The 56,338-nt window shown below is 42.7% G+C and overlaps 1 long non-coding RNA gene across 1 annotated transcript; it reads left to right on the top strand.

The window, feature by feature from the left end:
- Positions 1–25,692: 25,692 nt before the first annotated feature.
- On the top strand, positions 25,693–27,499 carry LOC109309567. The gene is made up of 3 exons (XR_002100970.1): positions 25,693–25,703; positions 27,177–27,183; positions 27,330–27,499. It is a non-coding gene; the product is annotated as an uncharacterized LOC109309567 (long non-coding RNA).
- The last annotated feature ends 28,839 nt before the right edge of the window (positions 27,500–56,338 follow it).

Below are 56,338 nucleotides of genomic sequence, written 5' to 3'. Positions count from 1 at the left end.
ATAATCACCTAGTCAAGGTCGTTTGACCCCAGCATCCTTTCCTGCCATGGCAGGGGGTCGGACTTGATGATCTGCTTAGGACCCTTCCGACCCTACCAACTATGAAACTATGGAACTATGAATCAATGGTGATGGGCAGGAGTGGCAGCCATCTTGCTCACCACCCTTCAACCAGGTAGCCCTCCCTTCCCCGCTTCCCTGCTTGGCCAGGCTTCCACGGTTCACTGAGGACTACTGGATTTTGGTAAGTTCTTTTTTTCCCTAGCAGATTTTGTGAGCATTGCCTGGGTTTCACAGGCAATGCTGGATTTCACAGAATCCATCAAATCACACATTTGGTAGATTCCTATTTTGATTTGTTACTCCAGAGGCCAAAGGGATTGGCAGAGCCTTTGTCTCTCTCTTGTTCTTTACCTATAGCACATTGTGAGTTTTTTATATAATATACACACATGTACACCTAGGGTGCTTTTTGTCTGAGGTGTGTGAGAGGGTCTGGAGTGGACATTACTGTCAATGCTTTTATACAAATGGTTACCTGCAAATGCAAAAAACTGGACTTAGAGACATAGGTAAATCCCTTCAAGCCATACCTTCCCATGAAATGGGATTATTTGACTTCAATGGGCTATGGAACATGTCAGTAAATGATAAAACTTGCTGTTTTTTAAGCCCTGCAGTCTTGATCAAACCTCATAGGACTCTTGGGCTTTTGCCTTACATAGTCTCAAGTGAGTTCCATACACACTGAAGTATACAATCAGCCTTTCTCTTGCTCTCCAGCCCAATTGATATCAATTCATTATACAAAAAAAAATGAGAAGCCCATCCCACTTACACAAAATATGAGAAACCCAGCTTTGAATCACACAGAAGAAGGACTTGAACCTGAGCTTTGTTTCTCATACAGGCTGCCTGACCACCTCATTATTCCAGAGGTCTAGTCACTCTTTCTTGACCAGCAGTTCCAACCTGGCCTTGAAACATTTTTCCCTTTGAAAGTTTAATCAAATTGCTACACTCTACCAAGAAGTTTCAGTTTTGACAAATCAGCATTTTCTGGAAAAAAGAACCACTTTGTCAGAAGTTGCCATCTCAGAGTTCCTTTGAGAGTGGATATATAGGGACGTACCTAATTCAGAGTTCTGCAGATTTTGTGCAAACCACAAAATTGGTCATTGTTCGTGGCATCTGCAAAATAAAAAAAGATTACTAAAAATAAAATGCTGACCTGGCCTCAAAGCTGCAGATTGGCTCAGAGGATTGCCAGTAGAGTTGTCCCACCCCTGTCCACCAATCAGTAGTGAGGGGGTGTGCCTGCATGATGAACAGCCCTCTTGGCTAATCAGTGGCAAGGGGCAGGGCCACCAGGTCCCCTCAGCCAATCAGAGGCTGCGGGCAGGGGGGAGCACTATAATAAGCCCAAGGAAATGGTGGTCAGCCCTGAGATTGGCCTGTAAAATTGGCCACCTGCCTCCTCAATTTTGGCAGATCCCTATCGATAAATTAAGTCTTAGAGAGGTCATGACAATAGTCTTTGTGTATTTGAGCCAAAAGGTGTAGTGGTTATTTGGGATGTATACAAGGATGTAAATTAGAGTGAGGGGGAATCTCATGAATGTTTTTATAGTGGGTTTGCAGACAAAGAAAATGTTATACAACATGCATATATCTTATTGTGGCAGGGCACCTTTGAGTGCCTGCTACTTTAACGCCAGAGGCAGGTAGCTACCAGGTGCCTGATGAGGGCAGCCATTTTGAACAAGACATATAAAAGCTGCAATTTGCTGTGGCCAGGGGAGGCAGAAATATTGCATAGCTGAGCTGCAGCAGGAACAGCCTTGGAGGTAAGGTCAGGAGCTTATGGGGATGGTTTGGAGGCTCCTGGTCCTGCGCATAACCAAAAACTGCACCCTGCTGGGGAAGGGTGGCCTGGTGGGGCTCCTGGTGGCACAGGAGACCACAGGCCAGTTACATCACTGGTGAAAGGTGAGGAGGGGCACCGTAACCCCAGCCCCTACCTTCAGGTGGGTTTTGGAGGCAGCTGGGGAGGTAGTGGGGCCCAGGTATGTCCACATGTAGGTGCCTGAGCCCAGCAGGGATACGAAGTCCCAGAAACCCCAGAGGGGGTAGAGTGGAGAGCATTAGGAGGCCCTGCACAGAGTAGGGCTGAAGTGCGAGTAGGCTTGAAGGGCTGTATGTGTGAAGGGGCTGAGTAGGCCTGAAGTCGGAGTAGGCATGAAGGACAGCCCAAGGGGCGCAATGAATAGAGTCGAATGAGAGTAAACTTGAAGGATGTTGCAAGGGTCAGCCCCGTGAGAAGTTGTGCTGGTGAGAGGCTTGGGGCACATTTAGCCCAGTGTTTAGCATAAGGCCGACTACGTAGAGCAGGGAACTCATGGGAGCCAAAGGTTCTGTGTGGCAAGGCCGGCATGCGAGCAGCAAATCCTGATGGCCCAAGAGGTGCTGCTCAAGAGGAGCAGGGCAGTGGAGTGTGGCTCAGTAATTGGCAGTATGTCAGAGGCCCCAGTGAGAGAGGGATGGAGTGGAAGATGCCTCCTGTGAGAGGGGGGATTGGTGTGCATGTGTGTGCGTGCATGCATGTGTGTGGAGCCCAACTTTAGACTCACTTTGCTCCTGTCACAGACTGGGAGTAATATTAATCTGGATGCCATCTGTAAGGCATGGGCTATGGTATACTGAAGGTTGGATCCGCAGATATCACCCTCTAGCATCAAGGCAGTAATGGGCAGTCTCCCGCACCCTCCATATATGGGAACAACCAAGTCATGGCAGGCAGGATTGGGCGGATTGCCCTGTAGAGACACGTGGGTAGGCCAATGTGAGACCTGGCCCCGAGAGTTGCCATTTGTCACACTTACGTAGTTAATGTACACATTCAAGATATTATTCACAATATTTTCTCTTGCTCTGGTATTTTTTATTCATTTTATTGCACCAAAAGAATTCAGCTTTTTAAGTAAAAAGTAAAATGACTGTATACTTTCTATATCCAGCAGCAACCAACACTTTGTAATGTAGAGATGTTATGAGTATGGGTCTAATTTGTATTGAAGTTAGTCTAAATCCTTCATTTCCAAGGAGGCTGCAACATGTCCACAGACTCCAGTGCTTAGAAGCATCTAAGAAATTGAGGTATCTAAGTGCAATTTTCAAATTTAACATAGTCCCAGATCCTCAAAAGTATTTAGGTCCCTCATTTCTATAAGAGATGGACATTGATGAGATTTTGAATCATAGGAGGATTTAACAAAGTGCCAAATTTCCATGGGAGTTAAGCAACACATTTTTGAAAATCCCACCAAATGCGTATCTGCATTTTTAAGAATGAAATAGTTTGGAAATCTGTCCCCAGACTATGTAAGCCTTTTTTAAATTAAATTTAAACTCCTAAAGTAGTTAGGCATTTTGAAAGTCTAACCCCTAACACCTAGTGGCTAGAACACTCAAAGCTATAAAAATTGTGCTTCATATTGTGATGCAATTACTATATACAAGCTGCATGACCTCTTTGTGCCACTGAAAATTGATTGAAAACACAGAACTTCGTTACACAGCAGATGTAATGGATAAGCTGCCTACTGCAGAATTGAAACATCTTGAAAAACACATTTAGTCTACATTTCGAAAAGAAGCAAAAGTTACTATAGTGTTTTACATTTGTCCTTTTGCAGCAACTCCTTGTTTAAAAGAGATCATGTATTATTGATACACCCATTTCAGAGAAGAAAACAGAGTCATGATATTTGCTCATTTTTTCTTTTTAATTAACGGTATTTTCTAAAAGGTTTTATTTTTTAGTAAACTACTGGAATAGTTTTAAGGCAATCTCTGTACCTCCTTTCAACAGGTTTTAAGAATCACAGGTGAAATTCTATTGTCCATTGATGCCAGACATTGGACTGTATCATCATCATTATGACCCCTTCTGGCGTTAAGCTCTATAAATCTAGGTAGGGAAAACCACCTTCATAGACTGAGTCGGAGTTGGTGTAAACTAGATACAGTAGCACTACAAGTTAACACCAAATGCAGATGTGGCATTAAGCCTGAAAGGGGCAATTATAACCACTTAGTCTGACTTCCTGCATAACAAAAAACAGAATTTTCCTCCCTTACTCTTCATTCATACAATCCCTATACTGAGTTCCATAACTTCTGATTGAACTTGTATAAAAAGAATCAGTGTCTTCACTGATCTTAAGCCAACCCAGCATGGTTCTCAATGAAGCATTTCCTTAGCTTTTTAGACTATGCCTACTTTGCAGCGGCAGCATTTCCTGACTTGGAGGCTGTAGGCACTTTCTTCACCTATGTTCCTGCTTGCTCACTCTACAACTGGAGATGCAACAGTGAAGCTACTCCAAGGCTATCTCTGGTGGCTGCTTTCAAGCGCACTGGAGACCAAGGTCTGGAAAACAGCTGCAGAAAATTGTCCACCAAAAGCAGCCCCCGGTGCATTTCTGGGTTTGAGGTGTGGGGGCAGGAAGGGGTGGGCCAGGCAAGCTTGGCACATCCATGATGGGACACATTGCTGCTATAAAGTAGGGAGACCCCCCTTAGCAGGGGAGTTTAGAAAGGGCATAATGACTTACTGAGATGTAGCCAACTGAGAGAAACAATGTCATCTTCACCCAGACCTTAGGCATGTTGAAAGTCTATGAAGTTATGGAACCACTCTGAGAAAAGCAGCTAACCATATGTGGCATCATTTCAGAGGGAACTAAAGAGGCAACACAACAATGGAAACAGGGTTTCTTATGTGGCACAAAAGCCTTTTGCATTAGCTAAGTGAGATCAATAGCCAGGGAAACTACCCAGGATTTAGTCAAACACATCAGACCCTAGGAACTGTCAAACCAGATCAGATCCAAGGTCCATCTAGTCTAGTATCCTCACTCCAGCTCTTCTGAGGAAGGCACAATATATTAATGATGACAATCTGCCTTCTACAGAGGTGTTTTCCTGATCTGTAATAGAGATTGGCATAAGCAGTGGGGCACAAGATTTAATATCCCTTCTGAAATTATTATTGTCACTAATGAGGATAGCTTTGGATAGTCTTGATAGCCATATAAATATCTAATCCCATTTTAAATATGGCCAAGATCAGTAGTAGGTGTAAGTTTCAGCAGAGAATCATTTGCTAGAGTACAATTTCGTCTTGTCTTGCCCATCATAAATATATTTTATTTAAATATTTATATAAATATATTTCAGAAACTTGGAAACAGGGTTAAGTGTATTGAACTGATATTGTTACTGTTCTAGGAGAGTTCTGTTACACATGGAAGCTGTATTTGTGGTGTCACCAAGCTCATGCATAGTAGCTGGCTGCAACATCGCTAACATCATCATTTATGTTGGTGACGATAATGATAATGGAGTGCTGTTATTGGACTATTTATTTTATGTTTAAAAGTTAATAAATCAAGTTTAACAGTTCAACATACTGTTTGATTCCTTTGAATGCCAACAATTTTTCAGCCTAGTAAGCAGGGTTAGTTCTTGGGCAAGTAGGTATTGGATACATTGCTTAAACTCCTGATTAAACATGTCCTTGCACTAGAGAATGAGGCAGGTAAAGTAGAACACTAAAGTGCCTCCAATGAGAGAACATAGCTAAACATCAAATAGATACTAGAACATTGTTTCAAAGGAAATGTGTACAAGAAAAAAAATATTCCAGGGAAAAATATGTGCAGCGTATACAATATGTAAAATATGATTGTAAAAATAAGTTACTTTAATAATTTGTTTTGAAAACACAGTATTACTTAACATTTTACAATGAAAAACCTAGTCAGTCATTTAATTTCAAAAAACTTCTGTAAATGCTATAGGGTTGCATACAGCGAGCATAGGCAACATGATGGGAAATTCCAAAAGGTTTTCCAAAGGCTGTGATGTCTGGAAGGAGAGTACTATAGACATCATCCAGAACTCTGGTCATTCTTTTAATATGAACATATTTTTAGTCTAGCTATAATGAAGTTCAATTGTAACTGATATTACTGAAACCTGGGAGTTTTTTGGGGGAAAAAACAGAATAGCCTAAAATTTGGGCTAATTCCATAGTCATCATTGAAAAGACAAATAAAGTAAGACTAAGCAATTTTAATAAGGCCATACAAAGTTAAAATAGTAAGGTTATTAAAAATGTGAAGAAATTACAGTTAATCTGTCAGATAGGAAAATATTCTCAATATTTGATTCAGGATACACAGTTTAGCAAAGCAGAGTTATGATTCAAGCTAGGAAGCTTTAATGCTATATTAGGATGTTACTACTATGAATGTGAGTGGATACCATTTGGTTTTAGCTCTGCTCCCTAAATATGTTAAATTTTGATTGCACAGCTCTTTCCAGGATTCCTGTGTTGGTAAACTGAAATGCAAAATGTTTTAATTTGGTTGAGGGTAAGGCTCATTAAATACTTTCAGTCACAACTGCTTCTGATGGGAAATAAGTTTTACAATTAAATGAAATCTTTAGCAAAAAGATGTAGCCTTCCTCAGAAGGTGTTGATTTTCTTTTTTCTATTTTTTATCAAAGGACTGAAGTCCAAAATATCAGAATAGTTTGATTTGAAAACGCCAGTATGATACCTCCAGGGAGATGCTGTTATTCTAGTCATGTCCTTACTCCTTTATCAGACTACATGTGCCATGATGTACCATATTCCCACACTAAATACTTCCTCCCTACTAGAGAAGAAGTTATAGTGAATCATGGGAGATATTGCCTGCCAAGACCTATACGGAGTATGCCTAACTCCCAGAAGTCATCACACTGATATATACAAAAAAAGAAAGAAAGAAAATGTTTCAGTTTTCAGACACTCCTTAAAATTTGGATTTACTCTAAAAATTCAAAACTTCATACAAAAAACCAACCATTTTCAATGAGTTCTACTTCAGACTTCAGAGAATGTAATGACACTATACTTAACAATACTTAGCTGCAGTATGTTGGACATAGGTGAGTAAAGACCTGATTAGTTTCTGACTCAGATGAAATAAAGAAGGTAGTTGAATGCCGGGGACACGTACTACACTGTTGTGTAGGAAGGGGTTCAGAAGGACTCATGATCATCTTGCCATCAGAGCTACCTCTGAGCAAAATGAAGACGAATATCAGCCTTGAGTTTTTTTAAATAGGAAGTAAGAGTAGGATTTTTAAATGCTGCTAGTGATCTGGGGGTGCTCCAGAGCTTTGGTGCCCACTTAAGGGCCTGGTAACCAGAAAGCAAGGGCTCAACTTAAAAATAACTGATCTTTTCTGTAGATGTCCTTGTTCTTGTCACTTGCTCCCTTTTTTCTTGTAGGTTTCTGAGAAACAAAGAACATCTTAAAATCTGCTTCCAAACTATTGCTCCATGCTAAAAGATAACAAACTCCAGTGCAGTTTGTGCCAGAGTCAGTGGCTCCCAGGGTCAGTGTATACACATGTGCCTAGCATTGCAGCAGTTTGACTCAGGGCAGAGCAGCCCCAGGGTTGGCAGCAGGCGTGGGGGTCAGCACCAGGCTACAGGTCCCAGTGTCGGGTGGCAGAGGGGCTGGCTAGGGCATGAGAGTACCAAAGAGAGGAGCCGTGTGGCTAGACAGCAGGCAGGATTATGGTCCCAGCTGCCTGAGCTGACCAGGCACAATTTATGCCTGGGTCAGCATTTACACCTGTGTTTAGGTGCAGTTATTTTAACCACAGTAGGATAGTACTGTCCCCAACAGAACTATTGTATGACAGTGAAAATTAGTTTGCTGCAGTCTAATAGCAGTGAACTTGTAGACTGTGATGCAGTACACTGCAGCAAATTAGTCTACTGCACAATTCAGAGTACATGTAGATGCACTCACAGCATATTACAGCTGCAGAATAGGTAGGACATACAAAGTGGGGGAACATGAAACTAGTGCATGCAGTAGAAGTTCTGTCAGGTGTCAGAACAAAAACATCCTCTTTGGCAGCAATGCCTCCCTGTAAGCAAGTTACATGCTCAGATTATCTGATTGCCCGAAAACATTTGGCTCAAAGTCATTTGGCCCTACTTACCTTGCAAGACACTCATGAAAACACAAGGAGAAATTATGCAGAAAGCTAGCTTGTACCTTTAGAAACAGCCCAGTGCAGAGGGTAGTGAATAGGCTGTAACGCAGAAGCAACCACAGGAAGCAAAGTAAACCCAGTGGTGTCATGCATTCAACTTGACACTTAGGACCTTGTTACTTATTACGCTTACAATGCATTGTATTGAAATCATATTTAGATCCAGCATTAATCCCATTTGTAAAGTTTTTTGAGCAGCCTCTTTCCTGGATTGCAGCACTGAGCCAGAGTCTTGGACTGACTGCTGTGACCCCAGGGCTGTGATAAAAAAAATCAGCTAAATTCTGGTCTCAGGCCTGAGATCACATGAGAACTGGTTACAAGTTGCAGGACAGTGTAAGGGCTGGGAGTGACATTGGCATGGCACAGGAGCCAGCCCCACTCCTTCCACTACACAAGAGCCAGTTCAAGGCTCTGGTGCAGAGACTGGGAGTGACACTGGCATGACATGGGAGCCAGTCGAAGTCCTTGCACCGCACCAGAACCTTGAAGCAGCTCCTGTGCAGTTCAGGCCTGCATGCCAGCCTCTCTCACAGCCCGTGCACTGCACCAGAGCCTCGAAGTGATGAGGTGCTACTGCGGTGGGAGTCCAACAAACTCAGGCTCCCACCCCACTACCACATAGGAACCTTGTTGGTTCAAGGCTCAGGTGCGGAAAAGAGGAGCCTGCCAAACAGCTTTGCCAGACTTCCCCTCCACACTGCACTAGAGTCCCTTGATTGTATTCCCTCCACGGAGCAGTCCAATGTTATCTCAACACACAGTAGGTAATAGGATCTGGAAAAGGCCTAACTTCACAATGCTACAGTGGCACTTAACCCCTGATGAATGTGGGCCACTTATAGTGCCCAGTACCATTTTTGCAGTGTTTTCAGTGAGCTCCCTCCCCACCCCCCATTGGCCAAAGGGCCCCAGCAGCCCCACCCTTCACTGCTGATTGGCCGAGAGGGCTGCCTTTCATGTGACTCCACCTCTTGCTGCTGATTGGTAGGGAGGGCTTCCTTTTATGAGACCTAGTTCCTCACTGCTGATTGGTGGAGAGGGGCAGGGCTACATGAAAGGCAGCCTTCTCCACCAATCAGCAGCAGAGGGAGTGGCTATTATCTTGGCTGCTCCCCTTCATGCTTGAGGCTTCCCTGTGCCAGTGAGCTGCAAGTTGGTGCCGCAGCAACTGCTGGCTCCGACTAGTTTTCGTGATGTTTGTGGGTTCTGCAACAGCGATGAAACCACAATTTGAGTACATCCTTACTGGTTATGTATGCAAAGTTGGGCAGGTTGCTTGTGAGACAGCCAAATGCTGTAGCAGCTGGGCTGTGATTTGAGAAGTCAGCTGCGAGAATGCCCCTCCTGGGGCATCATCATCACCTCAAAGCTCAGTCCTGGAGCTTCCCCTCATCACACATTGCTTAAGGCATGAGCAAGACCCAGCCAACCTTGCAAATTCTGAGTTGTTCTCTGGATGTCTTTGGTGTCTTTCCCTCCTCTATATTCTGTTCAACTGAGTTATTTTTGTGGTCAGTCCATTGTGTGTGTCTCTTTAGGTGTCCAAGGACATACCTTCCATGGCATGACCCCGGTTCCTGACACTTCCATTTTCTTCACAGAATAACTTCAGAAACCAGGAGGTGTTGAAATATCAGGGAAAGCTCAGTTTTTGTTATAAATTCATATAATATGTGGCATTTTTTGGAGGCATTTCCATTAAAATGCATTTAGACTCCTGCTGTTCCATTGCTGTATTTTTTCTGCATCTTTTGCTGGAGGTACAGTGGCTCTGATTTTCTTGCTATCCTTTCCTCCTTCCCCCACCCTTCCCTGTATCTGTCACTTGCACTTTCTCTGCCTTCTCTACATTGGAGTAATAAATTTCTTGGACTGGAATTTCATGAGGTCCGGTGTTACTATTGGCCATAAATCCTTCCTGGTTGGTAGTTCTGAAGCAGCCATTAGCCTTGGTCTTTTACAGCGCTTTCAGTGGTCCAGCGAAGGAAGAGGGAGAGGAATGACTAGGGCTGTCAGCCTTCTCTGGCTCACACAGATGATTTGCCAAGGGGTTTTATTTGATAGCTTGGTGTGTTCAGTGAAATGCCAAAAAAACGCAATAACAGAGGGGAAAGTTCATACCACTTGCTTGGTCCAGCTTACACCACTGCCAGCCATGGCTGGTCAAAACAATTCTGCTATAAAATATGTTAGTTCATGGGGGGAAAAAAATCTACAGAATAAAAACGATATCACTAAATCCTAAAAGTATAACACTAAATCCTAACACCCCCCCCCCAATTTTTCCTTAAACATTCCAACCTTTTTTGTTATTTGGGATGGAGAGAGTTGTTTTGTTTTCTTAGGTGATGTCACATTTCTCACCTCTTTTCTTTTTTCACTTTTGTTGCATTCTGTTTTTCCAGAATAGCTGCAACTCAGCTGTGAATGATGAAAGAGATGAAACCTGAAGAGCCTTTGAAACTGGGGCCTGTATAAATGCCTTGGCCTGTCTTGCTCTCTCACCTCTTTGGGATGACTAATATCTGTTTGAAGCTAAGCACAGTTACAGTCCACCAGCCTGTCATGGCTTGCGATGGTCAGGAGATTTGGTTAACACTCAAAATGCAACACTTCAGCGCAAACAACTGAAACTAGAAGGTGTTAGCAGTGACAGGTTGTGGAGCTAGTTTCAGCATGACTAGTGTGTGCTGTGAGGTAGCTCCTGATAAAATTAGCTGAGATTGGTGCCTGGGCATTAGAGAAAGTCATAATGATGTATGAAATAAAAAACCCCTCTGTGTCCAAACCAGGGAAAATACAAACTCTACTGTGCAAGAAAGGCTAAGCTGGAATAGTTGTCCCTAAATATAGCTCACTTGCAAACCAAAAGCTTCACTAAGGTCAGAGCGTATGTGTGTGAGAGAGAGGGAGGACCTAGCTTCAGTCTATCCATTTTCTTTCCTCTGAAGCAGTCAGCTCCCTCTAACAACTGCATTAAGATAGAGACCTCAGTGCACACAGAAAACCATTCCCCCAAGAATAAGAAATTCAGCTTGTTATAAAGAACTTTTTTCATATCTCCCTGTGGCTAAAGCTTTCCTGCAATCAGGGGTAATGACAGCATTGGTATACTTCCATTATCTGAGCTAGCTTTAAAATAGCTTGTTCAGGTTCCTGTACCAGCAGAGCACTGTAAGTCTATATGGGATCTTACTTGGTGGCTGAAACCTTGGCCCCTGCAACTTCACTGCTACTGGCATAAGAACTTACCTGAGTATTTCTGAACCTACTGTTGTCTAGGCATACCCTGAGCTTTCTCCTAGGAGACTTAAGACCAGTTCCTCAGCAAGCATGATGCAGCAGAACTCCATTAAGTTTAATGGAGCCATGTCTGATATATACCAGCAAAGGGTCTGCCCAAAGCTGTTATGGCTTTACAGCTGAAGGGGTCTGTAAAATAATATTAGTGTATTTTGTTTAAGTCTAGTGAGCCCTTATGACAGTTTCAATGGTGTGAAATCCACAGAACACATAATTAGAGTTTTATTGGCTGACATTCTGTTAGAACAATGTGTATAATCAGTTTGTAGCTCACCATTTGTGTATAAAAGGTGGCCGTTGCAAACCCATGCAGATGAATATATATAAACATAAATGTTGTTATAAGCCACCATAAAGGGGAAGGGATACCATTACATTCAGGCATTCCACTAATATAGCAGGCAAAATCAATGAAGAGAGAACAAAGCATGCTGCACTTTGGTGCCTACCTAATCTATTTATACGCATGCATATGAAATACCAGATGAAGCGGTGTGGGATATGTTTGTAACGCAAGAGCAATTTTGTCCTTACATATGACTTAAATTGATGTGATAACACTGGCTAACATCTTCACTGACTGCCCATCTTACATGCATACCAGGCCAGCCTCTGCCTTCTTTACTGTTCATTCCATCCAGGAAAAGCACACACCAAATACAGAGACTTCCTCAGCCTGACAAAAGGTTTTTAAACCTGAAAACTTGCTATAAAAATGTTTTCCAACTATTTAAGTTGATCTAATAAAAGATATCATATTCACCCAAAGAACCTCATCACCTCAATAAAGCTTTTACACAACACATGGTGTTTTCTATATATGCCATGTGGATAATTCAGACTCTGATTCTAGACAGACTTACATACTTACTTAATTTACTGACATGAGTAGTCTGGTCAGTAAGTGACATTACACACAAGAGATAAAGTTAAGCATATGCATGTTTTTGCAGCGTCAAATGTCTCCTGCATAAAGGTGCCTTTTTTTTTTTTACATATTATATGCACAAAACACTGTAGTGCTAGCTATGTGAAAAATGAAATGTATATGTTCATGCCAGGAGTGTGTATGGTTTAAATTACAAGGGTACAAAGTATGTACATGCAGCCCTATCTGTGGTGCCACATGCTGCACAAGCAGGTGTTCCCTGCACTGCTAATTTGCAGCATGGGGGAGAAGGTTTGACATCAGGAGATCCTGGTGTAAAAAAACCTTATGCCTAAAAAAAGTGGGGCGGTGCATGTGGTGGCAGTGTGCTGCCCAAAACCAGAGCCTAGCTGGCCGGAGCTATATTCTGACTGCTGGCCAGACTCCCTTCTGCTGGATTGCTGCACCTGCAGGCCCTGGAGGCCCCCAGGACCCCAGATAAGGCTGCTGGGGCCAGCCTAGGTGCTGGCCCCAGCCTCCTTTACCCCACCCAGGGTAACTTCCCATGCCCCAGAGAGCTTATGCATAGGCAGTCCCTGGGGACAAAGGGAAATGCACATGTGCACTCGTTTGGACACACCCCATCTGACAACACACAGAGCAAACGTGTTACTTTTTGATGTGGTAGGTAAAATGTTGCTGGCACAATATATGATACCATGAAAATTGTGATTCAGCACAATCAACTGGAAAATACTAAACTGAACACTGTTATCTTAAAAATGCTTTATATCTGACAATTCTGTACTTATTATAGTGACAAGTATCACACAAGATTATCTTTCCTGAATGAAGTTTGTTAAAAATTAACCACTTCTCTTTTTTTTCTGGTTTGCTTAATTTGTGCATTTGATAGAAGATGCAGATTGCAGAACATAGAGTGGAATATGATATGATAAAAGGGCAAGAAGATACAAGTACAGGGAACTGGAGAAATGAAACTGGAAGATCTGGATTCAAACCAAGGTACCCTTGTTCATTCTATACTACAGAATGAATGGGTGGGGTTAATGCACAGGTCAAAAAGCGGTTTGATCTGTACCTCCAAGCATGTTCCCTGGCTTGGGTTTAACTTGCAACAAGGTGCACATTTGTGGGCTTTGGGTGTTGATTGTAGTTGATACTGGGGGAAAATGAAAAACATACAAGAAATCTGCAGTATTGTCATACCCTTTCTGTATGATTAGTTTCACTGTTTCACCCCCTTATAGTATAATTACCACCAGATCATCTATGTGCTTCAATTCAACGGGGACTGTATATGTGCATAAATGAAGCGTACCCTTAAGTGGATCAGAACTTGAATTCTTCCCTTGCCCCCAAAATTCTTTTAAACCTCAACAAGCAGAGAGAAAATTATAAGTTTTTAAAATAATTTTTAGTAAAAGGAAATCAAGGCATCTTATGTGAAAAATGCTCGCTCAGAAGAAACTAGTCAATTTAAAGAAAATGAGTTTACAGTGTCACTTCAAAGGGGGCTGTGTGTTTATACTAAGTTCAGCAAATTTTATAGTGTCTGGTTCACTGTAGCTTTGATCTTGTTAAGAAGATCCAGGTAGAAATGTAGCCAGCACCCTGAGGTTGCTAGTTTTAATAAATTTCAAGAGAGACCTCAGCATCTTAGGACATGAGGGACTGCTCTTTATTTATTTATTTGGGTGGCTTGAAGGTGTAGATTGCCTTCTGCTTTCCCAGTCTTCTTTCTTTAAACCTGGCCAATAATACAAAAGGGAACATGAATAAAGGAATGTGCCTCCAGAACTTTTCATTATTAATGATGCTCTATGACTAAATTGGAAATCTGCTACTGTACCCCAAGGGGGTGATTAATTTAGCAGACTAGGAGTTTTGATTAAAAGGGGATGAAATGTCTGACACGTCGTCTATTTATCAGTTATTATGATATTAAAACACTCTAATCATTGTGGTGCCTAAATTAAGGCTTCACAGCCTAAATGTCACTTAATTCAGTTCTCTAAGATTTGGATGTGTGATACAGGCTTATTATCAATGAGTGTGTGAGTGTATGCACAGGTCTTTGAAGGGAACTAGTGCCATAAGAAAAGGCATTTGATAGCACTGTGCTCTCTGCCCCTCTCTGGCTGAAGGTAAGGCAGAGGGGAGATTTAAATATGTAGACTATGCAAACAATCCCTGTGTGCAGGCAGGGCATGATTCAGCTCATGCTGAAGTTAAAAGAAGACTTTCCATAGGCTTCAGTGGAAACCCGATTGAGCCATGGGTAGCACAGAAGAGCATAGAGTGGATGTTATTGGTAAGGGTTGGAGGTAAACCAGAAGAACAATTATCATTTAGCAGTATGGCCAGATTTTCAGATAAATTCAAGCTTTAGTGCCATTTTTCTCAGTTCCATCTTTAATTTCTGTGGACACAACTGAACTCTCTTCCAGACCTCCATTCCTATGATCCTATGATCCTAAGTGTAAGTCACATTATGCATTCATTTGGGGGGTTTCCCAGCATTCACCACTTGTATCATGGTTCAGAGTGTTACAAGGGGAGCAGGCTCATAAAGCATCCACTCTCTTTCCTGAAGTGAGCAATTGGGTAGGGAAAATTTGTGTAGGAGATAAAAGTGCATAAAGTCTCTTATGTATTCTACCACTTTCTCCACTCCCTTGACCCATGCCAGCCAATCTATACTGGGCACAGGGCTAATGTAAATTATTCCCCCACCAAGAACAAGGGAAGAACCAGGAACCAATCTGCTTCTGTGGGCACATCTACATGTGGTGCTTTACTCAAGATTAGAGCAAAGTACTGCACAGTGGGTGTGTCTACATGTACATTTACTGGTGGTTTTTCTGCTGGCATCTACATGTGCAGGCATTACAGCTCAGTAACACTGTGTGTGTTACTAACATTAGTCCCAAATGAGTCCATTCACACAGGGTTGCTGCACAGTAAGGCATCTACCAGGTAAGGCATCATGCAGGTAGAAAATTTACACCCAAGTTGGCATAAGTTGCAATAGTTACTGCACAGTATGGGCATGTACATGTAGACAAGCACCTGTATTGCACAGTCATTTTTGGTTAATGTGCAGTAGCCTAAGTTACTGTGCAGTAACTGTGCACATGTAGACATGCCCAGTAATCCTCACCATCTACATGACACCATCTGCAGACACTTACTGTGAAGAAATTTGCTCTAATTTGAGTAAATTTGCTACCTCTAAATACAAGCAGCAAATTTATTTGGGAGTAATTACTGCTCAGTATGGCATGTGTAGATGGTGCCAGGTAAATTTTCTCCCAGTCAGTTGGGCAGCAGAGGGTGGGAGATTGTTTCCAGCTTCGTGGGCAGGGAGCAATCATCTCCCAGATTCTACTCTGTATGAGCCCCAATCCCCACTGCTGTCCCAGCAACCCCTCCCCCCATGGCTGCCCCACCCACCATGAATCCAGCCCTTTAAGGAAAAAAAACATGAGAAAACCCCCTGGACTCACCAGTTCATACTGGTGAGGGGTGATCCCTGCTGCCCCCCACTGCCCTGCACTGCATGGGAGGCTCTGCATGCACCCCCTGAGGCCCCAAGGCCACTGCAGGAGTGGTGAGTCCCAGGGTTTTTCTCAGTTATTTTTTTCCTAAAAGGTCAGAGCTGGGGAAGGCAGGGTATCCATGTGGGGGCTGGAAGAGTGAATGGGGGGTTGGGGGGCTCATGGCACAGCCCCCCATGCAGCTTGGGAAAGTGGGAGACAGCAGGAATTGCCCCCCACCTGGCAGCACCTAGTGAGTCTGAGCTTTTTTTAAAGTACTGGGGGCTGAGGTGGGTAGGGCAACCATGGGGGGGCCTGGGGGAGCGATCAGGGGTCAGGGGGGCTGTGGGAGCAGGCAGGGGATGGGGACCCCCTCCTTCAGCTCCCCCTCCCCCACCTCCTACTTACCAGCATGGAGTCTGGCTCCAGCTCCCTTCAGCAGTGGGCAGGGACTGTCTGAATCATCAAAGCTCTCTGAATCTCCCTGCTGACCCTACCATCTATAAAACTATGAATCATCCCCCTGCAGGTCTGGGGTCACAGTGACTGTGTTGGGTGGTGGGTGGTGGGCTTATCCTGGGGCAGCAGTAACCAGTGCTCCTGCAGGGCAGGTGGCTCCTCCTCCAGCTGCCTGAGTCCAGGGCCAGCAGGGCCAGCATCCCTTCGTGTTGCTGCTCCTAGCACCTCTGGCTCCATGCCTGCATGGAGCTAGGGTAAGCAGTGGGCTTGGGTCCAGGTGAGTGGTTTTGGACCCAGGGCAGGAGATGAGCCAGGGACTCCTGTGCAGGGGAAGTGCCTAAGAATCTCCTTCCAGGCCCAGGCATGGGCATGCTGTGGGGCACTGAGTGGGTACCAGAGGCTCTGTGGGGCCAAGGGTGGGGGCTGGGCAGTGGGGGGCACACACATGACAACCAGGTTTGGAAGGGTATCCAGGGTCTGTCAGCCATTATCTGTGGCCTCCAGTGCCTGGCCCTGGATGGCATTCTGCTTGCACATGATCCTCAGGTGATCCCACTCCAGGGCCGGGAGCTTGGTCTGGAAGTCCACCTCCTGGGCAGTGTTTTCCACCTGTGACTTCTCCTCCTGAGCCAAGTCCTCCTTCTGCCAGGCCTAAGCCCACTCCTATTGCTCCTTGGCTACTGCTACCAACCACTGGAGCAACAGTGCAGGCTCAGGGGAGGACCTGGTGGCTGCCTATAAGTATGTAAGTGCTGTACATAAGGATCTGGGGGAACACTTGTTTACCAGAGCGCCCCAAGGAATGACAAGGTCACATGGTCACAAACTCCTCCAAGACCATTTCAGGCTGGACACAAGGAAAAACTTCTTTACTGTCTGAGCCCCCAAGACCTGGAATAGACTGCCTCTAGAGGTGGTGCAGGCACCTACTCTGCACTCCTTTAAGAAACATTTGGACATTTATCTTGCTGGGATCCTTTGACCCCAACTGACTTCCTTCCCCTGGGGCAGGCTGCTGGACTCAATGATCTTCCGAGGTCCCTTCCAGCCCTAATGACTATGAAATCTGTTAAATGTATAAAACAGGGTCCAATATTGTGTGTGCCACTGCTGCAGCCAACACATGTGGAGGGCTCCAGTGCTGGGTGGTGGCAACTCTGAGCCAGTATCCCTGCTGGGGTTGGTGGCCTTCACCCAGCATCTAGGTGCTGGCCCCACAGAGGCAAGAGACAAAAGCCATTTGTGAGTGTTTGCAACATTTCAGAGATAAGATGCTCTGCACCAGAGGCCATGTACTGCCCAGCCTCAGATCAGGGGTCAGCCATGCATGGGTGCTCAAGGACCATGATAAGTCAGGTCAGGCAGGCCTGGGGCCCAGGTGGCCACCAAAGGAGCCCTCCATTGTATGCTGTCCTGGGGCTGGCAGGCCACTGGGTGCTGGCTAAAGGCAGCCTGCCTCCTCTGCCCCTTTCCCAGGGAAGCACAGGACAGGATTCTGGTAGGACCTGCGGCTGTGGCTCCAGACCCTGCCCAGCCAATGGTACTCAGGCTCGGGTGGTGCAGGGCTCCCAGACAACTGGGGCAAGAGGCTGACCCCCCCTGCACTGCCACCTGCAAATGCAGATATCGAATTTACTTATGATTAGGCATTTTTACTGTGCACTAAGGGTGCATACCTGTAGATGCATGCCCATATTGTACAGTAAACTAGGATAATACTCAGTAACTAGTCTTGTGCCCAGTAAGTCATAGTCTGGTCCCTACTTTGTGTCCTGGGAGCAGAAATAGGTGTTCCTTCTTAGTCGGCTTTTGTGGTAGCTCCATGGTTAGGGCCCTTATTCAGAATGAGAGACTGGAGCAAAGCTTTTTCTTGCTCATTAAACTTTGGTTTTTAAAAAAAGCCAACTTTTCAAACAAAGGTAAAAGTCTATGGCCATTTTTTTCTTTGATCAAATCTTTCAACGTTTTCAAAAAGCACCAAAAAGTTAGGCTTTTTTTAGTGCTGTGTGGTGGGGGGATAGAAGGGGGGTAGAGAATTTTTTAAAGCTAAAATTATTTCCTGAAAAACAGTTTTGGGGAAAAAAGATATCTCAATTTCAGTTTTACTTTAAAATTAAAACACTGTTAGTTTTGAAAATATTTACTTTTTAATTTTTTCATAGAAAATAGGTGCTATTTTCCAACTGCCTTTAACAATCATGAACTGGGCTAAAGCTGAGTTTTTTGCAAAATTTGAATGGCACTTAAAAATCTAATTTTGCTCATCATGATACACCCAGATCCTTGTGAGAACCGGAAGTGGGATCAAACACTACATTACCATAATTAGAAAAGGTTTTATCATGGTATCTCCAGATAAAGTAGAAACAAAATGTAGCAAAAATAGCCTTCACCTTCTGTAATATTTGCACAAATCAGTCCCATAAAGATACTTCATTTTGTTTTAATTTCCTTTTACTTTTATAGGTACTTAAATATTAAGCAATTTGTAATGCACAATCCATTATTCATAGGGTGTGTGTATGTTGTATGAACCCATGCATCTCCCAACATATCAAATCTTTACTAACAACTGTCAAGGATGGGTGAATTTAAATTGGCGCAGAAAAAAGGAGAGGCTGGTCTGAATCACATCCCAACTCAATGAATACAAACATTTTTTCAGAGGACATCTGTGGCTGTAAGCTGTCCACATAGGACAAACTGAAGGACAAAAGAACAGATTCACACTGGTTGCCTTTGATCAGAACTTGGCCTATAGGTGTTGATGGCATGAAGGAAGCACAGGCCCTGAAGTGCAATATCTGGCTATCCCCATGCTGTTGTAATTCTTCTGGGATGAAATGGGAATTCCACTATTGTTGGGAGTGGGACATTTTGCCACTGGGGCCCCTAATATGTTACATTTATTGTTCAATTAATGGGTTAATTGCAGAATAAATTTAAACATGTTACATGTGCAAAATAATTATTTCATGATAAAAATGTCTTACCAGCCACAAAAATGGGCAATCAGCTACAAAGATGTTGCTTGAAAATTTCAGAATACTTTTGCAGCTGGTTTCTATCAAGTTCTAATTTGAATGTGTGGTATGTCACACATCAGTTGATAGACCTTTTCTGGGTCCTCAGGCATCCCAAGGTGCACTGGTTCCTCATCTGATGATGGGTTGTAGGGGAGCATGTTGCAAAGCTGAGGCCTCCAAAGGTGCCCACCCCTGAGCCCAGTAACCTTTCCTGCAGAGGCTAAAGGGCAAGATACTTCAAAATGGCAGTTTATCAGGGAGCCACACATTGTTCTGAGGTATGAGGACTCTGGAATCAGGGAGAGGCTCCCTGTTTTTGGAGTCTCAGGGCCTCAGGACTTCTAAAAACTTTTTCTGAAGCTGGGCACTCCGGGGCTCTCCTAGAACCAGCCAAGAATCAGATGATTTTTGGACCCAGCCTCAAAAGCCTAGGATCTCATATTTGCTGTGGATTTGGGGTAGCCCAAGGTCTGGGACAGAGCCACCCTCTGCCTAATCAGCAATATTGGGTGGGGGGCCACTCTGCAGTGGCATGACCAGGATTGGAGTAATTTTAAGCCCCCTCCCAAACATTATGCCTCCTGCCATGCACATGTAGCATGGCAGTAATTGCAATGTTTGGGACAGGGCATAAAATTCCTCTGATCCAAATTGGACCATTGTTTTAACATCTGCCAGGGGCCTGGAATTCAGAGATGCTTGTTGACAGCAAAGGAAATACTGAGACTCAGGGCCCTGGGATCTGTCCCAGGTTCTGGAGGCTAGCGTGCTCTGCTGAGCAGAGACTCTTCTGCCTCAATTCGCCCCAAGCCTGTCTCCTTTATACCTCTTCCAGTCTTGTCTCTTTAGCAACCTACTTTATCATCCCTCTTTTCCCATTCCCATCACTCAGTTAAAATCTCAGTCCTCTAAACAAGGGTCCTGGCCTACTCTTTCTGACATCCTTGGTTCCAGCTCTTGTTGCCCTTACATTCAGGCCTGGATGCTCCCTTCTCTCCACTTCTTCCCTGCTGTCAGGGAAAGTGGGATCACAAAGGATACAATATCTTTACTTTTGTTTCCAGCATGTGTTATCTGGGTGGAAAAGAGGCGAATCAAGGAAGAGGGCATTCAGAAAATGTCACTGCCAAACTTTGTAACATGTCTCCAATGAGCATATGAAAAATAAGATTTCCAGAGATTTATAAACCGACCAAATTAAAATAGGTTTTCCTGAGATTAGCAAAATGCACATCCCTGGCATAAGGGTAATCCTCTGTCAAATCTGAACTCTTTGCTCCAAAGCATGAATGTTTTAGAATATCTCAATAAAATATTCATAAGATTTTTTTTTCATATGGGCAAAAAACATGTCCCCCCACCATACATGGAATATCTCAGCCTCAATAGTTAATATTTGGCAAAGTGAGAAGCAACTGAGACCAGAGTCTTAAAATGAGAAATATTGGACAATCTTAACCATGTGGAGTGCTGCCGCCATCATCAATACCAAGACCAAACTCCATTCTATGGAGTTGATGCCAGATCCACCCCATTCCTCCCCCACCTGCAGGCTGCACACCTTGGGCCAAGAGAGGGGACAGGAAAGGGAAATGGGGAAAGAGACTTAGTTCCCCTCACTTGGTGGGCTTGGCGGTGACATGTGGCTGTCACCTGTCCCTGCCTTCCCTACTTGGCCTCCTGAGCCTCCTCTTAAGGGCTCACAGGCCTCCTGTCCCCCTTGTGGATGCTTTGCCCCCCCAAGGAGGCCTGGCAGTGGCTTTCACCTGTCCTAGCCCTATGCTGTCACCACTCCAAGATCCCGGCCCCGGCCCTGACCCTAGCCCCAGACACAGCTTTGAGGAGAAGCGCAGGCAGGGTGCATGGGCAGGTGGGGATCTGCATCCAGGGAAATAGCCAGGATTCTGGGGCATTGACAGCATAGAACTGGGGAAGGGCAGAGCTGCCATCCCCTCCTTGTATGCCCCTGTCCACAAAACCCATGCCCATTGTAGGGGCATGTGGGCAGTGGATCATGGCTCTAACCTGGTCCAAGCACCACATTGTCAGTGCCCTGTGAACCCACTCTTTGATCCCAGTCTTGCCTACCTATGTCACTCCTGAACACCACTGCCTAGGGCTCCATCCCACATAGGGAGTTTGGGGAAGTAGTTGCATGTGGGGGCGAGTGCTAACCTGGCCCATGATAGCTCACCAAAACAGCCAGTGTGGCCCTTGGGCCCAAATAATTCCCTGCCCCTGTGCTATAAAGTACTTGTCATAACTTCTGAGTACAATATACCCTACTGTGAGTCACTGGTGAGTAGGTCTAAATATTGTCACCAGAGTGAGGGTATTGGCCTTTCCCCCCCAAGTGATGTAGCCAAGAATATAAAAAATGGGCATCTAAGCAAGAGCCTTGAATTCAGTGGGAATTGCTACTTGCATTTTTGAAAAACAGGCTATCTACTGATAACCTACCACTAAGGGTGTAAATCATCACTAAAGGTGGTGTTACAAGTTATCTGGAAACCATCACAAACCACTTAAAATAGGAGCATTCCCCCATTAAAGGATGTTAATCCATGATAAGTACCCTCTAGACATTTTACTGTTATGCCATCCAGGGCAAAGTTTATCTCTGAACTGTTTTACACAGATGATTCCAGGGTATTGTTAGAATGTTCCAGGGAGATAAAACACTGTGCTTTCATTCCTCCAGAATCCCAGGATGCACCTTTCTCAGCCCTTCCCATTCCTCTGGTTTGTGGGAAGCTTTCAGTCCTTCTGAACTCTACTGCCCATGGAATGATGCTGACCACAAGCTCCAGGGGTGCGACCTTGGCTACTCTGAGCACCCAGGTTCAGCTTATCAGTTTGCTGCTTGCTGCTTGCTCTTGCACCTACATGCAAACAGAAGCAGAAAACAATCCTACTACCTCCATACTACTGGGTCTCGGCTCTGCCCTGGTGTGAGTGTTAACCCAGCTCTCCCCCTGCCCCAATCCCAATTCAGTGAAAAACTACACAAAATCAGTGAAAGATTTTGATCCTTTATTTTTTTTTTAATTCTACTCTTTTCTTCACTTTCTCTCTTAACTTCTCTTGACTTCTGGCCTTACTCAGTGCACTTCAAATAGGCTTTATTCTGGGACTTTTCTCCTCCCATACTGATGCACCCATGCTGGTTTCTCTGCATATGTGCTACATGCCACCCTCTACCCTCTTCTCCCATTCCAGAGTCCTCTCCTGTCTACATCTCTGCCCAACAGGCTGTCTACAGACAAGTCACAGTTGTTCAGGGTGTCATAAAAGCTTTAACCTATGACTGCTCTGAAAGTCTGCCAGCTTTATGATGGCATAGCATTCCACAGATTTAACATGTTATAAAGGTAACATGTAACAGTACCCTAATTAGTTTGGATTTTAGGAGCCTAATTTTGAGGCCCTATTTTTTATAACCTTGGCCATTCATCTCGTCTTGATTTCTGTGAGGTTTTTTTTACATGCCATACCATCTGTCCAGTGAGGAACAAAATTTACATGGGAATCAAGTGAGGAAACAGCTCTTCCCTGAGGTTGCAGGGTGACAGCTGAACTGTTCTCAGGCTGCTTTGGCATTCTCTTTTCAGTGCAGGTGGTGAGAAGACTTGACCCATGCCTTAGCACAGATGCAGATCAGGATGCCATTCATCAAATATCCCTCACCCCAGTGCTTCCCCAGCTCCAAGCTGCCTGCCACATTACTGCACAAAGAGCTGTCCCAAATCAAAAGGACTACTCAACTCATGCTTCAAGTTAGATACAGACTTATGCACCTTGCTGCCACTAGGCCTGGACATTCAATGATTTTGCTGCCACCCATTAGGAAAATCTGTGCCAAGGAGATGAATCTGAATTGAAGAGAATTGTGTCGCCCTAAACCAAACAAGGGAAATGACAGAGGAAGGGAAAGAGAGATTAAAAGGGACACTCCTAGATAGAATAATTGAAAATTGTGCTTATTAATATGAGCTGGGCCAAGGGGCATGTTCACATGTATATCTGTGATAGATAAAAAAGCCTGGGGGAAAAAAAACATAATATGAGACCTCATCTATAAACACTGCATAGATTATTTCCTTTCCCAAGTATAAGCAGGGAGATCTGTAGGAGGAATAGATGTCCATGAGGAACTGTCCCTGAAAATGAAATAAAGAAATGAAAAACAAGAGCAGAGGCAAACTCTTCTGCAAAAAGGCAGCACAGAATGACCCAATAACATCTGCTTCTTTCCATAAAGGGCAGGCTGGCTTGCTGCCCAGAACTTTGCTGCTGTAGGTGAAAATGCATGGAGAGACTGCCTTGATGCTCACCTCCCTCTCCCCCTTTCCAAACCCTTCCTGATCCTCCTGGGGTTCTTGCAGCTGCTAGCTACTACATTAGAATAATGAGCAAGTCACTCTGTTTGTGACACAGCCTCAGTAGGGTCTTTAGGAAAGCTCAATACAGATATTCTCTGGAGGCCTAAGATAATGTAAAGTCTGAGCTGGCAATGCTGGTGGTCTCAACAATATCCTTGCTTTTATTTGCCTGTTGGGGAAGAATTGTGGTTGCATCCAAGGGTCCTTTTAAAATGATGGAATACAATACTGCATTGGAACATGTGGATAACACGTTCACTGCCAGTAATAGAAGGATCAGTTATGAAACAACATCATGCCTAATGTCATACATTCTCACTCCTCCTCAGCTCTATCAAGACTCCAGTACACCACTGGGTCACTTGTTACAAAGTATACTACAACAACATTGCTGTCCCAGCAGCAAGATGTTACAGTTGTAGAGATTTTCTGGCTAGAGGCAATTTTGCAATTTCTTCCCAGTTTGTTTTCTGGATTTCTGTCTCCAATTTTTCAAATTTCTGAAAAAGATGAAAATTTCATTTCTTTTCAAAATGCTCCAAACTGAGACCTGTTCTATAGGAAGTTGGAAAACCAGGGCTGGGGGATTTATTTCAAAGTATCAGTGTTTTTCCTGATTTCATCTTCCAAAATCTTATTAAAACTTCAAGTTCAACTTCAGCTAGCTTCAGAATCCAATTTCCTAAACTTGTACACAGAATTACAGCTCTCTGATTCCAGTGACTACTTTCGATGCTAGTCAAGTCACCATTTTCTGTTATTCTCTCAGAAGGGAAGCACATGTACTGTAGGCACATATCTGGGCATAAAAATACTGGCAATCACATCTATTGCTGCTACTGTAATAGCTCTAGACAGTGCTTTGACCTCAAATCTTTTTGTCCTTTGTTGTAGTAGTGTTGGAACATTGTCGTAACTGTGCTGGTCCAGGAAATGCACCAGGGGTAAGGGATTTTTGTTGTTTCTTTTACTGGGCCATCTGTATAGTTGGGAGAAAAGTTTGACAGTCTTTCAGGTGTTCAGAAGCAGACCTGAGGAGGTGCAATATGTGCCATAAAGCTTTAAAAATGTTCCCCCAGCTATACAGTTTCACAAAAAATGATATCACAAAAATCCCTTTGTCTTGAGGAAATCAGACTGATTCTGATGCTTTTATGACTTATGCATATTGGTACTGGGCTCTTACATCTAGATTTATAGAGAAACAGAATTTAAAATCAGAGGGGATCCTTATGTCATCCAAGTTGCAGCTCTACTATAACCCATACTGTATTATTCCACCCACCTGCACCCATATTGAGCCCAGTGCAATTGTAGCATGCCCCAAGGGTTAATTACCCTCATGTTTAACAAGATGTGCCTTATTTCTACTTTAAATTCATCTGGCATGAATTTCTAGGCTTTGGTTCCTGTCCTGCCTTTCTCTGCTATACTGAAGAGGCATGGACTTCACATTTTCCCTGTGTTTTATATACCATAATTAAGTAACCACTTCTGATGAACCAGCAGGTGAAAGCCAGATAAAATCCATCTGGCAAATTCATCCTGGGGAAAAAAAACCACACTTATTTTTAACAGCCATTGTTTTAACAGCAAGAGTAATTAGCTATTGGATCAGTTTCTTAAGGCAAGAGATGGATTCTTCATGTCTTGAAGGTTTTAAATTAAGAAAGGATGTTTCTTTCTAATCCCAGCAAAAAGTTATTGAATTTTGGTGTAGAAATCGTTACTGGAACTCTCTACTCAGGGTTACAAAGGAGTTGAATGAAATGATTAGGATGGTCCTTCCTGGTCTAAAAAATCAGTGTTTGAACACTTATGCCCTTCATTTTATGCACTGGGATTTTTTCATTTGACTTCAGTGGGATTTTCTCACTTTATGTACAATTAAGTGTGTGCAGAAGTGTTTCTGGGATGGGAACTTATTCATTTGAAAAGAGGCTTGGACCTGGACACACACAAGGAAGCAGAGGTAGTTTCTGCAGTTCTACTGGCAGCCTGAAGTCAACATGGTCTTTCCTAGGCATCTTTAATGCACTCACTGCTCTAGACATTCACTTTGTGACACAGAGCTGACCAAGTGGGAAATTGTGTGAATGAAAAAAAATCACCCATTGCTGTAGTGATGGAAATGTAATTGGCCATTTGTCTCTTTCTCACCCTTCGCTTTCATGAGGCCCACCTGAGCAAACTCTGGTCTAAATGACTTCTTATACAGGAGCTGTTTGCTTGCTGTGGAGCAGACGAATGTTCACAAATGCTTGGGAGAAGGTGGTGTGTTCCAGTCATAAATGTAATGAAAGGTTTCCTGTAACACCTCTGTACATGGCAAACCCAATTTACCATTGTATATATCAGAGTGGCAACTTTCTTGTTTCCAGCCAGTGTGCTACAGGGTAATTGAGAATAGTTTATTTCAGGCTTTTGTTTCCCTTCGGAGATTCATTCTTTTTCATCTCTTTCTGTGTATAATGAACAGAACAAGAGCTGAAGGCAGTTTGCTAGGGAAACAAGATTCAATAAAAAAAAAAAAAGAAACAAAACCAAAGCAGGGGAGAGATGAAAAAGTTTTTCTAGTTGCATGGGTCTATACCAAAAGCAGCCTTCTTTCTGCAAGGACCAAAGAAAGGAAACTACAGTTTATCCTTTTCTTGTCCTACTGCCCTTCTCACTTGTATGAATTTTGTTTATAGTTGGTGAAGTAAAGAAATTCCTTTGTTGGCTTGATGTGCAGGGAGAAATCTTTAGTTGTGCTCATGTGAACATAAGAACATAAGAAATGCCATACTGGGTCAGGCTACAGGTACACCTCACTCAGTATTCTGTCTCTCCCAGTAGCAAAGAGTGGATGCTAAGGGGGAAAATATTTATGCAGGGCCTGTCCAGACTGGCCTGTCCTCTGCCTCTTCCCTTATGGCTCCTAGTATTTAGAAGCCCAAACAATCCGAATTTGGAGGTCACAACTAAAATATTTTAATACCCCTGATGGACCTATGCTACCTGATTTTTTTCCAGTCCTCTTGTAAACCTTATTAAACTGTCAGCCTCTATAACATCTCATGGCAACTTGTTAATTGCATACAGTCTGTAAAAGAACTTGCTTATGTTAGTTTTAAACTGGCTTCCTAATACTTTTCTTGTATATCCCCTTGTTCTAGTATTGTGAGAGTTGGCAAATAATGAATAATATATCACTATTGATTTTTCTTGACACCATTTTGGGCCAGTGAATGGCCTCAATTTCACCCATATTTTCAGAAAAGCTCAGCTCCCGTTAGGCCCCCTAATGACATGGCCAGATTTCTCCTTAGTGTTCTGTGTGCTGCATTCTCTTTACAATCTAGCTCACATAGTACAGAAATGCAAGCTGCTTTCCTTCCTAAGTTGCTGCTTCAAATATGACTGAGTCATTTGAGGCTGCTTGATGGTCTGTGCTTTCATTCCCTAGTGGGTGGGTATGCATTGTAAGGGTGAAGTTACCTGTATGTTTAGACCGTACTAAATCTGTGGAACGTTAGGCGGTGTTAAAGTTGGAACATGGTTAATGCCATTTTTTGCCTGCACAGCTCTGACTTGCCGCTGGAGAGCTGGAGAGCAGTAGGAGCCAGGACATCTGGGCTCTATTTCTGCTTTGAGGGGAGGAGGGGTGCTGGGAGCAGTGCATCCTGGGATTCTGGAAGACAACAAATGGCTCATTTTACCTCTGTGGAACAGACTTGTGTTACCTTAGCACAAGCTAGGTAGCATACCCCAGAGTTAACACTTCCCTGAAGTGGTATTACTTTTGAGATGCTAAGAGGACTCTTAGTATAAGTTAATGAACTTTAACATACAGACAATCATGTTTAAGTGCCTTTAGTATGGTCTAAATGTAACCCTGCTAACAGGACTGGGTTCACATATCCTTTGTTTTTTGTTTGTGTTTCTGACTCAGGATCTGGTCCTCTGTTGGGGTCTGTTCTTGTGGACCCACAGTGAGCACCCAGGAAGATCGCACTGTAGGGTCAGGGACTACAATGCTGATTTGAAGCATTGTGCACTAATCCTTTGAGAAAAATCACCAAGCAACAGGATGCTGGGGAGCCCCTGCTAATCAAGTCAATTGTGGCAATCCCATGCCCCAAGACCTCATTAAACCAGACCTGACTGGTACTGCTAATCACATAAATAAAGAATTAAATTATAGCATTAACCTTCTACAGAGAAACCTGCCCTGGCAACACTGACAAAATTAGGTCTATTAATTATTTACATGGTCATTTGATAGAAATGTATATTGATGGCAGATTATGAGCACTTGAAGCAATAAGTTAACCATAAATTATCACTCTGATAAGAATCTTTTAATATTTTGTTCTTAATGTCCTGAGTGAAGAGCCACCTTGCTTTTATCTTGGCAAGATATTAATATCATGTATCATGTTCTCTGAGCAGATCAAATAGAAATACCACTCCCCACTGGAGAGAAAGTATGTGCCAGAACCAGAACCTTCTTTTCCTGAAACACTTTTTTGTTAGAAAGTATTCCCATCTAAGTTTTGTTTCCATTGCTAAGAGGACTCATTTATATGGAGTCATATCCTCCCTTGCTGAAAGTGAGCATGCTTCCATTGCAAATAGTGGAGCTATGCTAATTTATACCACTGGAAGATTTAGCCCTCGGTGAGTAATGAACAACAATGAAGTATGGAAGATCAATGACTTACAATTCTATGATGGGTTTTGGCAGTGATGACATAAACCATGAGAGGGAGTGAGTTTGTATGTACTCACTAGACCCTGAAGTTTAATTATAGCCTCGTAACTCAAACTGTTCTTGTTTAATATAATATAATAGCTGGTTACAAGACCAGATGCATGCACTGCACAAATTTCTGCATCAATTTCCATGTATTAGTTACCTAGTTTGTTATATGTCCTCTGTCACCTTAGATCAGTGATCTCCAACCTTTTTAAGTAGGAGATCACCTTTGGCATTTAAAAGGAACCCAAGATCTACTGTGCACCGCCACCAGCCCCTGCTCCCCACCGCCCAGCAGGTAAGTCTGTGGGGAGGGAAGTGGGAGGCAGATTGAGGCAGAGGGAGAAAAAATTATTTGAGGGCATGCCTCCTCAGCAGGTAAATCCCACCTGGCCAGAGCTCCACTCAACTTACCCCTGCTCCTGCCTCTGCAGCACTGTCCCTCACCAACGGGGCCTTGATCTAGCCCCTGCCCTGCCCTCCCCCATGGACTGACCTGCTGGCCTGTGGCACATGTGTGCATGCATACAGGCACTCAGCCCCCACCCCAGCCTCAGATTGACTCCAAGGGGCTCCAAGATCTACCGCAAGAGACTCAGATCTACCAGGAGACTGAGATCCACTGGTTGGTGACCACTGCCTTTGGTTATCTTATAATATAATGTTATTTTGCAATGTAACATATCTACATTGGGATGTACCTGAACAGCCCAGGCGGAAACCTCCTTTAAGACTCGGAAGATGACATGTTTTTGGCTTTCCTTACATCAGGTGTTATAAGAGCTAAAGCGACAAAAGGGAGGCCCAGTTGTGCCTATGCTGCTAAAGACGCAGGAGTTCCTAAGGATCAGGACTTATCATCACTTAGCAGAACAAAGACCCTCCTGGCTTGGAGGCTGCAAAGAAGCAGGCCATAAACTGCAGAATAGGTTAGACCCTAGGACAACAGAAGAGAGGACTGAGTCTGAGAGGTCTGGTGAGTGAAGCTGGCAGTGAAAATAGCTGGAGATTGTGGAAAGAGTAAGGACATGGGAAGAAGTATAGGGTGACAGGTTGAGAACTATGAGAAGAATATTTCCTATTATGCAGTACTTGCCGGGACATAGTGGGACTGGGTGAGACTTGGTTCCTTTACCCCCACCCTCCTAGGATTGTGGACTGGTGGATGTGCGGAGACTGCTGAGACTGAGAAAGTGGTGGGGTGCTACTGCCCAGTGGACATGTGGTGGGCATCATAGTCTGAGACAGGGCTATGGAGCATTGCTGTGCTGGATTGGCTCCAGATAGAGATGTCCCTAGGCTGACCAGAAGAGAGTTCCCCACCTCCTGACCTGCCACCAGTTGTGTGGTGAGTAGGCCTGAAAACTTGCTATACTTTCCTTCAAGGTAGGAAAGTATTCCTTGCAGTTACAAGCAGGTAACTGATACATACTTGCTAGGTGCCTTACCCAAGGAAACATGACAGAGCAAAGATGCAGACTCTCAGCTACTGGGTCCTAGCTCCAACTTCTTAACCATAAAAATTGCTTTTCTCCTCTGAAGCACTAACTGGGATAGAGCATGGATAGTTTTAAGGGGCCTCTTCTGTACCACTTCTGTTGTTAATTACCTCTCTTCTGCTACATATTTTTTTTTGTTTCTAGGTCCTATTTGCCCTTGCTGCTGCTTTATACTTCTTTAACCACCTGAAAAGACTCCTGTACCACATGACTGTGCTGTCCTCATTGCAGGAGGAATTTGCCCTCCTCCTTTCTCCTTCCTCACCAAACTCCAATAGTTTATTGGTTGACTCCCATAATTCCATGCTGTCACATTATGAGATTTCTTTTTGCATTCATTGTCTAATGCTTAACAGTCTATACATTATACTCCATTAAATGCTTCTTAAATGCTGTCCTATATTTCAGGATTGTTTGGAACAAATACTTTGGAATCAGGCAGGATGATGAGTCTATTGTTTTCACAATTTGACTAGGATTGTAGAATTGACAATGATGCTAGATACACTTACTTGCTGACCAGAATTTGAATGTGTATCAGTAGATAGCACACAAAAGGCCTGTGTGTGTGGAGTGGAGGAGTGGGGGGGGACTGGAGGGAAATCTGTCATTATTTATGGAAATATCCACTATTCATGGAGCCATCTGCTGTGAATGATTCAACTTTGAGAAGTGTCATAAAATGAAAAAGCATAGTGTTTAAAAAAACCTGCATCACTCAAGAACTGAATCAGTGAATATATAACAAGAACCCTTCCCCCGCCCCCATCCCTTTAAAACTCCTTTGTAAATCTTCTGCCAGAGAGAGAAAAAGATGAATGATATTTCTCAGGTAACCTGTGTCAGGTTCCTTTCTTTTCCCCTCACAGAGCATTTTGATCCATTTGTGTTCTTCTAGTCCCTTAATTTTCTAGTACTACTTCTCCTCTTTCCTCTACTGTTTTGGGAGATGAGCTGAGGGAAAGAAATTCTAGGGGAACCTCTCTAGAAATGTTTGGGAGAACCAGATACCTGTCTCTCTCCAGCAGTGGAGGACTGACTCCCGGGCTTGTATTTTCCCCTGCTAATAACACCTAAGTATGGCACATTTTTATCTTCAAAGCATCTTACAGAAATTAATTGATCTTTGTAACACTTCTCTGGAGCAAATATTAACCCATTTCCTAGCATATTGCCTTCTTTATCAGATGGCTTAGAAGTTTCCTGAACTATTTTTATTTTACTTAATGGTGCTTTTCTTTAAAGTTTTGGATGTTTTCATCCACTCATGAGTGTAAAGATGCATTTGGTTTATTCCCTCCTCCATTTTCCCTCACTTAATTTTATCACATGCTTATGTGTCTCACCAGAACACTCAGGGTGCTGACAGACATGCAGATCCCCCCTTGTAAATCAAGGTGCTTAACAAAAAGCGCCATGAGTTACAGTGACTCCCCCTGACCTCAGCCCAGCAGGCAATCATTGTTAGATGGGGGGGAGGGGTGCAGGGGGGAGGCTGTGGGTTTGAGCTCCACTTTGGAGCCAATCCAGGAAGAGCTGTGTGTCTACAGCCTCTCTCCCATAGCCCCTTCTCTCTTTCCCCACTTCCCAACTCCCATGCTGTCTGCAGGATGGAAGGGGGGAAAAGAGAAGAGAGGGAGCTCAGGCTAAGGTTTGCCCAGCCTGTGCTATGCCAAGGCAGGGGACTCCAATCTACCCACATCCCCTCTAGCGCAGGCTGGGCAAAACCCATCCTGAGTTCTCGCTCCTCCTTTCTCCCTCCTCCCATCCTGCTGACAGCACCAAGGCAGGACTGGGATTAGCACAACCCGGATCAGATAGAAATTAATGAAGACACTTTGCTTTGGAGCACCTTCATCTGAACCCTCATGTAATGAGGGTTAATTTGTCACATGATTAGGCACCTTTAAAGTGCCCTGTGGCCATGCACTTCTGTCATGGCATGACTATAGAGATTTTTCAAGGGCCGATCACACAACAAATGTCACTTGTCAGTGCCCTCAGATTCTCTGAGAAAGGAGCCTTACTGTGGCAGTAGCAGTACGAACACAAAATAAGAGCTCTAGGTGAAGAAGAGCAAGGGAGATGAAGAAAAAACAGGCACAGTAAGGTGAAGTGACTTGCCCAAAGTCACTTTCAGGCATTGGACATACTGGAACAATGCCCGTATCACAAATGCTGGTTCAGAGACCTAACCATTGAACAAGGCAGTCTCTTTCACTTCTTTATCTAGTCCACATTCAGGGTTGCCTTTCAAAAAGATTTCAGTCTCCCACATTCATTTTGCATAGTTAAGATTGCAGTCATGATACCAGTCACTGCATACTCGCTGTATTGTATGGCCTCACTCTCTCATCTCCTTTGAATTATATCGCTCTATCTCTCAGGCTGCCTTCTACCTCCATAGAAGTAAAGTTAAAGATGAGTGTATATCGAAGCACAAATTTATGTTCAACCTAATTTCCTCACCTTTAAATATGCTAGGCCAGATCTATTTAATTAAAAGAAAATCTACTCTTACTACCTCTCTGGCCTTTTAAAGTGCCTCCTTGCTTTTAATTTGCTCAAACATTTCACAGTTCAGTACTTTTTGGGAGGGGCATTTCTACAGTATCACATATATCTGTAACTCTTCAATGTTTTCTTTGCATCTCAAACATTTTCATTCTCACTCCCTAATGATTATGGACCTTAATTCAACAAAGCACATAAGTATGTGTTTAAGCTCCATTGACTTCAATCAGTGCAGTTGAGCATGTTCTTAAGGGCTTGGCAGTATACCACTTTGTCCCAATTTTTTTTCTAACAAGCTCAGCTTCTTGAGGCAGCCTCCAGAATAGCATTTCATCCACATTCTCCTGCTCTTCCTTCTCTACATAGAGAAGAGTGAAATCCTTGACCTAGTGATGGCTGGAGTGTTGTGGTCCTCTTCAGTGAAGTCAGGACTTTATAAATGTACTGCTCTCTAGCAGTACATCAGTTGTAATGATCTTGAAATAAGGAATTAGTGATTCCAGAATTATGCTCTTCATGTCTTCTGAACAGCCATTTGAGGCCTCCACAGGCAGAATCAGAAGAGGGATATGAGTACTGGAACCCTTCATTTCAGAAGGATATTTCTTGAGAGTTTCTCAGCAATGGAAATTACTCTTTTGTGGGGGAGGGTATGGATTTCTTACCTTTCAGTTATCCATTTTTTCCCCCTTTTCAAAAACTGAGGACCCTGGGGGGGGAGGAGAGAAGGAATAAGGTAGGTTGACAATAGTGTTACTAAGTGATTGCTACTGTAAACCTTGGGACATATCATTTGTTCCTTTTTTTACTTTACATAACACATGTTTCTACAGTATACACGTGAAGTTGGGCCTTACTCCTTTAAAGCCCTATAGTAATCAATGGGTAAAGGAGCTTGCTATCAAAGATCATCCTTTTCATCTCTTTCTTTCTGCTAAATCTTCAAGTTGTGCCCCAGTCTATAATAAAAAGCTCACTGCACCAGTAGATTTCTGTAAAGTACATGGCTGTGAGGTCTATAGCTCAGTAAGGAACAGTGCTTTGTGTGCTTGGGACACAGAATCCATTGCAAAAAGCAATATTTGTTGCTAATTACTACAGTGATTTGAATTTACATTTAGCAACTGTATTAATAGAGGCAGCTGGAAAAAGGAGGAGGAAAAAAGTCAGCACAACCATGAGAACTGTTTTTTCACAGATCCAATTGCTGCTGAAAATAGTACTGATATATCTAACCCAGAAAACCATCACTATATACCAACAAGCAGCTGGGACCAAAAAAAATAACAAACTTAAAAAAAAATTTCTGAAAAAGAAATTGAGTTCCTAGATGTCTTTGTGTGATGTCATTCCACTTTGCTCAAGTTGCTGAAATCCATTAATGTCCCTTCTTGTGTAATAAACCATCATCTGAGCCTGATGGATAAATCACAAAAAACAGCAAAGAAGAGGAGGACCCATCCACCTTTCACATTAACAGTTTCAGGAACTTGAACAGGTTGGAATAGAATTACATTTAGGTGCCTAATAGGTGGAATAAAATGTGGCCTGTGGAGTCAGGAGCAACACATAGGGGGTGTACACAGGTGCATATGCACCCCTTGAGTATGGCAGTGCACCCTGTATGAAAAGGCACTGCTGACAGTGTTGGCAACGCCTGTGAGCGGTTGCAGCTCACCACCCCCCAACCGCCAACACTACCGACAATATCTGCAGGTGATCTGTGATCCCTGCTGACTGCTGCTGATGCTGCCAGTGGCATCTGCACATGATCGCCAATGCCTGTTTGGCACTTGCCTCCCCTCCCGCCACTGACAGTGTGATGATATCTACAGGAGCTCCCACTTACCACCACTGTGCTCCCACCACCACCGCTCTGCTCATGCTGCCGCTGTGCCTCCCCAACCACTAGGGGTACACATCATTCATGCGTGGAGTATCAGGCATTTATACACATACATTTTCATGCTGTGGTGTGCTAGAGATCCAGTGCGTTGGATCTGACTTGATTAATCGAGTTTGGTCTGCACGCGAGCTGATGTGCACTGTGCTGTGTTGTGTGCAATTGTATAAGCAGCAAAATGTACTCCATTGACATTCTTAGTGCTGTTGCACATTTAGCTGTTCATACGAATGCATGCACCTCAGCACTGGGTGCTTTTAAAAGTGCTCAGTGCTGCAGCATGAGTATGTGTACAGATGCCCATTGTGTCCAGTTTGAGGCACCACACTTTAAGAGGCCCATTGGTATGTGCTAGAGGCCTGTTAGTATAGTAACATAACACCCAGCTTTAAAAAGTGCTCCAGAGGTGATCCAGGGAACTAAGGTTTTCACTTCTATCCTGGGCAAATTGGGATAAAATAAAGAAAATCTATAATAAGGAAAAAAATGTCAGTTACATAGATACATATGATATGCCACAGAAGAGTCAGTATGCTTTTTGTAAAGGGAAATTCTGTCTCGTCAACCTGCTGAAGTTCTTCGAGAGTGCTAATGAGCACATTGACAAAAGAGATCTACTTGCTCTTTAATAAATCCAGATATATTATATCTATTGACAAGGTCCCTCACCAGAGGCTTTTCAAAAATTGAGTTATCATGGGAAGGTCCTTTTACGGCTTAAAAGATAGATACGACTAAAGCATCATTTTTCAGGATGGAAGATCATCAATAGTGAGGTCCTCCAAAGATCTCTGCTGGGCCAAGTTTTGTTCTGTATTTTCATAAATAAAGAAAAGGAAGATCGTCATGAAGTCACAAAGTTTGTATCGGACACTAAATTATTCAAGCTAGTAAAATCCCAAGGTGATGATGAGAAACTTCAGAAAGATTTCACAAAACTGAGTGAGTGGGCAGTAAGATGGCGTAATTGTTAACAAGTGCAAAGTAATTCACATGGGGAAAAATGACCTCAGCTGTACGTACACAGCTGGAGTCTTTGTAGATTTTTCTCTAAAAATGTTGGCCCAGTGTGCAGCAGCAAACGAAAGAGCCAATAAAACATTAGGTATGATTAAGAAAGGAATTGTAAACAAACTGGAAAACCTCGGTATGCCACTGTATAAATCCATGGCATTTTCACCTCTTGAATATTGGGTTTCCTGGTGGCCTCTGCATCTTTAAAAAATCTCAGCAAAACTAGAAAAGGTACAAAGAAGGGCAAAAAGATGATCAGGGTTATGGAAAACCTGCCATACAAGGAGAAATTGAGAAGGCTAGGATTCTTCAGTTTGGAAAGAAGGCTTGACAGAAGGATGGGATATGATAGAGATCATGAAGGGTGGCCGTGTGTAAATGAGATACTGACTGTGTGTATACTGCGTATAAACAAGTACTAAATGACTGCATAGTAACTCAAGTTACTGCTCAGTAGTGCCAAGGAATGGCCTTTTTTGGTGACAGACTGCACAGTAGCCCAGGACTGCTGCGCAGTAGTGTTTCGTCACATTTTTTGCTATACAGAGCTTTTGTGCAGTTGTCTCAGGCTGCTGTGCAGTCAGCATTTTGTGTAGACATGGCCAGTGTGAATAAAGTGAAGAAGGAAGAGTGGCCATGTCTACACAAGGTGCAGGCTACTCAGTAGCTTGATTCTACTGTGCAGTAGTGTCACATGGCAAAAACCATGACGCGATGCTTCTGCACAGTAGTATTAGGCTACTGCACAGTAACATCACAAAAAAGGTGTACGTCAGTGCTACCACGCAGTAATTCAGGTACTATGCAGTCATTTAGTACTTGTTTATACTACAGTGCCTGAACATTAGCATCTTATGTAGATGTGGCCAGTTATTCACAAAGTCACAGAATACAAGAACTAGAAGGCACTGAAATAATGAGAAGCAGGTATAAAACAAACAAGAGGACATACTGATTTTCAAAGCATGTAATTAACTTGTGGAACTAGTCGCCATAGAAGGTTGTACAGGCAAATATTATAACAGGATACACAAAGGGATTAGCCAAATTCTGACACATAGCTTTATTGGGAGTCACAACATCACTCTTACTAGGATAGATGGTCTGACTCAGTATGGTGCTTCTTATGTTCTGAAAGAGGATCATGATCAATTGCTTTCTAAGACCATTACTTCCTGTCCTGTCCCTTATGTGAATAAATTATAGCAAGGATGTTTAAGGTTAGATATTAGGAAGAACTTTCAAAGCGTGAGAGTGGTTGGCTAAATGCTGGACCAGGTTACCTAAAGAGGTGGTGGTGTTTCTATCACTGGCAATTTTTTTTTAAGTGCTAGTTAGAGAAACACTTACCTGGTTTAAGCAGAGGATTCTGCTAAGATAAGAGGTTGGACTAGATGACCTCTCAAGGCCTTTTCCTAGTGCTATTTTTTTTCTATGTTTCTATGTGGGTCTTTCAGTTGATATGAAACCATGGACATTTCCAGATTTGAAAGGTGCTATTATAATTTAAGACCACTGTCTGGCCCATTATTACAGTAGAACAATGTAATTTACATCGTCTAAGAATCCAGCTCACCAGCAAGTGAGAATTAGATCTCTTCAAGCAGCTCTTCTCTAAAGACAAAAGAGAATGGTGTCTTTCTTGTACACCTGGTTGTCTTTGCCATGGCTTCCTCTGATGCTAAGGTGCACTGGGCCTTGGTTTAATTTCACTAAATCATTACAGCTTGTAGTACCAGGACACCAGGGGAGCAAAGGCTAAGCAGAATTTATTATTAGTTATTATTATTATCAATACTTTGTCATTTTTTATGATTTATGAACTTCTGCTCAATTAATTGGTCAGGAACGAGCAAAAGCTAATAGCTGTTCATTTATTTTCATAGAAATGGGCTCCTTCCCACACCAGATGTCAATAAAATCTGATCCTTACAAATGGAATTTGGCTTGTAGCATCCTGCTGCCTGGATTAATTTATGTTCTGACTCCAGTCCAGATTGCATTATAATCCAGTCCCAGTTTTGCATAATTTTTAGACTAGTGATAGGAATGAACTAGAAACCCTAGGTCCCAATTCCAATCACTGGAAGTTAAAGTTGGATCAATATGAAGTGGCACTAAGGTTGAGATAACTAACAGTGAGGGCAATTTGCCAAGCAGTGTGGTGGTTTTTCCAACCCTTTGTTCCTATGCTGCCTTGTAATACGTTCACAAATTGCTAGGTTTAGTGCATAAATCCCTAGTGTGTCTACATGAGATGTTTACTGCAAAGTTGACTAATTATCTCTGCAGTAAATACCTCAATGTCTACAAGAAAACTCACATTAGGATGCAGGAAAGTAATAAACTCCACAGCAGGGTAGCACTTGTAAATACCCTGAGGCATCCCCGTGCCCTGGCCTGTCCCTCTGCAGCACACTGAGCCCAGGAAGAGCAGTCCTGGACTGGGAGGCTGACCCTCCTTCCCTCCACCTCCCCACCCTCAGTCCCATGTCAGCTAGGACTGCTCCACCCAGGCTTCACATACTGTGCCTGAATTAACTGTGGAGCTGATTCCTCCAGAGTGAATTGCCCCTGGACACGTTCAAATGGTGTGTCCAGGAGCAATTAACTTGAGCAATAAGCTCCGCAGTTTATTCAAGAGATGTAATTGCACATGCAGATGTGCCCCTAAGTAGCATTCTGTGACCTCTGTCATGCAGAACATTAGGGAAAATGATCATAATAGTTCTCTGTGGTCTTTGACCTTTGGGAGGAAAGCACAAACTGAATGTTGATGCATCTCTCTGTTTTCTAAGCTGAATCAACTGCAGTGAAGGTGGGCCTGTACAAAGTCTGCATTCAGATTTAGTTTGTGAGGCCATCTTTAGTTTAAAATGGAACACTGTAAAATATACTGCTTAATATATGGGGGATTGATGGTTGATGCCAAGGAGGGTATGACAGGGGATGGAATATACTAGACATGCAGTAACACAGCTAGGGCTGGCAAGCAGGGTACCAGCCCTAGGCACTGACTGAGAAGGGAGCACAAGAATGGCAGCCACCACTGCTGTCAATCCAGCTGTTATTGCTGGACAGGATACAGAACTTGTTAGTGAGACCTCTGTAGGTATGCCCTATGGGCTGTGTGGAATTTCACCAGCCGTTTTGTTCTGACACTGTTTTGACCAATTTTTAGGTCAAAACAGCAAAATCAGAATGAAACAAAGGCTTTTGAAATAGCCTTAAAACAAAACAAGGCTGGTTGAAATGTTTTGACCTTAGGCTGGGCATGGGAAGTCAGTCTAGCTGGGCTGACTTCCCATCCCCAGCACAATATCCGGCAGGGGGGCTGGAGGTAGCCCAGCTGGGCTGCTTCCTGGTCCTCCCCCATGCTAGATGGTGCTGGGGAAAGCCCAGCTGGGATGCTTTCTGAACCCCTAGCACACTGGTGGCAGGAGGCTTCCCGTTCCCCATGCTAGATCAAGCTGGGGGTGGGAGGCAGCCCAACTGGGCTGCTTCCCAGTTCCCCATGCTAGGCAGGCTAGCTGGGCTACTTCCTGGTTCCCTGCGCTACATCACCTAGCTGGGCTGCCTCCTGCCCCCGGCATGATCTGGTGTTGGGGACTGGAAAGCAGCCCAGCTGAGCTGCCTTCCACCCTTGTGTGCTGGGGATGGGAAGTCAGCCCAGCTGAGTTGACTCCCATCTCCAGCGGAACTCAAAACAGGGTCAAAACAGCCTTTGTATTTCGATGGAATGGAACAGAACAGCTCTTTTGACTCAAAATGAAATACAAGACAAAACACCGTTCCATCAAACTGTCGAAAATCAAGGCAAAATGGAATAGCCCATTTCACACAGCCCTAATACCCTGTCTTAATATTCTCCCTCTATAGCATCTACAAGTGCCACTGTGAGAGACAGACCACTGGGCTAGATAACCAGTGTCTGATCTAGCATGACACTTACTATGTTTTTAGTGGCCAGTATGTTTCTTCTAGGTTGGATTCTGTCTTATTTGCTTATGGACAATAACATTATACTCAGTGGCATCCCATGTGTAGTTGAAAAAAGTTACACTTCTCAGGGTGAGTTCTTTAAATCCACAGGACCAGAAATCCAGCATACCAACTCTTGCTCAGTTCAGCTAGAAAGCATACTTGCTCTCAAAAGAAATGTATTTCATTGATCAGCTTCAGAGCTGCACTACAGACCTAAACGAAGCTACATGCTTCACAAACCGGATCACTGCCATGGTTTTATTATTTCTTAAAGCATTTGATGTGACACAATTTGTTTTCAAAGATAATGACCTGGAACAAGAACCGCATCTTGCAGGAGAATCTGCTGCAGTCCTGGAGTTACTGCACAGGGTAACATTCTTTTTTTTTTTCAGTTTGACTAGGGTCTTGCTCTGCAGAGTGAATTGCTTAGTAAGCTCTAGTTCTGGGAATTACAAAAGGAATGCAAATATTGAGATAGACCTCCTGAACAGAGTTACTTTCTCCTAGGCTTGCTTTCTTTTCTCTGCCTTAATGCTCTATAGTATTGCTCTTGTTTAGCATGTAAAAAGGATGCTGCTGCACTCTATTACCAAAGACATATTTGTTAAAACATGTATATGAAAGGATTTGTAATTGAAGTACAGCTTTGATATATTTAATAGGCTCTAAAACTGACATCCCTTTTTAATAGTAGATGCTTTATGTGCATTAGAAGTAATGTAATAATGCCTTTCCACTGTGCTTTTGCCATTAGCAGCCTTTTTTTCCTCTCTCCTTTCTTTTAGTTAATCTTAAAACTTTAATGTAATCCAAACACGTTAACATCTTTTTAACTCCTCCTCTTTCTATATTATTGATGCTTTGAACTGAACTTTCTTTCAAAAATGGGATAGAAACCTGACATCAATACTTTTTGCTTTAGTTCTGCCTGATAGATGGTCCATAAATGTAGCTTCTTGCCTCAGAAATGTTAAGTTACAGGGTTGTGTGTCTGGATGCATACATATGGGAGAGACTGAGAAAGCATGAGAATAATGTTGTAAACAATGCCCCAGAAATGATATTCTGCTTTGGTATATTCAAATGCCCCAAGTATCATCAAGCAACATCACCCCAGCATTAGGAGGTAGTAGTCACAGCAGTAGAAGAATAAAACTCATTCTTTCTCTTGTGTGGCTATTTCCAGCTATAGCTGTTGAAGTGCTTTCCTTAAAGCAAGAAGTAGCATTCCTACATTACCAATAGATAAACTGAGGCATAAGATATTGAAGGCAAAGCATGTGGCTTTGGATGCACCTATTTGGATGTCTAAAAAAAAGATATATTGAAAGACCTGATTTGTGAGATTTTTGACACTTTCAAGAAATTGGGCTCTTTTGTGTCTCAAATTAGTCATCTGTGTTATTTTGCTTTGGGAAATCTTGGACAAAGTGAAATACACAAGGTCACACAGCAGGTCAGAGCTAGAACTCATATGTCCAGATGTCCTGAATTCCAGTCCAGGAATTCATCAAAAACTAGAATTATTAATCACATTCAGTGTAAGAACAATGACAGAAATCCTGTAATACTATTGACATCATCAGTGAGTAGATATTTTTCCTAGAAAGGAGACCCATCATACTCTGACTGAGATAGCGTGTTCTGCATCTGTTTCATTGTAATTGTGAGTATATTAATTGCTTCTTCCAAGAACATCATCTGATTCATTCATTAGCTAATGCTAGTGAGCACTTTGAATGTGAAAGGCTTATGATTTACCGTGGGCTAAAATGCTGCAGTCCATAGCTATAGCCTTTTGTGGGAGGCAGTTTAATATATACTGCAGATTAAACAATCAGCACCCAGGTTAGCCTGGGCTTGGGTAAAAGCAACCAAGCTGTGAGCTGTCACCAAGTTCTTATGTGCTTGCTGGTGTTGCACTCTATGTATGCTGCTAGGATCTCTGGGACCTGCTGTGTCCACCATGTCATATTGGAATAGACTGTGAAAAAAAAAAGGCCCATTCACTTGCTGAATGCCCCAGAAATTCACAGAGCCACTTTGTGCTGTATGCCCAACACTGCTCTCCACTGTGTGTGGTCAGGTGAGACCAGTGCTGGGTAAACTCATCAGCTCTCTAACACCTTTTCAGTGTCTCATGCAGGTGGAATGAGTGTATTTTCACAGTGGTGCTTCTGAACCCTGTCTGATGCAATGTAAACATGCCCTGGGAGTCATATCTAATGGCTTTTCTCTGCTTCAATATACTGAACTGCTCTATGATTGTTTCCCAGTGACCTGTGGGAGAACTTTTTGCTGTTCTAGGCACTTGGGGAAATTACAGAAAGGTATTGGAGGACTGTCAGTACTAAAGTGATTTATCTGGAGTCTTCAGTACAAAGTAGATGGGTTATCAGCCTGAGTTAAAGCAACACCTGGGCTCTAGAGTATAGCCCTGGCTGGGTCAGCTAACCTAGTATGAAAATGCCACTAAACTCTGTTCAGATGGTTGTATTTGTGGATGGGCAGGAAAGATTAAGGAGAACACCTGGATAAAAAACCTAAGTTAACTTGCTCGGTGAAGACATAAGCCACATATAAGCATTACATTTCTATTAGGAGAAATGTTGCTCTCAAGATAGAAACTACAACTGCATAGGCATTCATCAAGTTTCTCCCACAGAAAAAAAATGCTTCCTGTGGCAGAAAGATCTTCCTCCTTCAATGAGAAAGATCTCTCCTGTAGGAGAGTTTGTCCTTCAGGAAAGAAAGCCTGTATGCTTCCCTGATACTTGACTTCCTCAGGGGACCTGGAAAATTTAAGCACAAATAAATGCTCCCTGCCTTCCCAAAATCTAAGTCACCTTGGTTTGGGGAAGGTACAGGGAGCAACTGGTGCTCACCTCTTATTAGTCCTAGAAGGAATCAAGCAGCGGGAAAAGGATCCTGTACCTTTCCCAGTTTGGGATCATCCTGGTCTGAGGAAAGTGAGGGGGATTGTCTTAGAGCTCCTGACCCTCTTGTAGACCAGGAACATGTCCAGACAAGTGCACATATGCGATATCAGAGCTGCAGACCCAACTGCTGCACTTTCAGGTATTCCCTGTGCTGCTAATTTGCATTGTGGTACGGGGGGTTGACACCGGAAGACCCCAGTGTCAAAAAAACCTGTGCCTAATAAAAGTGGGCAGTGCGTATGACAGCAGCATGCACCACCTAAAACTAGAGCCTGGCCAGCCAGAGCCACACTCCAGCTGCTGGCCAGGGTCCTTGCTGCCGGATCACCATAGCTGTAGCCCCTGGAAGCCCCCAGGACTACAGATAAGGCTGCTAGTGCCAACCAGGTGCTGGCCCCAGCCTCTCCTAGCCCACTTGGGACACAGGGCATTTCCCAGAGACAAGTAGAAGTGGCACAACTGTGTGCTGCTGCTATTTGTCCCCAGGGAAACACACATGTGTGCTCATCTGGACATGCCCAAGGAGGTCAGAAGTAACTGCAATCACTGCTCCCCATGCCTTCCTCAGACTGGGATCACCTTGGTCTGGTGCAGGCACAAAGAGCCAGGGAGAGGGGGTGGTTGAAGACTGAATGTCTGCACTGGTGCATCTTCTAGAAAAATTTCTAACAGTGGAAATTATTGAGAAATTTCCACTACTAGGCATGAATGCCTTTTTATGGCCATAGTGTATGTGAACAGTCAACTGTCCTAGCTTTTTGTAAACTACCATATTTAATATCAACACTTTTGTAAAGCTATTATACCCAAAAATGCATTTGAAAAGGACACATTTGAATGCTCATCCAATTCCGGACTGCAGACTCCTAATTCATGTTGATGAGCAACTACTCATGCAAAGAGTTACACTGGAACAGGTGGTACTACTTGAGTGAGCCCCTAGTCACCAAAGGGGTAAGGGATCTAAACTCTGCAGTTACACAAGTAGCTCTTGTATTCTACAAGTATGCAAAGTTATGCAGGTAAAAATTTGCATGTACAGAATACATGTCCTACAAGCATAAATTTACATATCATGCAAATATAGAGGCAAAACTCTATTTCCAAGTATAGACTATAGATGCAAATGTTTCCTCTGTGAATAAACAGTAAGCTCATCCATTTGTGTCTGGATATATTTTCAGTGTACAGAGTGATGTGTAAGTGTACCTACAGACTACAGGGATCACACAGTTAGTACTGAAGTATAAAGCACATACCATTTTTGCAGACACAAGTAAGTATCTGAAGTTCAAGAAACTCACTGACAAACTGCACGCTAACTGCAATATGTGCTCTATATGAAGAAACTAGTTCACAGTGGGCCTGAGCCAAAGCCCATAGAGAATTTTCCATTAATTCCATTCAGCTCAGCAGACTTTTGGATTGGGCCCTAGCTGCATATGTTAGTAGAAGGGCAAATTAGCATGTATCTGGTTTTCGTGGGTCAGAGCCATTGATTTTGGTCACATTACTGAAACAAAAATCAATTACTGATTGTCCTCTGGATGTGGAGAGAGATTACAAATGGGACTGTATCCTATTATCTTTCTAGACCTCTTGGAAAATATGTTACAGGTAAAGAAAACACTTCTTTTTGTTTTCCTACACTCATACAGCCAGGTTTTCAAAAGTGCCCAACGTCCAGCAGAGTAGTGAATGCTTTTCCCAGTGGGCTGGTTGAGTACTTTCAACAATCTCAGCTTCTGATTTAGGTGCCAAGAGGAGTGCTTCAAGGTGAAATGTTTCCTGGTACCCTAAATTTTGCACTCCTGTCCAGAGTTAATTAATTACCATTTAATTGGAGGTGTCCATGCCATTTGTGAATAATAGACTCCATGCTCCACAAAATCGTAAGTATGTGTAGTGCTTTATGGCTTTTGCTCTTCACACAAAGAATGTACGAACAAAATGCAGAGGCCCTGAGGCATCCAAGTAGCTTACTAAATAGGCACAACAAGCACAGTCTTCCTTCTGAATAACTAAACACAACGAGCGCTACTAGAGAGCTCACAAAATATTTAAAAAGTACTGTCTGGTTGCTATACCTTACAAGGCTGGAATCAACTTAGGGGACTTCTCACATGAGTCAATTCACCCTAAGCTGTCACATTACCTAGGAAATGTGGAGCCATGAATCTAGTGCTCACAAGCACATTAGCTAACTGCAGACAATTCACAAATGAGTAACAAGTTACAACAGGAACAAAAATCTAGTCTAGACAATGTCCTGTGAGATAGTTTAATATTCAGCATAAAGATTAGCTGTTCTGCTTTCACTGAGCTCTGGCCTTTGTAACAGTTTAGGAGAATGCATTTAAAGAGCAGTGATTCCCATCTTAAATCTAAAGCTGTATGGTGCAGTTTATAAATCCAAACTCAATGGTACAAGTTGGCCAAATGTGTGGCAGCTGATTCCCCAAGAGTCCTTTCACTGTGATAAAATAGCTTATATTCCTTATGATGAAAGGACACCTGTAGAAACAGAAGAGGCACATATAACTCGCCTCGGACAAAGCTCAGAATTGGAGCTTTAAACAACACAGATGGAAATTCCAGTTTGCTAACCTCAGCGGTAAGGTAAATCTTAAGGCCTATGCCAATTACTATGCCTGGATTAAATTCCACTCAAGAACAATGCACACCAAAAGTGTTCACAGCAGCTCTTATATTTGAAAGGAAAAAAGTTCTGAGTCCAGCTCGTGTGGAAGTGAGGGATACAGAAAAGTTCCCCTTCTGTTCCCTGAGGAAGCAAGATATGGCGCCGGTCTGAGGACATGGCAGTTACCTTTGGAAAAAAGATGAAGGATGGTCCCAAAACTAGTGTGCCCCTTCAAAGACAGAACTGACACCTTTCAAATTGTTTCTTCTCCCTCTCCCAAAAAGGCCTAGTAGGGAGGCCTGGTGATTCATCTCTACCAAGGCTCTCCCATTCCTGACACCCAGCTGTCAGGGACCTGCACCCACCCTATGATTGTGGGGACACCTGGATTATGTAATGTGCCTTCCTAGAGTAAATTGCCAGATCTGCCTGTTGCATGGCCCTGGACTTTAATAGAGGACAGCTATGGGAAACATTTTCAGGTGTGGGGCACCATTGATAAGGGGTGTAGGAGCAAAAATAATGCCAATGGAGCAAAAAAATGCCAATGGCCAGGGTTCAGGATGCTGATTAATTGATTTTTTTAAAATATTGTTTAAAAATATGTAGTGCCTTCCCTGTCAGAAGGGAAATGTATCACTGGAACAATCTCTATTGATTTGGAGTTAGCAGGGGGAGAGTCTCCAAATGCCTTGTCCTTGGCAGAACTCTGTGCTGTTGAAGTAAGTGAAGCTCTCCTATCACCTTCATTGGGAGTAGACCAAGGCCAGTCTGCAAGAAGCGGAGCCTAGCAGTGAAGTAAGAGAAGGAAAATGGTCATAAACAAACTTGTCTGATTAACGTTGTTGCTCAATACATGTTGCCATCTCTCTGCTAATGCATATGTTTCTGAACAGTTGTTAACATCCGGATTTTCAAAAGTGTTCTGTAGTTCAGATTTTAAGGACAGCCAAGATTCATGTACATAAATGGCCACTGAGCTGTTTTGACAATCTGGTCCCATTCATGGCCGGGTGAATGGTGAGGTCATGACATCCAGGCAATCAGACTATTATCTTGGTATTGTCTAAACTGGATAAAACAATAACCGAAAAGGCTATAACGCTGATCCTGTGGAACATCAAACTATTACTTTATGCTGCTGATGTCCTACTGTTAATTAATGACTCAGACGATTTCTTCCACCTCTAATGAATATTGCTTTCTGAGTACAAAGTTATTCCTGAACAAAATTAATTACTCTAAGGCTGTAGTGATGAGGCTTTCTAGGCTTTGTCAGTCAGCCCTGCTCGTCTCATGGAATTTTAAGTGGATTCCCAAAACTATGGCTTACATACTTAGCAAGGGCCTAAATAACACAATTAAAGATAATTTGAATCCAATTACAATGCAGGTTGAACAGGATTGGCAAGATAGCCAAAGCTAAATTCAAGCAAGTATGAGGGAGACTGTCAGCTCTTCTGTCTTCAGTTGAACTTACGTAGCCTCCCTGAGTTGGTTAGTTATAAATGGAGATATAATTTAATGCAAAAGTCAGCGCCTCACAGGAACTAGCATGAATGTTCCCACTAAATACCTTGTGATGCATTCTTTTATGGGTGGGTACTGCATGTCTTCATTCTTTTTTAGAGCAAAAAAAATCCCTCCAAATAAGATAAAATAATTATTCATAACTTATTTTACATCCCAAGCAGCTTTAAAACAGTGGGCAGACAAAGGAATGGTTTGTCTCTACTGTCCAAGTTCAGTCTTTGTTTAATGGGACAAAGGAGCATCCCAGCAGAGCTCATGATGGGAAATCCTGAAACTGTTGTGGAAGTTTAACAAAGCAAAATATTCCAAGGTCACATCTGAAAGGGATTCCAGGGTCAACTGTTCCTCTCCAAAAAAAAAAAAAAAAATCCTATGACCTCATTAATGATCCCAGTGGAACAAGACAGTTTCTGAACTGACCTGTCTTCCTTGACCCCATGCTATGGCATTGTCATTGCTAAATATCAATTAAAATGGCTCCTTGGGCCCACTAGCATGGAGACCTGTGATTTGTTATTTCCCTCACCAGTCTGACTCACCAATTTTAGTTGAGGTAATAATACTATGTGTATCTTGTGTTAGAAATAAACAGTATTTTACAAAGTTATACACATCAGGTAGTTGGTTACCTGTTAGAAACAAGCGGAGGCACCTAAAAAGGGACCAGGGTTACTGAAAATGCTGAAGCCAGCAGGTCCTGTGTCTATATGAAAATCTGACTCTATAATCAAAAGTTTGAGACTTGACTTTCTAGAGAGAAATAACACAGATAGATATTCATTCATATTTGATACAGATCACAAAAGTAAGGGTGAATTAGTGACAATGTGAAAAATACTTGCAAAGTACTGTATGCATTTCAGGATTAGATTTTTTTTAGTCACAATGTCATGTAATTGGCCTGATTTCACAGTTTTTTGTTTTTGCAGATGTTCATGGTCTTTCATGGATAAAACGAAAAATGTTGATTGAAAATGGGCATATTTTTGATACATTCTTCTCTCCATATATTAAGCTGTTATGTAGCGTCACTGCTGAACAGCAGTTACATTTCAGCTGCTGCCTTTCACGAGTGGATTGAATGATCTCGTTATAGTACTTGAAAAGCACATGGAATCCTTTGAGATGAAAGGCATTACACAAATATAACCTAGTATTTTTGGAGCTTCTTGAAAGATGAAATCATGAGAGTTTCCAAGGCAGTTTTATTTGACCGTTTTGTCTGCATGTTGTGAATTTTAGTCATTCCAAATTCTCTGTGAAATTAATTTTATTAGGCACAAAAATGGAATAAGGAAGATCAAGTCCAATAATGTGTTCAAATTCTTCCAGCACATTGCAGGATTAGCAGACAAGGGTGAAATAGCAGAAACAATCTAGCTGGATTTGAGTGAAGTGGTCAGTGGTGTGACACAAAACTGATTGACCTACAAAGACAGAAAGTGCTGCATGGAGGAAAAAGCCTATCAGAACAGATTTAAAATGTGCTTGAGGGCTGGAAATAAAAAGTGTCAATAAAGAAGTACAGTCCAGACACCAACAAAAGAAGAGGAGCAGTCATCATTGCATTTATCTGTGCTCTTCAAGAATGACCTTGAAGAGCAGAGAATCCACACAGCCAGTGAAAAAAAAATAATATTTTGCAGCTTTCATGCAAGTGTATAACAAAACACACTGTACAGGTTTTCTTAATGCAGGGCCAGCTTTGTAAATTGCTCAGCACTCAGGAAATCCTCTAGTTCATAGCACTGGAGTTCGAGAGGTGCCTTTAGCTGTCCTCATCCATCCAGGTTTTACTGATTTACGACGCTTAGCAAATTGGTATTTGCACACATGCAATAGACGTTAATTTCCTGCACTTTCCATCTGCAGTGGGCATGCTTCCAGGCTCCTCTGACTATCCTGTACCAGCCTCAAGCAGCCACAAAGAACTTAACCGCTAGATGGAACAAGACCAAACCAGATACTCTTGTCTTCTTTTTCCTGTCAGTCTAGCCTTTGGCATATGGGAAAAGCATGAAAGAAGCCAAGGGAATATGACTTCTGCTTTCAGTGTTTCTACTGACTGGTGTTGTAATTCTGTGTATTTTGCAGCCCATTTTTTTACTAAGCAAAATGTGTTCCTTTTGGAGAAGGGAAGTAATTAGCAGTCCAAAATGGTCATATAACAAATTCAAGTAGGACAGACACAGAGCTCGAACTCAGCTGTAACATGCTGACCTCTCGCTTATCTATTCACTATGCTGCCTCTAAGCAAGATCCTACTAAATCTAAGCATTTGGCTATGCTGTTTTATTAAAAGGGGCTGATCTTGTTAGTGCAAGCTTCATATCTCCCACTCCTCACAGGAGCCCACCAAGAGAGTCCAACTGGCAGGAGAACAGGGGAGCAGCTGTTGTCAATCAGTTTTGGAAGGTCCTGTTGTGTTCCCCTTAGAACGGGGGTGTATGTTGTAGCTGTGTTGGTCCAAGGACACAGGCAGATAAGGTTATTTGTGTAAATCTGGTATCTTTTATTAGACCAACTCAAATAGCTGGGGAAAATAATCTTTGCAAGCTTTTGTCCACAACTATCCTTCATCAGGCTGAGGAAGCATCTCTGCAGATGCTTAGAATAAGATCTTAGATGCTTAGAATCTGCAGATGCTTAGAACAGGACTTTCTGAGAAAAATGGAAGAGTTACTCCTTTCTGTGCATCTGGCACTGAGAGGAACTTGATTCACTTGGGCCCATAGTGTCTACTGGGCAATTTGACAAGCAGAAGTAGGCAACATTTTCCAGCCAAAACTATTTTTTTTTATCATGGAAAACTGAACTTTCAAATCACTTTAAATGTTTCACCAGCTTGTTCTGGATTTGTCCATGTGTCCACTCCTTATCTGCTGCCCTCAACCCTCCCCAACACTGCAAAAGAACTTCAAAAAAACCAGAAGTGTTTCATGTCAATATTTTTAAAACAAAACCATACCACATTTTCATTTTAACACTGTTTCATCACTTAAGTTGTTTACATTAAATTTTTTAATTGATTTGTTTTTTTAAAGAGTTCAACATTTTTAAATAATTGTTTAAACATTACTTTAAATTCCCTTGGGGTTAACCCAAAACATTTTTTTTCCTTTTTTTAGTTTGTTCAGCAATCTGAAAATGAAATAATTCAAAAACTTTTACTGTTGAATAACTCATAAAGAGAGTTAGGCTAGTATGAACTTAACTGAATGCTCAAAAGAGATTTGACACTTGTGAGAATCTGAATAAAAACTTATACGGAAGGAACCTGTCGCCTAAGGCCTAGTTCCATTTTAAACTTGTACTTTATCTTAAGCACAGGGGAACACCCCCAAACACTTGACTATTTACTCACTTAAAATTAAGTATAAGCTTAACTTCTTTTCTGGATTAGGGCCCAATTTGGGTTTTGGAAAGAATATGTAGCAGGAATGAAATCTATGGAACAATAAGAAGTCTTTCCTAATGCTCTCTGCACAATTAAGTCATGGTAAGCAGTCTGTGTGGGTGTATCTGCACAGGGATATGAAGCATAAATGACTGTGAGTTGTTCTACAGAAGGTGTCTACCACATTTAGAATATTAATATCTACATTTCTGGTCATAGTATGAAAATGATTAAAAAAGAATGCCTAACACCAGACTGGCCCTGTATTTGAATAAGAAAAATGAAAGGAGCCAGTTTTCACAAAGGCTTATAATATTGTCAAGAGGCCAGGAACAGGTAGACACCAAATTTCCAATAAACCCTTTGAAAATGTCACTAAATTGCAAGTGAAAGGTCACTGACTGACACTAAGGAGAGGACTTGCCTAACGTGGCTGGAATGTTAATCCCAATGTTTAAATTAACTGCATAAAGAAGAACTCTGCTATCTATTAACTGAAGAGGAACTCAGGGGAAGAAGTCGTCTGCAAAAGGAGGGAGTGCGTAGTGGGTAATGTACACTGCTGTGTGAGGTGGCTGTTAAAGCAGAATAGACAACAACACATCACATGGGTTGACATAGCTCCAGTGAAATCAATGGGCTAAATCCAGCGCAGCTCCAGTCAAGTCAGTGGGCCATGTTCTTGGCTCTTGTCAAATGCCATGTCTCCTTTGAAGTCCATGGACCAGTTCTTCACTTAATGTAAATCAACATAGTTCCATTAAAGTCAGTTGGTAACTACACCATGTGAGCACCTGGCTATGCAAGTTAGCTTTCACCTTCTTGAAATATTCCGTAAATGGATTCATCAAATATATTAGTTTGATTTCACTCACTGGAGGTTTCCATAAGCAACTTGGCTGAGAGGAGAATCACTGAAGAGTAGATAAGCATACATATTTTATATCATTAAGTTTACAGCACTTCTGTTTGGAAAAGCTGAAGTCCTTTTCTGGCTGACATGGTGACCTGCACTGGGGGAGCTGTAGAGGCATGGTGGTGTAATGGGGAACCTGATGTGAGCTCCCTTCTTGGTTCTACTTCACACATTAATGGCAGATGTTCCATGTATTAATGGAATTAAAAAATCCCTTCTGACTTTTCAGCTTGTGTAGTTAGGTTGTAAGCTTTTCAGGGCAGGGGCTGTTTCTTGTCTGTATTTGTACAGACCCAATACAATAGGAACCTAAGCTGACTTGAGGGCTCTAGGCAGAACTGTAATACAAATGATAAGTCATAATAATTTCATATTTGATCAGCTGCATGGTGATGATTTTATTTCTTGTGGGATTTCAAGCTCTTTATGTGATTGCATCCTTGCCCTAATTTTGAAGAGAAAAAATAATAGCTTTTCAAGAGAACAATCCCAAATGTCATATCTGTAACTGATATGCAATTCATTATAATGGGCCTTTCTTTTTTTTGATGGTTTTTCCCCCTTTCAGATATGAAGAATATCATTTGTAGGATGTTAGTCACTCTCTCTGTTTTAATTTGAAACTCTATTTTTAATCAATTAGAAAAAAATGACCTAATTAAGGACTAATTTAGGCCAACAGCTTAAACATTGTTTTATAAAGTATCTGAATTTAATTGGAGATGTGTTCAACTACTGTATCAGCAAGTAATTTGGAAGACTCAGCCAATGGGCTCCCCTGACTGCTACATCAGAAGTAATGGAGGCAAGGCTGTACTAGTATTAATGCAGTTGTTTTTCTTCTGTATCATTATAGTTATTCTAATAGTGCTTACATGTCTAATGTGGAATCAGAGCTCCCGCATGCAAACCACAAATATGTTGTTACACGCATTTCCTGCCCCCAACAGCTTAGTGAGTGGAAGAAGAAACAGAGGCATCAGTGGCTGATGTGATTTGCCTGCTGTTACAAGTCAGTAGTAAAGCAAGGATTAGAACCCCTGTCCCAAAGGCACAAGCTAGTACCATGCCCTGTCAGGCAGCACTGCTTCTCTGGAGCCTGTGCCATAACATTCGCTGAAGCAGAACTGAAAAGTTCTCATCCCATCACTTAAACACTTACTAATTCATTTAACTACAGGACATTTTACTTTCTCTCTTTTTATTCAAATAACTAAAGGGCCACTATGGGATTTACAAAGCTGACGCATAAGGTTCTGGATGCCCAATTACCATTAAAATGAACAGCAATCAGGTGTCTAAATCTCCTGGGTGGGGTGAAAATTCCCTCTCCTCATTTTCACAATGGGCTACTCATCCTGGGAATTTAAATTTGGAAAAATGATCTATTTCTAAACATGAGAATATCAAAAAATGTGCTTGTGTTTTTTTCATGGTTTTAGAACCTGGAAGATTTTGTTGATATTCAAAGAAAGTCATCTCTATGCTAAAGAAACTGTGAGGAAAATCAAACCAGATCCTGACTCAGTCATTTCAGGGAGTTGGATTACCATGTTGGCTATGCCCAGGTAAAGGAATACAAATGTAATGCTGCAGAAAGTGCCTGTTACATATCACCATCTGTAAGTAGACTGTAGAGGATACAAGTCTGCCACAGATACAGCTGTACAGGAAATTGTTTTCCCATCTCACAAGACTTTGAAGTTTTTTGCCCTGCCCAAGTCATGACAAGAAATGAAAATCTGAAAAATTTCCTTGCACCAGAAATGGACCAGGTCTAGTGACACATTTCATTTAAATACATTTGAAATGTTTATTTTAGATCTGTCCCTTTGTATACACTTTTTGGAGCTTAAGGCCCCATCTATGCATTAAACTTGGTGTGATTAACTAGTTCATTATGCTTTAAGTAGTCACCTGTTCAATCAACTAATGGTGTGATTAAAAAGAGGAATAAGCTACAATGTTATTCCACAAAATACATATATAACTTCATAGCTGCTTCCTATCATGTTATTAATCAAACGTGTGGTCACAGGCCCCTTTGGTTGCAAGCCCCATCAACTGATCAGAGATTCCAACTAGGGAGGGCCACATGCACCCCTGAGCTTTGGAGCTCCCAGTTGATAGGGCTCCCAGCTGTGAGGCCCCATGAAACCTTGTGGCTGCAAAGCCACAGCTGCTGTGATCTCCCAGCCTCAGGGGTGCATGGAGTTCTCCTGTAGCTCAGAGATCACAGCAACTGCAGTCTTCCTGCTGTAGGAACCTTTGGACCATTCCTGCGGTTGGGAGTATCGGTCAGCTGATGGGGCTGCAAGCCACAGGAGTGTATGATGTGCCCCACAGCTAGAAGCCCCATCAGCTGACCTGGGCTCTCAGTCAGGGGAATTTGCTATTTGTGGTGTGGGGGGAGCACAGGATCAGGCTCCCTCTGCACCAACAGTTAGGTGTGATGGGATCTAAAGAAAATCCACACAATCGTGCCTCCTGCCATGCATGTGTGGCATGGCAGGAGGCATGGTTTTGTGGATCATGTATTAGAACTCATTGCACTTTTACCTCCACATGTAGAAGGACCCTAAATGTCACAGGGAGCAGTCATTTCAAATGTAAAAATGGAATCTTCAATCTATTTCTTACTTTTTATTCATTTTTTAGATAATTTACCAGAATTTACCTTATCCAAATGACATTTTGATTTTGCCCAATGAGCACTTTCCAACAGAAAAAAGACTTTTTTTATTGAAAAAAATTCTAATTGCATCCTGCATTCATGAATCATGGCTCATCAGCTAATGCTATACTAGCATGAGGTCTTTTAGTTTTGGAGCCTTTCTGTTCAATCTCCATTGTGTGTAATGTTATAGGTCAGTAGTTCTCAAACTTTTCAGACTCAATGCACCCCTCATCAGAGTCCAGGCACCACTCTGTAATGTATGTAATTTGAGTGGTGCCCCATTTCAAAAACTAAATAATCTATTACAGTAATTACCTCCTTGCAGAAGGGCCAGTGGAAGCAGGGGAGCAACCAGTTAGAGAGAGCCTGAGTGTGCACTTATCTGCTTCTCTCCTCACAATTACTTCAGCACCCTTTGAAGGCTCTTGTAAGACTCTGGTTGAGAAACACTGTTATAGGTCCTCAGTAAAATACATGTCCATTAGGGCTGTGTGAAGATTTGGTCCCTGATTCAATTTGGTGGAAATTTGGCCTGATTCGGTGGCTAAATCTTTGACTCTGAATCAAATCAGAGGACTCTTTAATCTCTCCGAATCAAATTAGAACCCTCCAAATTGATTCAGAGAGATTCAGAGATTTGGACATAGAGATGGCTTTAAATGTTTTTTTTACATACCTCTAGGTAGCAGGGGCTTATGAGTACTGTGATGTTGGGGTGCATGGAGTATCCCACAGGAGTGCAGGGGTGCTCCCCAGCGCACTTGGCAGCAGACCCCTGAAGTGGACCAGAAACACTTCCGCTCCACTCCTGGATCCTCCAGGGAACGTGTTGCCCCCCCCCCCCCCGCTCAGTGACTGGTGCCTCCTGGGTCTGGGGGAAGGGGGACACCTGGGGTCCCCCTACAGCCTATTGCCAGGCCAGGGAGGGTGCAGAGGAACCCAGGTCCAGTCCACTTCCAGGTCCACTGCCGAGCACATGGAGGGCCCCACTACACTCCTGTGGGATGCTCCATATACCCCAGCATATACCTTGAGGTAGCAGCATGGCTCATGGTCGCTGCAATGCTGGAGCATATATCCAAATCACTGATTCTCTGAACCAGCATCGAATCTTCAGATTTGGGTTTGGCTGAATTGAAGCAGGGGCAGTGATCTGAATCAATGAATCAAATCACTGTCCCTGATTCAGGCTGAATCTGAATCTGATTCGAATAGGGCCCACTTTGCACACCCCTAATGTCTATGTCCAATTCTTTTCACATCCATAGCAAACTCTGAGTCACATTCTTTCCTGGGGCTACACCAGTGTGGTGCAGTTGGTATGCTAATGCTTGCTCAGGGTTAAAGGCACAGTGTAGCCCGCAATGATGTTGCTCACTGTATAGTTAGCAAAGACATGAAAGGAAAACTGGATTTGATATTATGTCTCCATAAAAATAGGCATGTGTGGGCAGCTATTGATGTGGTGAATGCTTGAGAGTACATTAGTTGAGCACCAGAATGTAGGTCTTGATATTGAAAGTAATGGGATCTGCTAGAGAGCAGAACTCAAATAACGTTTTGATCCATCTCCCATTGAAGCCAAAGATAAAGCTAAAGACTCCACCATTTTTGTCAATGGAACTTCATTTGTATGAGGCAAATAAACCAGTATAGGTTATTCCAGCACTGAATTATGTATTCACGTACAAGCCTGACATCTTACATCTTATCCTATCATCTTTTCCTGCTTCTCTCTCTCTTTTAGCATTATGTTATTTTGACATTGTAGTCAGGTCAACCATTGTGACTGCTTTGGGCATAAACAAAATCTTAAGAGACTCCTGATTTCTAGCTGGTCAGCTAAGGTTGTTTCACCACAGAGTAGATACTGCTGGACAAACAGATCAACTTATTATTTATTCATGTGAATTCAAAATCTTTCTTCAGATAACAGCTCTCAGAGAAACACTTACAAAGCTCTTCCAGTATATTGACAGAACTCTTGTTGCCTCTTATTGTTTCTTGACACAGAACAACAATATTGAATTTCATAAGAAACCGAAAATCTTGAGAATGTTTGTAGGCTCAGATCCCTTGGGTTTTAAAGTGAAGTTTTTCCATTGAATTTAAGGTTGCTTTGTTTTGTTTTGTTCTTTTGTTTTATTTTTAATCTTCTGGGTGTGCTCCTAGGCCCAGTGAGGCCAATGGAAGTGTTACTGTAGACTTCAGTAGATCCAAAGTTTTGCCCCTTATAGGGTACTGTCATACCTTAGAAGAATTCCATATAGACAGCCCTCCAGGCTGAAACCCTTTAATTCACAGGATTGACACAGTACCAACACAAGCACCCAAAATACATTGTCTGGTGGTGCAATCCTTATTTTTTGGAGAGAATACCGTTGCAAGAGAGATGGCAACCCAGCATCCAGGCTTTCCAGTCATTGGACACTCTTCAGAGGACAGTGGTGATTATCAAGATATGGACACCTATGAGCTGGACTGTGAAGAGTAACTCATCTCAAATAGCTGTCAGAAACTACAGACCTTCTCATAGCCTTGACCTTGTGTAGCTATAGACCTCTGAGTTGTGTGTGAAAAATGATATCCTGTTGCCAATCCTGGGAGCCATTCACTTCTCCAAAGACACCAATTTATGATCTATGCTATGGACTGTTCGGCTTTCCTACAATATTGCCCAGTAGATTAAACAGTGAGTGTTTTACATGTATAGAAACCCTATAACCAGGAACTTGTGTGAGCTCGATGCCGAATTATATAGGACTGAATTAAGCACAGGCTCAGACCTGTTCAATTTAAAACTTTTATTGTTTCACAAAGTCATAAACTAAAGGAGGTCTGTTGGTTCA

Source organism: Crocodylus porosus, unplaced genomic scaffold (genome assembly GCF_001723895.1).
Source record: "Crocodylus porosus isolate Cpor-Errol unplaced genomic scaffold, CroPor_comp1, whole genome shotgun sequence".
Taxonomy (NCBI): Eukaryota; Metazoa; Chordata; order Crocodylia; family Crocodylidae; genus Crocodylus; species Crocodylus porosus.
This window is presented reverse-complemented; position numbering and strand designations above follow the sequence as displayed.